At 38.9% G+C, this 72089-nt stretch overlaps 1 protein-coding gene and 1 pseudogene across 1 annotated transcript; both read right to left on the bottom strand.

Annotated features, from left to right (window-relative positions):
- Positions 1-31571: 31571 nt before the first annotated feature.
- Positions 31572-33382, bottom strand: LOC149251234 (isoleucine--tRNA ligase, chloroplastic/mitochondrial pseudogene; annotated as a pseudogene).
- A 132-nt stretch (positions 33383-33514) lies between these two features.
- Positions 33515-33973, bottom strand: LOC149251235 (hydroxyproline O-galactosyltransferase GALT4-like). The gene has a single exon (XM_089453826.1). The coding sequence runs from the start codon at positions 33971-33973 to the stop codon at positions 33515-33517; it is 459 nt and encodes a 152-aa protein (XP_089309952.1).
- Between the last annotated feature and the right edge of the window lie 38116 nt (positions 33974-72089).

Raw genomic sequence — 72089 nt, forward strand, 5'->3', positions numbered from 1 at the left:
CATGTAAGGAACTATTGATGACATAGTAATTCATATATTAGCGTAACATCAAGGCATGCAAGGATAAAGTCCCCTATGATGTGACCCCACTAGATATCTATGATTTTTTGCATGGAAAACTCTTTGTGTCAAAGCACCCTGGAAGGTACAAGCTGTGACCTCAAAGAATCATCCTAAACATTGTGAATCAACTCTACAGAGATACCAAGGTAATCTCAAATGTTGAAGTATCTTTAATTTCTGCTAAATAATGATGCAAGTTAAGCCATCATTTGAAAACGTTAAACTTGTGTATTATCTTCCCACAAGTCACACAAAGACCATGGCACATACCCAACTGTCCTTTGTCACACAATCTATGCAGTAGAAGCAACACAATTTGACTTTAGAGGTATACATTAACAAGGACCCTATCAATGTTCTCCTAGAATAACAGGTCCCACATTCAGTTGATATATCCCTAGAACTCCATTGCTAGATTGACCAATATATTGCAAATGCATCATAGAAAACATGAAGATCAAGTGCCAAATCTAGGCACATATACAGAAAGGATACATAATCTTGAGCAGTTCACCCTATAGAAACCCCATTGTGATCATGGCAGAGAAAGACAATCCATGTTTCCTTTACATGATCATTGCACCTTGAAGAAAATCAAAGTAAAGAACTGTTATTCCTGAGAAGCACAAATTACTTCACCAAAATTGATCTAAAGTTTGGGTATCATTAGGCTCTGGTTGACCTTCAAATGTTTGGAAAAATACATTCAAGGCAAAATATGGTCTATATGAATAGATGGAAACAACATTCATCATGGGTTACCTCAATGAAAATCTTCAAAAAAATATGGGATGAGAACCTACAACATATTGTGAAAATATCATAAACTCTGTGACAACTCAAACTCCACCAATTTGAAAAAAAGTTTCTTCTCAATAAAGGGAATTCACTACCTTGGATACATTGTTGAGGAAACAAGAGTTTGCATCAACCCAAAGAAGATATAGATCAATCAAAACCCACCCCAATCAACATTCTTAAGCCACAAAATTTTCTTGGCATGGGAAAACTTCTATGATAAATTCATCTTGGTTCCCTTTCATGTCACCTTTTCTAAACCAAATTTTGAGTAGCATCAAACATAGTTCTCAAGTGGAATAAAATATAATAGTAAGCATTAGAAGAACTCAAAGAGAAATTGTGCTCCATGCCCAATTTTATACCTACCTAATCTAAAACATCCATTTGAAACCCAAATAATTGCTTCTAAGTGTGCAATGGGAAAAAATTTAATCTAGTTTAGTCACCCCATTACACAACACTCAAAAACCTTCAATGATGTTGCCCACAATTGTTAATCTTATGATTGTGATTATATTGAATTCTACAGTCTATCACCAAATGGAAGGATTTCATATTGGGTGAGGAGACAAATTCTTCACTCTAACAGATCATTCAAAGGCATACTCCAAGTTCCATAATACATCCCCCATAACAGGCCTATCAATACCTTGCTCTGCCAAACACTTCTATGTTGTCTCTGCAAATGTTTGCAAGGAGCCACGATTTATTGTATCCACAAGATGAGATCAATGATATGGTCAAGCATTCCTCTTTTCTACTAATGCATTTCCCACTCTGCAATGTTGACTTTCTCTCTTGGAGGAGCAGGATTTATCGCAGGGCTTGCAAAGAAAACCTCCATGAGCACCACACCAAAAGAACAGACATCAAACTTCTCAGTGAGTTGCTACCTTCGAAAATACTCAATATCAAGGTATCCAAAACTGCCTTTCACAACAGTTCTCACATGTTTTTGGTCTAATTTATGTGTAGTTTTTGTTACACTAAAAAATGTCACCATGACTATTTACAGTTAGTATGGCTCTATCAACAGTCATGCTATCCTCTTAGGCAAGTCTTATGCCTCTGCTCTCCATGTCAAACTCCAAAAAGAGAGAAAGTCTTTGTAAATGTATTTATCTCTGGGTACGCAGGTTCTCTCAACCTAATTTGCGGGTACGCATCCAATGTTCACAAAAGCTACGTCCTTGGACACTCTGTATGTAAAGGGGTAGGTGCGTCCCCCTGTAAAGGTCAAAATGCGCAAGTTTCATCTTTAAAAAGTTACTTGTGGTCATTTCTAGAGTATTCTAGAAGGTTGTTCGACATGTATTGAGCGCCTCCAGATGGTTCATGTACCCCTACCAAAGAGGAACTTATCCCATCAATAAGGGAGCTATCCCATCCAAAGAGGGGATTATCCCATTGATGGTGGACCTGATTAACTTCCTCTTGAGCACTATAAATACAGGCATTGGGCCAGAAGGAGGAGAGGTTGGAAGCTATACATTTCTAAGGGTAAATGCTGTAGGAATTAGGACTCCCATTTAGAAGCTTGTGAGGAGAGATTGCCATCTTTGCTTGTTCTATTTGGAAGTGGGTGAGCTTTGTCAAAGTAAAGGAGAACTCTTGATGGACCCTGGGAGGGACTTGCACAACACCAAGGCTCAGGTTGTATTTGTTCCTTTTGTTACCTATTAATGCAAATGAGTCCATTCTTCTCAATAACTTGTTATTTATGAGTTGTTTCATGTACTCCTTGGTCTATATGTTAAATATGCTTTATTCTGTGAAATTATCAAGTGCTATTTAATCGTTTGATTGTTAGTGGATGCAGGTTTCAAAGTGAAGGAGGAGCTCATCCGGATCAGCGGAGCTGGACTGCTACAACAGCGCTGGACTACAGGTAGGATCTAAACACTTGATTTCCCATATAGTAAATGCATGTTTAGAGAAGGATTGCTCTTGTTTGTCTTGTTTGTCACTAGAGAGTCTTAGGCTCCTAGGGAGGTTGGTTGTGTCTGCACAATCGACTCTTTCCGCCTGACAAATTGGCGACTCCGCTGGGGACTCCATTAATGTGAAAGTCTTTTCCTTTGTATGCAACTTTGCTTTGAGAAAAGTCATTTATTTTCTGGTTTTTGGCTCTGTGACTTTGTTTTTGGGTGGGTTAGCTTAGGGTTAGTTTCAATTTAGTTTTTCTTGAATTTTCCAGTAGGACGCACCCTCTGAGTGTTGCACAGTGCGTCCCTGCATGCACTGTCGCTGTGTGCACAGAGCGGGCCCGCACCTGGTTGCCTGCGTCCCCTACTAAAATTTAAGAAAATTCCATTTTTTGCATTTTTTCTCTTAGATTTTGCTTTTTCTTAGTTTTTACTGCCCAGATCCATTAGTCTCTTGTCAAAGATCTTCACCTGAACTTGTTCCGATAGCATTGAGTGTTTTAGTGGATTTCATAGAAGTTTAAGCCCTAGGGTTTGATTTTTTGAGTAGGTCTTGTAGTGACTTTGACGGTAGATGTTGTCAAGCCTTAGATCTCTCTGGTTTTGTCAGTCTTCTTAGAAGTCAGACCTGTCATAAAGTCTACCTGTGAGAGCAACTTACCTTTGAGTTGTTTCTTTGGCAAATTTCGAAGTGCTTGTTGATTGAGTATTGAATTCCATTTTACAAAAAGAACAAAAAGATTTGAGTTTTGTTTTGACTAGTCTTTTGATTCTGCATTGGCTGGTCCTTGACTTGATTTTGGTCAAGTAAAACAACCTAGAATCATCTTTGTAGGCTTTTGCCTCGTTACTTTTACTTAGAATAAATTTCTTTTTAATTTGCTTGTGAGTCAAGTTTTCATAGATTTTATAGCTTTTAAGATTGATTTTCGTTAAGATAGATTTATATGCTTTATTGAAAAGAGAAAATACAAAAACATCTCCTTTGAAAAGTTTTGTTTCAAGTAGCTTTGAAGAGTTTTGAAAGAAAAAGAGTTTTTCGTGCACGTAAGGAGTGGTTATGTTTGTATGCTTGAAAAGATAAAGAGAATTGTTTCTTTGATTGTCTTTACTAAGAAAGTTGCTTTCTATAAAATTTGCATCTCTTAACTCTCTTAGTTAGGAATTTCATTGAAAAAGGAAAGTAGCGTAAATCATCCTAGGTGCATCTTTGTAGTGGTTTGAGTCGAGTCTACACACCATTGGTTTCACTTCCACTACCTTTTGTCTTTAAGAAAAACCATAAAATTAACGCTTAAAGTAAAAACAACGTAGTAACTTTTATTTACTAGGGCTCTGAAACACCAATTTAGATCAGGCTAGTGTCTTGGAGTAGGTGAGTAATTAACTCTCCAAGACAACAAAACCAAACAAGTAGCTTATCTTGTGATAGAATAAATCCAATTGTCTCATTTGTACTCTGGGAAAACTCCTCTTAAAGGAGAAGCACGAGCTCGTGTCCGAACCAGTGAGGGGATCAATCCCCCCTCGTTGGGAACGACGCCAGACACGCACGTATTACAAACGGTAAACCTCGGATTAACCATTGTCGAGGAGCCAGGGGTCACTTGCCGGTAAACCTTGGATTATTGTCAAGGAGCCGGCAAGGGGATTGAGCTTGATACTCTGCCCTTGCGTGTTGTCGGAGTGTAGACTGTTCCCCCAGGTGCATTTGTTGCGGTTGGTAACCTTAGTGACCATTATCTTTAGGATTCTACCGAGGTGACGGTGGAGGGAAGATCCCACTGTACCTGGAGCAGACGTCGGCTAGACTCACTTGGATTTTCCGGGGGGTTCACTTCACTCGAGACGGTTAAAGTGGAGGAACTTGTGCCGGTCTATTCATTAAGCAGGTTGCCGGGGTAACTGTTCCACCCGCCACTTCTGTACTGAATCCGACGATGTTGGGCTTCATCACCAACTAGCGCTTTCGGTCTGGAAGGCTACTGTTTGTGCTTGGTTTGATGCCCTAGATTCTTTAGGCGTGTGATTCAAATTTGTTTGGTTCTTTAGAGACTTTAGGTGGTTTGATTTGAAATTTTTACTTTGTTTTCGTGTGTAGTAGTTAAAAGTTTTTAACTGTGGCGGAATTACCGAGACAGTCCCGTAGACTTCGGGGCCAGTCTCCTGAAGTTGTTTCTGTGGCCGAATTGTTGAGAAGATCCCGTAGACTTAGGGGATCACCTCCTCGAGACGACCCCAGTAATCTAGAGGGTTTGAAGGTCCTTGTAACTCCTCCTAGTGGCAGTAGAGTAGGTTCACCTGAAGAAGGAGAATCTTCCTTGGTAGTCCATTCAGATTACCAAGGCCTAGAGACAGGTTATAATCCCGAAGCTGTTACAGTTTCTGAGCTTGTTGGTAGTTTTTCGTCTGCTAGTGATACAGGCGAAGAACCGGAAATATCTGAACCTGTTACTCTGACTTCTAGTGTTCCAGATTCACCAAGAGTAGAACGAGTTATCACCGAAAATCTTCCTACTGGTCTGATTGCTATTGAAGAACTTGCTCCAGAGGAAGAAATAGGCGTCTCTAACCTTGAAGATCAACTTACTATTGAACTCAGGGAGCGTGAATCTATCTTTTACAGTCCTCCTAGGAGTACTACTTGGTACCTTTCGTTAACCAATCTTTTAGACAACTCAGGGGTAGGTTTTTCTACACCTCGTACTCCCTTTCCACCTGGAGGTATTTATACTCCTGTAAATATGTCTGGTCCGTCGTCCGTGTTTACTCAAGCTCCTGAATCTTTCTTACATGGCGGTCCTTTTGTTCCCACTGGGTATCAATCACTTTCTGGTACCTTTGCGGGGGCATCTCCTCAACCCATTGATCATGGGTTATTAGCTGGAAACAGTGGTAATATACCATTGGGTGTAGGTGACATTTACATGATGTCAGGTTCAGTTCCCGTTTCCCAACCTCAAGGTGGCCAATTACCGCCTGGGGGGCAGCCTCAGTTAACGCCTGGGGGGCAACCTCAAGGTACACCATTCGTGTCTGGGGGGAAACCTCAAGGTCAGTATGTACCTATGGTGCAATACATGCCTCAAGGTCAACCCCAGCCTCAATATGTACCCCAGGGTCAACCTCAGTATCAATATTTACCTCAAGGATGGCAACCTCAAGGGTATCAACCTCAAGGTCAAGGTCAACCCCAGTATTCGTATTTACCTCAAGGTTATCAACCTCCAGGTCAATACTCAAGTCAAGGTTATCAACCACCTCAAGGTCAATCATATGTTCAAGGTATAGGAACTGCACCTTACAATTATCAATCCTATCCTCAATCCGGTTATGGATCTCAGTATCCTCAACCTGTTGCGGGTCAATACCCCGGAATGTTAGTGTGGGATCCATCACAAGGTCAACAGGTGTTGCAGCCAAGTTTACAGTTGGTACCTCAAGCTGGACAACCCGTAGTTTCTGGTCCACCCCAGCAACCGCAACCTATCCAGTCAAATGTTCAAACTTCTGTAACTTCGGTAGTTACTCAGCCGCCAATTTCACCTAGTACTCCATCTCAAACGGCTGCTGCAACTACCGCTACATCTGCCGCACTTACTTCTGGAGTATCGACAGCTCCGGTTTCTACTGTCTCTGTAACCACTCCTCAGACATCTTTACCGTTGTCCGGATCTACGATTCAAACCACGGTCCAGATGCCTACAGGTCAGCCTGGTATAAGTACGGTTGTCACTACTCAACCTCAATTTGTTCAACCACCGTACCAGGGACAGTACCAACCTGGGCAAGCTGTCCAACAACCAGTTTACCAGTATCAACCGTATCCTGGGTACACTTATCAACAACCTCAACAACCCCAGTACGGTCCGGTTAATCCTGGTTTTCCAGGAGGATATAATATCCCTAATGCGACTCCTGTTCCTAGTTATCCTGGATATCCTCCTCCTGGGACTGGTCTTGTGACCCAGAGTTTTAGAGATCCTAACCGGCAGTTACCGTTTATCGCAACTTTGGATTTACCAGACTTGACGCGCCTAACGAACGATCCAATTCAATATCTTCCGTTCTGGCCGCCAATGCCAAATAAGTTGCCCAGTGATATACCCAAGTTCGAAGGTAAGTCAGGAGAGGATCCGTCCAATCATGTGATGACTTACCACCTCTGGTGTGCTTCAAATTCTATCTCGGATGATTCGATCCGTTTACGTCTTTTCCAGCGTACGCTCATTGGTCTCGCGGCCAAGTGGTACATTGAGTTACCACGGGCCTCTTTTTACAATTTCAGCCAGTTAGCTACCTCGTTTTTAACTCACTTTCAGTTGCCGGTCAGATACGATAACGGCACGGAGTTATTAACTTCACTAAAACAATCAACGTCCACGTATATTTCTGATCACATTCATGAGTGGAGACGTCGAAGGAGGCTAGTGAAAGTTTTTATCCCGGACCAAATCTTAGCTGAATGGTTTGTTAAATCGTTATTACCGAAGATTACTGAAGATGTAGCTAAGGCCAGAGTAGTTACTGAGGAGCAAGTCATTGCTCAGGCGCAATACCTTGACTTAGTTTATACTCAGTCGGGTACGTTACACGAGAAGATTCCAGATCTTCCAAAGTCGAATCAAATCGTTGCTGCTCCTTCAGGATCTCATGCCGCTGATGGTATGATTGGTATCATGAATACAAAGAGCAAGAAGAAGTCTTCCAAGGCTTCAACTACTCCTATCATCACTTTACCCGATTCCCCGACAGGAGAGTCTTCTCCCGAACTTTCCGCCGATATTCATGCTGTAGAGTCATCTACGGCCAAATCAAAAAACGGTGGGAAGAAGAAAGGAAAGAAGAAGGCTAAAGCAGACAAGGCTCCGAAGGAGAAAACGGAAAAGTCAGAAACCAATGACGAAAAGCGCAAACCTCGATATCCTTGTCTTATTTGTGAAGAGGATCATTTTACGAGAGATTGCCCTCATCGGGCCGAGGTTGTGAAAATAGTCAAAGGTTCTCCTACTCCTGCTGTGTTAAAAGATCCATTTCCAAAGCAGGAAAGCAAGATGATAGGTTCTTCCTCGACTGCCAGTGAAGAACCCATTTTGATGATGTCTCATGTAAGGATTGCGACTCGACCGCAAGATTATGGTAGTAAGGCTCCTGTTGATGGTAAGGAAGCAGAATCTTCTCATTCTATTCCGTCAACCTCAGCTCCTGGTTCCGATCCACTACAGATCGAAAAACCTAACCCGGACCTAGTAATCAAACCGCCCGCCAAGGGTGTACTTCGAAGGTCTGCTTTCAATCCACATGCGAGAGCGGCCCAGAATTACAACATTGTTGAGGACTTAGCTGTTTCACCCTCAGCAATGTCGGCTTTAGAAGTGCTGCAATCATGCCCAGCACAACGAAAATTACTTTTGTCGGCTATCGGAGCTGTTGATGTTCAGGACCCGAACCTGATAATCTTCGATCTAGAAAATAGTACACCGCGTCTACCCCATCAAATGGCTTTCCAAATTCCAGTGATAGTAAAAAACAGGCCTATTCATCGGACTGTGATTGATGAGGGAGCTTCTACGTGTATTATGTCGATTCAATGTTGGAGATCGCTTGGTTCTCCTTCGTTGAACCAATCCCCGACCATCCTTAAGGCCTTTGATGGCCGTGGGTTCCGTCCGTTTGGTATTCTACAGGAATTACCTATAGGGGTAGAAGGCAAAACCGTTAGTCTGGATGTGGAAGTGGTTGATGCCCCTCTAGACTACAACCTTCTTTTGGGTCGAAGTTGGTCATATGCTATGCCAGCAGTCGTTTCATCGGTCTTCAGAGTAATTAAGTTTCCATATAACGGTAAGATCGTGACCATTGATCAGTTGTCATACTTTTCATCCGACCCAGCCTCTTCAGAGAGTATCCACCATGTCGGTAAGATGACAATCCCTTATAGGGACGTTGGCGTAGGTTTAGTTAAAGATTCCGGTTTACTGGGAACTTTTCCTTTCCCTCCAATCAACGCAGACCCTTCATTTGCATCAATTCATATGATTACATCAGAAAACATTATTTATGATGATCCTTGGATCGTCCCATCTGAATCTGAGATAGACTCATTCGGTGATGCTATGCCTTTGAGTCCATATGAAATTGCTTATGAAGCTGTCATGTCTTTTACCGACTCGCGTTCAACCGAAAGCGACCAAATGAATGTGGTCAGTGAAGAGTCACTTTTCACATCAACCTTGGAACGGATAGCGTTTCCCGAAGTCATGTCATCTGACGAACAACTTCGCGAAATCCTAAGTGTAGACGATCTACCATGGGAAGATCTCCATCACAGATCTTCGTTTTTACCTAAGGATGATGCTTTTGAAAATGATTTTTCATCTATCTTTACCGCTGAATATGTCAAAGACGCTCAGAATCCAACGAAACATTCTGATTCAGAGTTGAATTTAGGGAATATTTCTCGTACTATTCCCATTGATATTTCAGTGAAGCCCGGAATTGAGGAGAACATTCATATAGGTGCCTCATGTACAGAAGATGAAATCCAAACTTACAAGGCCCTATTCCAAGAATTCCGCGATGTGTTTGCCTGGTCTTACGAGGAAATGCCGGGAATCGATCCTGCCATTGTTGTTCATGAAATAAAAACCTACCCGGATGCTAAACCCGTCCGGCAACGGTTGCGTCAGATTCACCCTCGGAAAGCGGCTGCGATTAAAGCAGAAGTTGAAAAGCTGTTGAAAGCAGGTTTCATTTATCCGATCCCGTTAACGGATTGGGTATCGAATATTGTTCCGGTCAACAAGAAACAAGGAACAATAAGAATCTGTATCGACTATAGGGATATAAATCGAGCTTGTCCAAAAGACAACTATCCTACACCTTATATCGATCAAATTATTGATGATTGTGCCGGAAGTGAAATGTTTTCCTTTATGGATGGTTTTTCGGGCTATAATCAAATCAATATTCTACCTGCCGACCAACCAAAAACGTCATTCATTTGCCCATGGGGGACATTTGCTTATTGCAAATTACCTTTTGGGCTTAAGAATGCCGGGGCCACTTTTCAACGGGCGATGTCTTATGCATTTCATGACATCAAGCACATTGTGCAACCGTATCTCGATGATTTGCCTGCTCATTCTTTACATCGAGCTGATCACCTTGTCCACTTACGAGCAATCTTTATGAGGTGTAGGCATTATCGAATTCGGTTGAATCCCCACAAGTGTGTTTTCTGTATAGAGACGGGTCGATTGCTGGGATTTGTTGTTTCAAAAGCCGGCATTCACGTTGATCCCTCGAAGGTTGAAGCTATCATCAAATTGCCTCCTCCTTCGAGTTTGCGCCAACTCCAAAGTTTGCAAGGGAAAGTGAACTTTTTACGCCGATTCATTCCAAACTACGCCGAGGTCACTAAAGGTTTTACACGGTTGTTGAAACAGAACGCTCAATTCTTTTGGGATGAGATTGCCCAACAATCTTTTGATGCACTTAAACACGCGTTGACCCATGCACCGTTGTTGCATCCTCCCAACTACAACCAGGACTACTTCTTATACCTCGCAGCTTCGCATTCCACCATTGGAATGGTGTTAGTTCAAGAAGATGAATTCGGAGCGGAACATGTGATATATTATCTTAGTAGGACATTAAATCCCACTGAGCTAAAATATTCGCATGTGGAGAAATTGGCCCTGGCAGCCGTTCAAGCTGTCCAGCGTTTTCGTCACTACATTCTTCTCCGCAAAACTACAGTCATTTCGGATTGCAACCCTATGATTTATATTTTGACAAAACAACTGCTAGGGGGCAAGTACTCTAAATGAATCGTTATCCTGCAAGAGTTCGACTTGGAGTTCGAGAAGTCCAAGTCTAAGAAATCCTTAGTTTTTGCGGAATTGATGTGTGATTTCCCGCGTGCTGACACAGAGACTGTGGCAGAAGAGTCCATTGCGGACGAATCTTTGTTTCTTATCAGTACTTTAGATCCGTGGTACGGGGATATAATCATCTATCTCCAAACCCAAACCTTTCGGCCTGAAGCTTCAAAGTCGGAACGTCGAAAAATTCGGTTTCAATCCCAGCAATACAAGATTATTGGAGATACACTTTATCGCCGGGGGCAGACTTAGTTTTTCGACGTTGTTTAACTCACGAAGAGGCTGAGAGGGTTTTGAATGATTGTCACTCTGGAGCATGTGGCGGTCATATGTCTGGGTATGCCACAGCTCAGAAGGTGTTGCGCGCTGGCTACTTCTGGCCATCTATGTTTAAAGATTGTATCATTGCAGTCCGGAAGTGCCACAACTGTCAAGTGTTTGATCGCAAGATGCGCGCACCACCTGCTCCTCTCCACCCTATAATTGCCGTTGGTCCATTCGCCAAATGGGGTATCGACTTTATTACTTGTAACCCTCACTCGGCCGGGGGGCATGCGTATATCATCCTCGCGGTTGATTATTTTACTAAATGGGCCGAGGCGATGCCTACATTCGACGCAAGCGGCAAAACAGCTGCAGTTTTCGTATTCAATCATATTATAACTAGGTTTGGTGTCCCACAAGCAATCATTACTGACCATGGGAGCCATTTTCGAAACATCATGATGACTGAGCTTACAAGCCAGCTTGGTTTGCGCCACGATAGCTCTACTCCTTATTATCCGCAAGCCAACGGTTTGGTTGAGTCTATCAACAAAGTTCTGGTTATCATGATCCGACGAACCATTGGTATTCATCGGTCAAATTGGCATAACATGTTATTTTCAGCGCTATGGGCATACCGAACCTCAGTGAAAACTTCAACAGGGTTCACTCCTTTCTAGCTAGTTTATGGCTTGGAAGCTGTGTTTCCTATTGAATGCGAAATCCCATCACTTCAAATGGCTGTCGAATTACTTCCAGCTACTTCCGAAGAGGAGAAGCGTTTATTATACTTAGCTAAATTAGATGAGACTCGACGTGACGCTACATTGGCAATCGAGACTCATGCGAAGCGAATGAAAGCTCAGTATGATAGAAATGTGACCCCTCGAAGTTTTTCAGAGGGATACCTAGTGCTATTATATGATCAAGCTAACGATAAGCTAGGTGCTGGAAAATTCGTTCCTATGTGGCATGGACCCTACATTGTAAAGCGAAAGCTAGCAAAAGGGGCTTATGAGCTGGTAGATTTTGATGGGGACTCTTTGGGTAAACCCAGAAATGGACTTTACCTAAAGAGGTATTATGCTTAAATGGTGGGTATGGAGAATTTTTAGTTAGGTTAGGTTTTCTTTCTAGCTAGTATGTTTGTTAGTTTAGTCAGTGTGCTTAGCTTAAAGAGTGTGTTTTTCGTCGTTATTCTGGCTTATCTTGGTTTTACTCTTGATATTGCAGATGTCGACGCCTCTCCAAACATACATCGGATTTGCTGATGGTGCTTGTCGTAGTACACGGAATATCTCTTCCGCAGCTTGGGTTATCTATTCGCCCTCTGACGAGTTAGTTTCTATGCATGGGGTAAGCCTCGGTCAAACAACGAACAACATTGCAGAATACAGTGCAGTGGTTGAATTATTATCCGAATCTATTTCATTTGGAATTCGACGTTTGATAGTGAGGTTAGATTCTGAACTTGTTGTATTACAGCTTAACAGAGTATATGCCATTAGAAATCCTGTGTTATTAAGGTTTTTTTTGAGAGTGCTCCCTATATGACACCACTGCACGGGCTACCTTACACAAAAATCTCCTAAACGGTCCAGGGACTGCGACTACATAGCGCTGAAGTCTGATAGGAATATCATCTATGGTCGTCTCAGGTATATCCACCGTCAGACGCTCTAGATCCTGCTCCAACTCAGCTAGTGACTCTGCAGCCGTGTCCTGTGGGGCCGGTACCGGTGCAACTGGATGTCTCCTCTCAAAAGGCCGGAGGTTGGCTGGCCGCTGTGGACCAACATCTGCATTTTGAAAATTTTTACTGTCAGTTTTGAGACGATATATATAAAAAACAAAAAAAATATATATAATTTGAAAACTTGTGAGAAATAAAGTACCTCTGTCATCCCATTGTTCTCCCTGTGGAAGAACCATGTCCGGATCACCTCGAAAATCTACTCCGGCATACGGAAAGTCCTGGATCGAAAAAACCTGGTCCTCTAACCAGTGAAAATAACTATCAGGGAATCGAACAACCGCCGCGCCCTCGTCAGGATGCCGGGCCATCACCGTAACCCATCGTATCAGCTTTGGCTCCCGAGGACCCAAGATTTCAACAGTGAGTTGCTGAGGGATCAGCATCGGAACACTCTCTAAGGCAAAGCTCACAACTAGAGGCCCATATCCAAAGGTCTTTAGTTGTCCGTTCTTTGCCCTAGTCAGTTGGCCCTTCATATTGGCCGACACAGCATCACACCAGTTGAAAATGGTGCCTTGGAAACAGTCAATCGCCATCCGCATTTGGGACCCGGTGGCAATATGTAAAGCGGCTGCACCGCAAATTCTGGTAACCGTGAAAGCTATAACCTTGAGTTCACGCAGAGAGATGTGTTTGATTTCCACGCCTTTCGCATGGTGTGCATTGGGTGTGCACCAATCTGCCCGGAGACTAGCAAGGGATTGGCCACCCGGCCTAGTCCCGGCTAGATTGAGTTGCTCACCCCTATTTGGCAAGCCAGTGAGAAAGTATATATCAGAGGGCTCTATCTCGAGCTGGTGCCCTCCGATGTAAAAGCATTGCTCATGAATGTTCCATCTCTCAACCAGCCACTCCAAGAATCTCACCTGAGCCCTCATGCCAGGTATGGCCCAGTATTTATATAGTCCGCATGCTTTTAGGGCATCAATGGAAGGTTGATGATTAATTGCGGCTAAATCAACGTCCTCGTGCTCTCTTTCTCTCCAATCCAACATGGTGAGTGCCCTACACACCAAGAAACAAAGATTAGAATTGATTTGGGAAATTTTAAATGGTTGTTTGTGGAGTTTGGGGTTTCAAATTCCGCCTTTCGCGGGGGACGCACCCCGCGTTCAGGACACAGAGCGTCGGGACGCAGCTGGCCTGAAGGTGGGCTGCATACCCCGACCTTTTTCCTGTGTGGAAAAAAGTCGGGGGACGCAGGTCACCCTAAGGGCACCTGCGTACCCCGCAGAGCGATTTTTGAAACCCAAAACCCACCAAAAATCAAAACTAAAACCTAAAACAAACTTTTAATCGGATGAATGAATGCTAGGTTTGTTCATTTTTCACCATGGAAGGATATTTTTCAATACATTTTTCCTATCTTAAATAGGTATGAGTAATGTGTCGTTTTTGTGCAGGACAAAGGGATTTAGAGGGAAAATTGTCATTTTTCACGAACCAAAATATCAGAGTCATCTTTTAAGCCCTTTTCTGACTCCTAAAATATGAAAAGATTGCCGAGCGTTTCTTTTACACTCGTTAAAACGGAATTAAAAGACGGTCCCCTTATAGCTCTTTTCTGACCGTAAAATCAGGAAAAGATTGCCGGGTTTTTGTCGTTTCAAACTCGATATGGAAATAAAACGACGTGTCCTTGATCGCTTTTTACTTTTCAGGTCAGTGGCACTAATTATGAAAGTACTCCTTGGTCGCAAGATCAAGCGGTTCCCCCATGTATTATTTTATACTTTTTCGGGCTTGAGGGACACAAATCTACGAAAAAGTTCAACTTGGAGTCTTCTTAAGTTTTTCAGACTCTCTAAAATTGAAAAACATCGAGTTTCTCCTATACTGGACTCGTTAAAATTTCACAGTAAAGGACCTGTTCAATTACAAACAGGAACGAACCACTCCTTCCTAGGGTTCGAATCAAAACTAGGTTGGACTCGTCTGAAGGATGAGCTTATAATCAAGCATATGTTATCCTCCTCAAGCTTGTTAAAAATAAAGAGGTACTTGCCAGAAATGGTGGGGGAAAAGAGAGAAGAATGAGCCTATTTGTTATCTTTTGTCTCAGAAGAAACTTTATTACCACTCTTGGACACGACACTTTTCATTCACCTGGGTTGGGAAATCTTTTACCTCACAGTTGATCAAACCACTTTGAAAGTCTTCAGCCGGGTTCCGGGGATTAACTTTGAGTTATTCATCACCAAGCCATCTGTCATGTCGTTATGTGTTCAAGAGGTCTGCAAGCAAAACTTTCATCTGCAAAATACTTATCATCCATTTGACCATCCCTGAGTCAGTCCTTACAGCAACATTTCTTCAACTTGAACAATGATTTCGTGTTGTGGGCTTGCCTGCAACGGGTCGCTTTCTATCGACATCAGCACATTATCTAGAGAGATGACTTAGAAATCGTCAGTACCTTGAAGTCTGCATGCATCAATGGCAGGTTTCTCGCCTTTGACGTCAGTTTACATCATTGACTTTCGATCGAAGGATTCCGTGAAAAGTTCGACATCAACTCATTCATTCACATCTCATGGATTGTACTGGGTACTTTGAGAACCATTGACATTACTGGTGGTCTCTCTCACACTTGTTAACAGTTTACATCATCAACTGGTAATCAAGTGGTTTCTACCATGTTCGACATCAACTCATTTATTCACATGGCTAGAATCGTACCAATTCGGGAAGTAGAAATGAAGACCCTGGATCTAGTTTCCACCATCCAGGCTACGAGGAGTTTTGTATTCATTATCTAAGTAGACTAATCATAAACAGATGGCTGCGCCCATACTGTGTCTACAAAAGTCTATGATTATGATGTACTGCAAGATCATTCCTGTATCAGAGTAGTTAGTCTGTTAGTTAAAGTTTTAATCTGAGTATGGGAATGCCTACCTCAGTGATGATATAATCTTATACATGTATTTTGTGTTGAAAATTGCAGGTTCTGACCAGGCTCTCCACGAGACAATCCTTGAAATGATAAAGCGCTTCACCCTTCCTAGATAATACAAAACCCTAATCTATTTCAGGCTTCGCACTTTAGGGGGCAATCTGTTACACTAAAAAATGTCACCATGACTATTTACAGTTAGTATGGCTCTATCAACAGTCATGCTATCCTCTTAGGCAAGTCTTATGCCTCTGCTCTCCATGTCAAACTCCAAAAAGAGAGAAAGTCTTTGTCAATGTATTTATCTCTGGGTACGCAGGTTCTCTCAACCTTACCTGCGGGTACGCATCCAATGTTCACAAAAGCTGCGTCCTTGGACGCTCTGTATGTAAAGGGGCAGGTGCGTCCCCCTGTAAAGGTCAAAATGCGCAAGTTTCATCTTTAAAAAGTTACTTGTGGTCATTTCTAGAGTATTCTAGAAGGTTGTTCGACGTGTATTGAGCGCCTCCAGATGGTTCATGTACCCCTACCAAAGAGGAACTTATCCCATCAATAAGGGAGCTATCCCATCCAAAGAGGGGATTATCCCATTGATGGTGGACCTGATTAAATTCCTCTTGAGCACTATAAATACAGGCATTGGGCCAGAAGGAGGAGAGGTTGGAAGCTATACATTTCTAAGGGTAAATGCTGCAGGAATTAGGACTCCCATTTAGAAGCTTGTGAGGAGAGATTGTCATCTTTGCTTGTTCTATTTGGAAGTGGGTGAGCTTTGTCAAAGTAAAGGAGAACTCTTGATGGACCCTGGGAGGGACTTGCACAACACCAAGGCTCAGGTTGTATTTGTTCCTTTTGTTACCTATTAATGCAAATGAGTCCATTCTTCTCAATAACTTGTTATTTATGAGTTGTTTCATGTACTCCTTGGTCTATATGTTAAATATGCTTTATTCTGTGAAATTATCAAGTGCTATTTAATCGTTTGATTGTTAGTGGATGCAGGTTTCAAAGTGAAGGAGGAGCTCATCCGGATCAGCGGAGCTGGACTGCTACAACAGCGCTGGACTACAGGTAGGATCTAAACACTTGATTTCCCATATAGTAAATGCATGTTTAGAGAAGGATTGCTCTTGTTTGTCTTGTTTGTCACTAGAGAGTCTTAGGCTCCTAGGGAGGTTGGTTGTGTCCGCACAATCGACTCTTTCCGCCTGACAGTTTTGACAGACCAAAACTTGCCACCTTAGCAAGAAGATTCTCATCTAGCAAAATATTTTTTGTCTTCACATCATGGTAAATAATCCCCTGTGTTGTCCTAGTATGAAGTTAATGGAGGCCCCCTGCCACCCCTATACATATTTCAAGCCTATGTTTCTAGGGTAGAGATGGAAGATCTGTCCCAGGAAAATGACTATCTATTCATAAACCAAAATCATTTCATAGTGTTCCTTTGAGTATCCAATCAGAGAAACAAGATGGTGGTGTCAAAATTTAGACAACATGTCAATTTTTATTTGGGATTCTGTGAGACGTTTCTCATATCTGGGATTATCTCGTTGAACCATGGTAAGATATCACCTAGTAACCAACAAAAAAAAGGAAATAGAAACAAGTGAAATTTTGTGCTAAAGAATCAATCACACAATTACGATAAGTTGCACAAGGCCAACAACCAAAACCAATCAAAACCAAGGATCACACTATAATCAATGCCAACAATAGAAAAAGTAGTCTAGTAAATGATGTTCATTCTAAAGTTAGGAATGGACTCAGATGGTGAGTGTCATGCATCGAAAACCCTTCTAGCACATATTCAACCAAACTATCCAACACAAGACAAAGGAAAGCATGTTATGTAAGCATGAATCTTCCAATGTCTTAGTTCTCATTACACCAAGAGGTGCATTTTATAGCCCAATATACAGTAGATGTGTCTCATGGGCAATGCTAAAATCATCATACATTTCCTATATATCATTTCCAAAAATAAATAAATAAATAAAGCATTTCAAAGTCAACTTGTGCTCCACACCCAATTTTATACCTGCCTAATCTACAACAACCATTTGAAACCCAAATAATTGCTTCTAAGCATGCATTAGGAACAATTCTAATATAGTTTAGTCACCTCATTACATAGCACTCAAAAACCTTAAATGATGTTGCCCACAATGGTTAATCTTGTGACTATGATTCTATTGAATTCTATAGTCTATCATCAAATGGAAGGATTGCATACTGGGTAAGAAGACAATTCTTCACTCTAACAGATCATTCAAAGGCATACTCCAAGTTCCATAGCACATCCCCCATAACAGGCCTATCAATAACTTGCTCTTCCAAACACTTATCTGTTTTCTCTCCAAACTTTTGCAAGAAGCCATGGTTTATTGTATCCACAATATGAGGATCAATGATCCGGTCAAGCATTCCTCTTTTCTGCCAATGCATTTCCCACTTTACAATGTTGACTTGCTCTCTTGGAAGAGCGGGATTTATTATAGGCCTTTCATAGAAAACCTCCATGAGCACCACACCAAAATAATAGACAACAAACTTCTCAATGAGTTTCTTCCTTCAGAAATACTCGAGATCAAGGTATCCAAAACTACCTTTCACAGTAGTGCTCACATGTGTTTAGTCTAATGTATGTCTAGTTTTTGACAAACCAAAACTTGCCACCTTAGCAAGAAGATTCTCATCCAACAAAATATTTGTTGTCTTCACATCATGGTGAATAATCCCTTGTGTTGCCCCAATATGAAGGTAATGGAGGCCTATTGCCACCCCTATACATATTTCAAGCCTTAGTTTCTAGGAAAAAGATAGAAGATTTATCCCATGCAAATGACTCCTTAGAGGCCCATTAACCATGTATTCATAAACGAAAATAATTTCGTAGTGTTCCTCACAGTATCTACTCAGAGAAACAAGATGGTCGTGTTGAAATTTAGACAACATCTCAATTTCTATTTGGAATTTTGTGAGACCTTGCTCAGGTCGAGGATAATCTCGTTGAACTTCAACTTTGGTCCCATCTTCTATTTCACCTTTATAAAATTCACAAAAAAAACCCATGTCGAGTATAAAATTTTCATCAAAGTTTTTGGTGGATTATTGTATCTCTAGAAATGTAAATAACTGGCTTGTACTTGAAGGTGCAAGCAAAACATAGCTCCCAGTACCACTCTTGTGGGAACCTAGTGTTACCGGGAAAACTAGTGTCTATTCAGAACTGCTAGTCCTTACTTGTTTCCTTTCCCGTTTGACAGAATCTCTCCACTGCTTCCTTACTTGTTCCACTTCAAAGAGCACCTGTAGAGTCACAGCAGCATAATACCATCAAAGCATAGAGATATATCATGTAAACAATATAGGATCAGATATATATTGACCATACAAATTTATATATCAACATAATATTCAGAGATACACAAGAATATGGAGGAAAACTCAAATAGCTTTATTGATAAAAGTAGTAGAAGAGAGGATTACAACCACTTGGTCTGACCCAGCGCCATCCTCCCAGCTTGAAAGCCCTCTTCACCTCATACAAATCAAGATCACCCAACAATGTCTTCAAAGAGAAACCAGCAACACCTCTTTGCAAATTACCCAATTCCAACCTTTGGATCTCTGGGATGAGGGATCCATATATAGATATTTGCAGGGGGGTGAGTCAGCTTCTGGGATTTTGATTAGTGTCATCTCTCAGATAGTTCTTGGTTCCACTTGGATATTTTATGATCTCTTACTCATCCTTGGGCGAATTCAGGGAGACAAGTGTCAAATGAACAGTTTCTAGAAGATTCTCAGGGTCTCCACCTAGAAAACTGCTTGTGCCATTTGTCTGTTCTCTCTCATCACACCCTACAGAAGGGATTTCCAGTATGCATTGCAATTTTTGCATGTGGCAGGTGAGATGCATCACACCCTTTTCTCTGGGCAGTCTATATGGTCCTGTTTTGACCAGTTCTGAGTGGTTTTTCATGGAGAAATTCTGGGAGATTATGTAATCAATTGACCTTTCTCCTTTAAGGTATGAAACAAAACTTTTAGGGACTTAGAAGCCCTTGGTTTATGCACATATGTGATTGGGGTCGCAGTGCCCAAATATGTCTATAATAGTTTCCCCCTAAATCATGAGGTCGTAAATCTTTTGATGTCGAGTGAAATGCTTTATAATGAGGATCCGAGGTTTTTCAAACTGGAAGGTGACATGTAATAAGATACAATGCAATACATTATCTTCATAATATTTTCATGATCTGGCTGAGGCGGGCATTCTCATGCTCAGCTTGATAAATTCATTTTCATGTACATAGGACAAACAACTGTCTGTGTGTAGACTGATGATTCTGGTAGAGCCATCATCCCTTAGTTTGGATGATTATCTGTGCGGCAATGATGTACATTTGATGTCTTTATTTTCCTAAATATATCATAGCCCGGATGGATGAAACTAGATTCGGGGTATTCAAAACCCATTCAATCTTCGCCCGAAAGTACAAGTCGATCCATGTGAAAAATATGTTCTAATGTTGAACATGGAAGGACATCGCCTGATTACCAGCCAATGATGTAAGTTGTTAACAAGTGCGAGAGGAATCACCGATGGTGATGATGAACCTCAAGGTACTGCAGTACAATTCATGTGGTATGAATACATGAGTCGATGTCGAACACCACGCAAAATCTTTCGGTCGAAGGCCATTAATGTAAACCTGTCACTAGAAGTGAGAAACTTGCCATTGAGGCATGCAAGCTTCAAAGTACGGAAAGGGTTGCTCCTAGGTCGGCTTCTTGGATAATGAGCTGATGTCGACAATGTTGGAATTATGATTCAAGTGTTGTCCTTGATGGAAACTTACTCAGAAGTATGATACAAGTATTGTCCTTGAATGGCAACTCACTCAGATGTAAAATCATAGTGCAGCAGGTCAAGAAAAAGATATACGTAGTTTGACCATGATGAAAGTGCGTATACATGCGGGTTATCGAAGCAAAATGCGCGTATACGTACACACGCAGGTTCACTGAAGGAAAGGCGCGTACATGTCAGAAACCATGGTTTTGGTCCGTTGTATTTGGTCCGTGGTATTTGGTCCATGGTATTTGGTCTGAAGTATCCACCCCTGGTATTGGGTCCAAGGTATTGGTTCTACATGTTTTTGGACCATGGTATTGAGAGAAGCATAAACCTATATAAGGAGAAGATCATTAGGCCAAGAGGGGTGTATGTGATGAATATCTGATGAAGTGTGAGATCTAGATGTTGGTTATGGGTGGTGATGCCTTACTTGATCTGAACTAAGGAGGCACTCATGTGAAGGATGATGAATGATGGATCGGGATCTTAAGGCTTGGAATGATTATCATTATATGGTTTGATTATGGATAAACTAGAACTATTGACACATGTTTATTGTATGAATGTTATGATTTGGGTATGACTGATGTTTGGAACAGCGACAATGTTATGAGTAAATATTTGCAGATCTGTACGCGGGTTGGCTTTGGTGAAAGAGCGTATATACGCAGGTTTGGTTCGTCAAAGTAGCGTATACAGTATGAGATATGATATTTGAGGTTGCAGTTGGATCTGGTTATTATTGCAGAGTTCTGTTGATGATTGTGTTGTTGACAGGGTGATTCAGAGATTGTTGATTGCAGTAATGATTGTTTTGTATTTATGGATCTAGTATGAAAATGTATGAAACGTGGTCCCTGGATGATCGTAGGCCGACACCTACGTACTGGTAAACATATTGGCAAGTACAAGAACCATGGGGTTGTAGCTCCCTTCCAGGATAAGCTGGAAAACGAGTGAAGGTTGGACCCTTCAGTAGGCCAACGCCTACGTACTAGTAAATGGATCGGCTAGTCAAAGAGCTAAGAGGGTGGTAGCCCTCTGCAGGTTGCAGCCTACGTACTGGTAAAGGGCTGCACCAGTACATTGTAAAAGAATTTTCTTATTAAAGGAAGAAAGAGACGAATTGCAGCAGGTGGTTTTCACCCACATTGGGTTTCCACCTTATATCATGGTGTTCATGTGTGCTTCTTATGTGTGATGATCTGTTTTGTTTTACTGCACCTGTTTACTGTTAATATGGTTAATAATGTTCTGATGCATTTACTGAAGATAATCTAACTGAATCATAAGATTACTGTATGTACGCTAGTTTCATTTAACACAGTTGCATATATACGCGGATATATTGAACTGAAGCCGCATATATGAATCTGAGTATGAAAATGAAAAAGTATCTGATTTGCTAATACTAATTCACCCCCCCCCCCTCTCAGTATTATTTCCAACAGACAAGAAGTGACCCATCATAGGAGGGCATTGATGGATCCCACATCTACGACACGGAATGGAGCGAATGATTTTGTAGAGGTGAAAACGATTTGATGATACAAGGTTCAAGGTGGCGGTCATGAAAGAATGAAGCGTGAAGGTATTGCAGTGGATGAGACACAAGCTGGGTAGGTGAATTCTCTGAGCGACTTCTCTTGAACATATCGGCGACAGTGAAATGGATTGGTAGCGTTAACCCCAAAAGTGGATGGTATGGTGGACCATTGGTGATATGACCGGTGAACGGAATAACCCAACCCGACTCAATCATGGTGATGGAGTGAAAGTGTCATGTTCAAGAGAGACCTGTTACCAATAAGGCTTCTTTAAGTTTTCTTCCCAATTTTCCCCAGTCATTTCTGACCAGTACCTCTTTATTTTTGTCAAGCTTGAGGATGATAACATATGCTTGTTCTATAATTTTCCCTTCGGGCAAACCCGTCATTATGTTTTAACGAGCTTAGTGACAGTGAAACTCGCTCTTGTCTGAATGGACAAGTTTGTCACTATCATTTTAACGAGTTTAATGGTAAGGATAACTCGGTCCTTTTCAATTTTAGAGAGTTTGAAAAGAGACGGAAAGGAAAACTCCAATATTCCTTTTTCGTAGTATAATCCCTTAAGTCCAAAAAATTATAAAACAATGCGAAAGGGATGACTTTTCGATAGTTTTAACAAGCCGAACAAGAAAAACGCTCGATCTTTTTATGTAATAATCCCTTAGCTCCAAAAAGATTAAAATCTAGAGGAGGGATGGCACTTCCAACCACTTTAACAAGTTGGAGAGGCCAATTGCTTGGAAATCTTTTCATGTTTTACAAGTCAGATGAAAAGAGCTTAAAGGAGACTCGTTTTTTAGGAACAAGTGATATTTCGGGTAGCAGCTGGTTCCAGGTGAGGGTTGGAACTTTCCAATCATGGCAATGTTAAGAAGATGGCTAACAAAATCACTCATCGCAGCTGTTCCTCAAAAGGGGTAAACAATCAAATGGAGGCGAATGATCGGCTAAAACAGAGTGGAGGTGATAGTAAGAACACGACCAAGGCTCAAAAGTTGATGATAATGCATTCACAATGGTTATTTACCAGAAGTGGGTTCATTTTTTAATGAGCTTAAAGTTTGGTGGAACATATGCTCATTTCTAGGTTTAATTTTTAACGAGCTTGAGCTTTGCGTAAAACTGCTCGTGCCAGTCGTATAATAAGGATGTCTCGTCGATAGGTTCATTTTTTAGGGAGCTTGCACCATTCGAAATTATGCTCCGACTCCTTTTATTATGTAAGCTAGGAATGACCAATCCTACAAGTTTAAAGGGTTAAGAACCTACAAAATAAGAAAATAAAAGGTCACTTTTAACTTTCATGCAAAAAGGTTTTCATGCCCCCAGGTATAGCGAAGTAGAGTTTCCAGGTTACCCTTCAATTTGCAAACAAAACACTTGCTCTGTCGAGAAAGGCATACCTAGGTTACCCTTCAATTTGCAGACAAAACACTCGCTCTGTCAGGAAAGGCATAACTTTTGACAGAGGTATCTTATTCTAGTCTAATCCCATTTTCCTAAACGGACGGGTGTGTCAGACTAGTCATATATCCTCCGCGGAAACCTACCCTATACCTAAAGTTTTCATGCCAAAGCAGACTAGGGTGCATGCCCCCTGGGTTTCAGTCACAACCACCGAATCACTCACGTTCATTAGGTGGATGGACTGGAGATTGATGAGACATTCCTTGCGAAAAAATACCTGTTAGGGATGGAATTTGACTATTAGCTATGTGTGAACCAGAGAATGAAAGCTGGTCTATGGGTTGGACCACTCTTCCTTCATGTGGAAAACACATCACCCGAAAGAGTGAGGAAACAATAGCTCCCATGCTATAAATGTAGTCACATCCAAGGAGTAGATTGTAATCTACAAGTCCTTGGACTACCATTATGTTCAGATAAACGGTTTTCCTTCTCAAATTTATAGGCAAATTTGGAAGGATCCCTAACAGTCAACTGGTTCCTTTGTCGAAGCTTGTCAGATATCGCATCTCAGGCAAAAGTGATGGCAAACCAAGCGCTTTCCAAGCAGTTGAGGAAAGGATACTCATAGAAGCCCCTTCATCTATGATGGTACCAACCATGAACATTTTGTAAGTTTGCACTATGATTTGGAATGGTACATTAGATGGTAAACGGGGTCTGCCTAGTAGATTCCAATCAAAGGAGACAACTAGGTTGCTTGGAGGTGGGACCAAATAAACGGCCGGATACATCTCTGATGAATTTCCTTCCTGTGGTAAAGGAATGGGTAGATTTCCCCCATGTTCATCGGAGTCTATGTTTATGAAAATAATTTGAACGGTGTCGTTCTCATTCTCTTTGGTGACTGTATCATCTGAAGGTAAATCCTCTGAAGACAAGATGGGGTCGACTGCCGTCTCGACCTGTTGACTTTGGTCCGATGTGGACTCAGAGGGTTTATCTTCAATGATAGGCGCTTCGACCGACAACAAAGGTGCGTCAGTCGGATTTTCAACTAGCAATTGACTCGGCAAGAGTTTCTTATATCCATGAGGGAGTCGCTGCAGTGATGCAGGACGGTTATCCAAGATTCTTTTCATTTCATCCAGGAAGGGACAGCGATGGATGGCATGATCACCTTCACATAGTCTGTAAGGAAATTTAGATTTTCCTTTCTGTCCGGTGACTTCGTTTTCACTAGTTGACGGTGTACTCTCAACATGATCGTCAGAGGTTAATGACACCGGATTGTGCAAGTGGGGAGACCAGTCCCTTAACATCCGTGGGATGCAAGGACAATCTCGATGATAGTGGTCCCCTTTGCAGATGACACATGGAGATTTAGGTTTGGATGGTGCAGTGTGTGGATTTTCACTAGACAATGTATGGTTGCCCCTTTTTTTCGTTGGCTCCTTCTTCTTCTTCTTCTTCTCCTCCCCTTTCTTCTTCTTCTCAGTTACTTGGTTTTTAGTTTTACTATCTTCACTAAGCGAAGAGGAAGAAGGAGAGGGAGAAGCAAATGAAGTAGAAGGTTGGGGGGTAACTCTCGTATCATCTAGTCGCTAATTTTATTACTCAGGAATCATGGTGCTTTGAATGACAAAGGTCAAGAAAAGCCATACTGGCAGGCCAATTGTCAGTCCTGGAAGGGACAATGTGTCCATATGAGGTGCACCAACATCTCCCCAAGAGGAGAAAGGACTAGGATTCCCCCCAAGGGGAAATCCTTGGTTGGTGGACTCCATTTTCTCAACCTAAGATCAATGAGGGAACAGTGACGTTATTCCGATTAAAATAAATTTTAGATGCTTTGACACAACTTACTTTTTCAATTTTTAAGAGTCGAGAAAAAGTTAAAGATGACTCTAGTCGCCTTCAATTTTTAATGAGCCTAAAGTGACAAGTGCTCATATGGACCTTTTCTTTTAAGGAGTATGAAAAGGAACAAAAGAGACTACTCTGGAAATCTAGACAGAGGGATTACCAAACCAATCACAAAACTACAAAGTACTTTTTACGATATGGCAGTCAATCTTCCCGAATGCTGTGTTCAATGCATTGTGATCGATAGGGCGGCAAACACAACTTCCTAAGGATAAATGATATAGCCTATTGTGGTCTCCCAATATATACTCGACGGTATGTGGGAGCACAAATCCGTATTGGCACTTGTCATCTCAAAGAGGAGGAATCACCCAACCTACGATGAAAGCGACAGTTACCAGGCTTTACGATGTCAGAATACGTCTCTAGCCTAGACTTAGATGTTGTGTGTTAGGTTCCAAAGTGTTTTTATGTTCATTGAATTTATTTTGCAGTTGATATTTCTTAAGAAGTTTTTGTTTAAGGTTCACCGCGTGATGTAGATATACAACTCCTATATATGCAATCTAAGATGATAAACAATCGTTTATTCTTCTTTTTGCAATGAAAATCCTAACTACTAAGGAAAGAGAAACAATATCCTTTCAACGTAGAGTAGAGAGCACACACTAGATGCACTGTCCTAAATCAAAATCAACAAGCAATCTAAATGCAAATGTACATGCATGTATTTGTTTTTTGCTTTCTTAATGTGTGAATGACAAAAGAATTCTAAGTACAAATCTGAATTATTCCTTCTTTCAAAGCGACAATACTAACGATTTTCTTTCCAAAAAATGAAAAGGAGACGACACTTTACGATTTTGAATTGAAAACTGCTTTCGACACTTGAAATACTATTAATTCAGATCAAATACAAGAGTAATAGTGTAATCGACTATCAAAAAGAGATGGAATCTTTCCTTTGACTGAAAACGACACTTGCGACACTTTCAAATCAAAAGACGACAGTTCGATTAAGCTACTATATTGTAAATGAGAACTGTGAATGGCGAAAAATACATAAAAACAATCACAAATCTGTGTACAATGGAGGCTCGATGATGCAAAGGAAGGGGGTTTCAACAGTGGTCTACTGATCACGAACAGCAAAACTCCTGAATAAAGCTAAAGATAGTGAAGAAAAAACCAAAATCTGGAGGCAGAAACAGTCTTATCTGATCATCACACCTATAACATAGGGAAATAGGGATGCATATCACCTACTGCACACGGGAGGTGTGATGCATCTAGATTGCCAAGAAGAGAAGGTGCGATGGTCCAGGGATGAGACTTAACTTGGTTTTTGTTCACAGTTTGCAGCTTAGATCAGGGATTTAGGCCAAGCTAATGATAGTCAGTAAATACAAAGTATAGGGGCTGATCTAATGAGGTTACTTGAGCTACCTCTAGGGCAATTAGGATGTTTGAAAGTCAATTGTTCAGTTCATAAACAAACCTAGATATTGACAGAAGCAACGTTGATCTACTTTGCACTTGAATAGAAAATGTAGTTCGAAGGCTAGATGGATCAACTTCAGGCTCCGTCTGTGGTTTATGAATCAAAAAAATAGAGACAAGAAATCAAACTAATCGCTCCCCAGTGGAGTTGCCATTTTGTTACCAGGAAAACTAGTGTCTATTCAGAACTGCTAGTCCCACTAAGACGGGTAGCTATCTTAGAAACAAACAAACTAAAGTCACTTGTTTTTCCTTTACGAGAGAGAGATGAGAAAGAAGCAGAGAGTACCAACCTCAGTCTTTCGCTTGGCTCCTTGCTTGTTTCCTTTCCCCTTTGACAGAATCTCACCACTGCTTCCTTACTTGTTCCACTTCAAAGAGCACCTGTAGAGTCACAGCAGCATAATACCATCAAAGCATAGAGATCTATCACTGTAAACAATATAGGATCAGATATATATTGACCATACAAATGCATATATCAACACAATATTCAGAGATACACAAGAATATGGAGGAAAACTCAAATAGCTTTATTGATAAAAGTAGTAGAAGAGAGGATTACAACCACTTGGCTTGACCCAGCACCATCCTCCCAGCTCGAAAGCCCTCTTCACCTCATAAAAAGAAAGATAACCCAACAATGTCTTCAAAGAGAAACCAGCAACACCTCTTTGCAAATTACCAAATTCCAACCTTTGGATCTCTGGGATGAGGGATCCATATATAGATATTTGCAGGGGGTGAGTCATCTTCTGGGATTTTGATTTGTGTCATCTCTCTGGTAGTTCTTGGTTCCACTTGGAGATTTTATGATCTCTTACTCATCCTTGGGCGAATTCAGGGAGGCAAGTGTCAAATGAACAGTTTCTAGAAGATTCTTAGGGTCTCCACCTAGCAAATTGATTGTGCCATTTTCTGTTCTCACTCATCGCAACCTACGAAAGGGCTTTCCAGTATGCATCGCACTTTTTGCATGTGGCAGGTGAGATGCATCACACCCTTTGCTCTGGGCAGTCTGTATGGTCCTGTTTTGACCAGTTTTGAGTGGATTTTCATGGAGAACTTCTAGGAGATGATGTAATCAGCTGACCTTGCTCCTTTAGGGTATGAAACAACACTTTTAGGGACTTATAAGCCCTTGTTTTATGTACATATGTGATTGGGGTTGCAGTGCCCAAATATGTCTATAACACCTAGGGAAACTTTGCTAGCCATAGTTTTTGAATTCCCACCATGCAAAGAAAGAGGCAACCAGGTTGGATGAGAGTTTTTTCACTTTGATTTTGGGTGGATATACATGCATTACCCTATTGCTAGTAGTCTCAATGCAGAAAAATCTCAAACAATTGATCCAATAATAGGTCCCATCTTCCCATATTTTCCTTTGGAGTTCAAAGGACTATTTCCATGAAAAAGATAGGGCTCATCTAGAATTCTAGTAGGACTACTTATCTTCATTATTTCCAAACCATTTAGTATAGCATTAACATTGGTATTATCATATAGAGGACTTGTCGGCCCAGCTTGGATTTGGACCAGCTTCACCCCAACTTGGATCTGGACCAGCTTCGCCCCAACTAAAGTGTTGGAAACAAAGTCTCGATAAAAAGACATCCAATCCCCTTGCCTTACTAGACATATCAACATCCTCTAATGCAAATTGGCCATTGATATAGGCACTATAAATTAACAGATATATAGCTCAGCTACCAATATCATAGAAATGCATCCGAACAAAATATGTGAGAATAGAATCCACACTAAAAGTCCAAGAAATGTTGAAATTTTGGGTTTACAAGAGCATTGTATTTGATAAAGTTGGGATTAATAGAAGCACTCTTAGTAGTAGTTTTCATCTTCAAATACTTTTGAACAATCTCCCAAACTCTTCACAAAGTATCATTCCTAGAATCAATCTTAGTTCCTCCCTGAGAGTGCATAGCCATCCACAAGAGGCTGAATAGACAGAGCCCTCTTTGGTATCAACCCATTAGGGGCTGAGACAACCTCAATGGAATTGAAAAATGCGAGAGACCTTTGCCTTTTCCAACATTCTTCCATATTGAAATAACATGGAAACCCTAGAACTAGGTGTGGAGATCCATGAAGAAATAATTAGAAATGGGTTTCTGTATGATGTGGTTGTAGCAAATTCCCTCATACACATGTATGAAAAATGTGGAAGTATATGGAAGGCACGTGAATTTTTTTTAAAATACATCAACAAAATGTTGTCTCACAGACAACCATGCTTTCAGGATATGCACATAATCGACTCATTGATGAAGCCCTAAAGTTCTTTAAGGAAATGCCTCAACAGAATGTGGTCTCACGGAATTCCATGATTGCAGGATTTACACAGAATGGGCATTGTAAGGAAGCTTGAAGCTATTTTTTGAAATGAAATTGATGGGCATAAGAGCCAATTCAAAAACATTTGTTATTCTTCTTCCAGCTTGTGTTGGCTTGGAGCAGGGTATGGAAATCCATCAAGAAATAATTCAAAGTGGATTTAAATTTCAATGTTGTGGTGATGACTGCACTTTTTTATATGTGTGATAGGAAATTCATGGTAATTATTAGGAAAAATGCATCATAGAGACCTCAGGTCGTGGAATGTGTTAGCACTCAGAACGAACCTCAAGGCTGAGAAGAGGCAATTCTGAGGTAACCACAGACCAAGCTTTCGATCTAGCATCTATCCCTGCCAAAACAGAGAGGGCTCTCTCTTTGCCAACAAAACGTGGTTGCGATAACTGAATCTTAGGCTAGCTATGAAGTACGGGGATTTGATTGAAGGTTGGGGGTCGAAAACAGAAAGAGAAGGGATCATTGGGCTATGGAATCGAGGCTAGCTTCTGCCAGAAAACTTGGGGCAAAGTAAGTGCAATGTTCAGCCAGATAAAAGATTGCAAATGCGAGAAGAATAGGGGAGAAAGCCCACTACCCTACGGGCATCAATCATGGGATGGATCTACAGTAGAAGCATTATAAGATAGAGAAACATAGGGTTACTCAATAGAGAATCTAACAGAGGATGGATTCTGCAAAGCCAACAACTACATTTAACAACAAAATCATTGTGAAAGGAGCATCATGTGTAGATGAGTTCCTAACACATCTCTTAGATAATGTTGTAACAAGAAATAGTAAAAAAAACAAATTATGTAAGTGAGTCTACAGGAAAAACATACTGAACATTAAACACCATGATGGATCCCAGATCTAAAGGGCAGAAACTGCTTCATTGAAATAATATTCAAGAAAAACTTTACACAGTTCCCAGTAGCCTTTTTCTGCTCCAAAAATCGAGCCCTTACATCTTCAAAAATCACCCTATATATACCCTATTACATATTAATTATGAATTCCTAAACCTAGGAATCAAAAATAATTAAAATAGAAAAAACAAACAACTAAATAAGTTTTTATGCAGTCAAATAAAATAAATCAAACTTATAAATAATTTAATTAGATCTCATCAAAATAGATTTGATGCAATATCTTGAACTCGAACTGCTGAAGGTGTCATCGCTGGAAATCTAGAAGGTTTTAACAGTTGTTGATTTCAAGCCTACAAATTCTACCACCTATCCATTGGAATATTTGAACACTACCATCTATCGCCTTCAAAAACTTAGCGTTGCTGATTTCATGGTTGAGACACTTGCCATCTGTAATATGTGTTTATTTGTTGGGCTGCACGGGTGTGGTAGTTGTAACCATCAATCAAATGGTTGGTGTTTGATGAGTGGTGAACAATGGGAAAATAGATGAAGAATCGCTCATCATTTGCAACAAGTAGATTCAATGTCATGCAATGTTTCTGTCCATCAAAGAACTCGATTAGAGGGAGTTAACATCATTGAGTAGTGAATGGTTTGAATGGGTAGTGAGAGTCATTCAAGCCATAGTCACCACTAAGGTCATATGTTGCCAAGCCTCCTTATCATTCACATGTAGCTGTTAAATGATCAATCTGATCATAAAGGAAGCATTTGTCTTGTTTCTTAGGTGTAAACACTAAGCGTAGGGCCATACTCCAGAAGTGCAGCACCACTTCTGAATGCGTAGTGCCACCTCCTTAGATTGGCTTGGTTTGATGTTTATGTGTTGTGGTTGCACAGGAGCTGAGATGGGCCTTCAACAATACTAATACCCTTATTAGTTTCAATAGTTGCTTCAGAACTAGACCGCAACTTATTCAGTTTGCCTCCTTTTGATTTTTCCCACCCTCAATAACAGACCATGGATCTATCACATTGCCAAGGGATTTACTCATTTTATGACCCCTCTCATCCAAAACAAATTCATGTGTTAAAACACTCTTGTATGGTGCCCATCCTGTAGTTGCGATGCTAGTTAACAAGGAGCTCTGAAACCAGCCTCTATGTTCCTCACTTCCTTCCAAATATAAATCAGAAGGACAAAACAACCCCTCTCTTCCTTTCACAACAACAGCCCATGAAGTCCCAGAATCAAACCAAACATCCATTGTGTCAATGCCTTTTTTATATTTTCCTGCTTCACCATGATATTTTCAGGGAGAAGTTCCTTACTGTTCATGTACCACCATGCATCACTACTCTTTTGTTCTCTATCGTGAGATACACCAATCATATCGGCTATCTATCATGGATGTTATTTGGTTCTCGCCCTAAGGTGGAATCCATTTTACTTGTTTGATTGCATGCAGAGTAGCTTGCCGAAATGCCTCCACAGAGGCAAACCACTGTTCTGTTGCTCTAAATATTGTAGGCTTTTTAGTACTCCTGTCACAAGGATATTTATGTTCTGCAATACTCAAGAGCCGAACCAAGAAATGTTCCCTTAACTTGAAGATTGACTCTCCACTTAGACTGTAAAGTGGAAATGAGACCTTCTGCCACTACAAGAAACTGGTTCCTTTGTCCATTTTTCAGGGCAAAAATAAGATTGCTTTGATATCTACCAGTGGTAGAAATAATCTCTTCTGCTTCATGTACATATGGATGTACCTCAACCACTGCATAACAAATTTGTTCATTCACTGCTACATCAACATTTCCAAGAATTTTCCATGGAGTTGTAGTCTAGATAGCCAAGCCCACATTTGAAAAAAGATATTTCAAAATATTAGGGAAAGTATTAGGCAGATTAACCAACTTGAAAACAACATAAACACTTTTTGATGTATGTCCCTTAGGGTACTCCAATTAGCTTCAGCAAGTGCAGTCCGTGAGGAAAGACTCCAATGAACTGGTTTCCGACCTCTATATATGTGGCCTAGAAGAACCATTTGGCCATACACTTCAATCTGTGTAGCTTCATATTCTGGTGCAAGTGTCAGATAAGGATTCTCCCAATCTCCCCAGACACCATATCTCTTAAATGATCTCCTCTGAAGATTGACAGTTTCCTTAGCAAATTCAACAGCTTTATTTCTTAGTTTCAATGGAGATAGGTCCTTCCTTGCCTCTGAATTCATAGACTGCAAAACTTTCAACTCAATAGGTAGACCATGACAGTCCCAACTAGGCACATGTTTTACCTTGTAATCTTGAATAAGCTTATATCGGTTGATAAAATCTTTTAGTATCTTATTTAAGACATGGCCAATATGCAATTACCCATTAGCATAAGGTGGTCCATCATGGAGAGTGAAATATTCCCCGTTATTCCTAATTAGAAGCCTCTTCAGCACTTTTTCCTCATCCCATAATTTATGTATTTCTGGCTCACGTACTATAGAATTTGCTCTGAGGCTGAAACTTGTCTGAGGTAGATCCACAATATGCTTATATTGACTATCATCTTGAGTGTTACCTTTTGATGTTTTCTTTGATGCAAGAATCGGCCCCACTGCCTTTCATTTTGAGTCCAACCCGCACTCTCCATTTGATTAGGTTGAGAATGGCCTCCCTATAACAAAGAATGAAAATGGTGAAACCTGAAGAAATTGTTTTCCACAACATCTCCTCTCATGACCGAGCTATCTCAGCTGGATAAATCTCCCAGTAGCTACATTTTTATATTTCGATGGAACCTTCTTCAAATTGACATTTGGCATTTTGATGTCCAACCCCTATTGCCTTCCAATGCTAGGTGTCTCTCCTTGATGGATGTAACCTTGGGGATGGCCCTACGCACAGCGCCAAAGGGCTATGCACAGCGCTCATGGTTTTTTTTTTAAAGCTACCAAACACTCACTTGTTCCTGTATAATGGAGACAACCAGAATATTTCTTGGCAGATTTAATGAATTCCATTGAGACTAAAACATTCGACATATCAGCATGCTATATTTTGAGGGAGAAAAAGTGAAATGAAAGGTAGAAAAACCATATGACCACAATTTTGATTCCTCCCAACACTCACTTCATACAAATTTACACCTTTAACACAAATGAATAAAACAAGGCATCTGGATTTGAAATGTTTCTACAATGTGCTTGCAGGCAACCATTGAGCAATGAATCAAAAGTTATACGCTCACCAACCACCGCCAAACTTGAAGATACCACCTCTGTTAATGAAATACCAGAGAAGGCAAGAGAGTATTGAACACCTAAAGAAGCATTGAATTGTTCAACCCACATCCCCATGCTAACATCTTCCATCTTGAAAAGCCTCAAAGTGTGATTAGCATGTTGAGATACAACAAAATTTGCTACGTCATTTGAAATGATATATCTTGGTCCATTTGCATAAGTGGGGTACTCTTCTTCTAGCCATTCCTCATATGTTACAGCCTATTTTCCAACATGGAGTGGCCTATGGAAAAGATTAAGGTTACCCATATACAAGCCATGTACATGGGGAGTTCTTTTGATTTCCTTCAATACAGTATCCACTCTCATGAAGGTATCACCATCACATTTCATAACGTATTTTGCAGAAATATTTGGAACCCCATATTCACAAATTGCAACAGTCTTCATCACTACAAGTTCATAATGGTCCATAAATGGAACAATAATAATATCTCCATAAAAATCTGCTTCATTCTTTAGCTGCACATTGACCTCCTTCCTTGCATTCAAGGCAACAAAGAAATGGGCCACAACTTTTGACGATCTAATCAATTGAGATTGCATCCATGTCTTCCTCACAGCCATGCGCTCTGCAAAGTGATTACTTGCATAAAGGACCCCAATGAGGAGATCTATGGGACCCTCTGGCAAAGGGGGAGCTTTCCATTTGTTTGACATGTCAATTATTCTTTGAGTTGAGAAGCTTGGAAGAGATGTAGGTAAGGATGACAACAAAGACTGAATGAACATCTATGTCACCATTTATCGATAAGCCAGTTGCATCAGTGCCAATCTTGTTGGAACAAACTATTGTCGAGTCATAAATGTTTGAATAGTTGAACCTCCCCAAGATTCATACCTATAAATCTCCAAGTAATTCCTCTCTAGAACCATGAGACCAGAAGCTGTAAACTTTTCACCAGCAATATCACTGTCAGCAATGTACAGTGCCCTATGCCACGAATTGGAAATAGGTTCTCAATTACCAAGAACTGCATCTCCTTTTCCTCAAGATCATGAACTGCTACACTGGGAGATCTTCGAGTCAATCATTCATTCGGTCATATCTTCTGATCCAGAAGCCAGTTTTGGGAGTGTGATATACCGTTGGAAAACTCTTTCCGAGCTTCTTTTGATGGACATGCTTATGAAATGTTTTGCAATGAAGCTCATGTGAAAAAACATATTTGAAAACCATACATAGTAAAAGCCCATTTTGATCATTGGTGACAGGCTGCAAAGGCTGGAACTAATAGAATGCAATGATTATAGGTTATACACATAATAGACTTGTTCAGGAAGCCCTGGAACTCTTTAAGGAAATGCCTAATGTGAATGTAGTCTCATGGAATGCATTGATAACATAATTTGCATAGAATGGGCATGGTGCAGAAGCCTTGGATCTTTTTCAACAAATGCAGTCAATAGGTATGAAGCCAGACTCAAAAAAATTGTTAGTATTCTTCTAGTATGTGTCAATTTAGAAGCTTTGGAAAAGGGTAGGTAGATCCATGATAAAATAAGTAGAAATGGATTCATGTTTGATGTCATGGGGGTGCATTCCTTGATAGAAACGTATGAAAAATGTGGGTGCATTCATAAGAAAGTTGAATTATTTGAGAAAATGCCTCAACAAGATATAGTCTCATGGAATGCAATCATTGTAGGATACACAATGCATGACTAGAGCAAGGCGGCCCTAAAACTCTTTGAAAAAATGAACCATTATGGGATGAACCTAAATCATGTGACCTTAGCATTTTATCTGCATACAACCATGAAAATTTAGTTCATGAAGGCTATAAATATTTTTACTGCATGAGAGAACATTATCAGATGACACTTGCGATGGAGACATTCTTGGTTGAATTATCTGTTTGTATGAAGCACACGACTTTATAAATAAAATGTTAATAAAATGTGATGCAATTATATGGAGTTGTTTGCTCAGTTTGTGTAAACTACATAATAATATGAACCTAGCAGAATGCATGGGAAAATGTCTTTCTGAGCTAGACCCTAACAATCTGGCTTCCATGCTTCTCTCAAATATTTATGTTACAAATGGCAGTTGGATTACATGGAAAGGGTACAAAAAATTATGAAAGTTAGAGGCATAAAAAGACTCCTTGGTGCAGTTGGATTAAGATCAATAAAAAAATACATGTTTTCCTTACAGAAAATAGATAACATGCACAAAATGAGGAAATCTATTCAATTTTATCATGAGAGATGAAGATGGATAGGTGTCTTCCTAACAAGAGGTTTGTACTAAATGCTATGAAGGAGGATAAGGAGGAATATTTTTGCTACAATAGTGAGAATCTTGCCACTTCATTTGGTTTGTTAAACACATCTCCTAGAACAACCATTCGAATTGTCAAGAACCTCTAAGTATGTGGTGATTTTCACTCTGCACCCAAGTTCATTTCCAAGATTGTTTCCCACAAAATCCTTGTGAGGTTACCATCATTTCAAGGATGGAGATTGTCCATGTGACAATTATTCGTGATGCTAAGTGGAGCAAGATATAAGCATAAGCTTGAATTATATCCTTGTATGAAGAAATTAACTATACAAGGTAATGTTTGGATATCTGGTGTGTGATGTTTTTCTTTGATTGGCAGAATCAGTATGTGGATTAACTATTGAAAGTCGTTGCCTACATCTATTAATGGCACATATCTTCCTAACCATTTAGCAGGATGATGATTGTTTAGATGCCATATTTATCGATCTCTAAAATCTTTTCTAGACAAGAGGCTTGAGTGTAATGTGAACCTCTCAAGCCATATCGATAAATAGGAACATGAACATGGAACAAACCCTGAACAAGGGATATGCAAAGAGAAAATTGGGGTTCCTAGTACACCTGAAATTTCTGTTGAAGCTTGAGCTTTTCCATATTAAAATCAAATCAGATTTTCTGCAAAGTTTCTTCTATTTCCATATGGCTTACATTTGACTCTTTGAAGTGGTTGTATGAGCTAAATGAACCATGTTACTATATTAATGACTCAATCAGTCGATCTCTCCATCCAAGAATTGTCAATTTTTGTTTTTACATATATGAGAATTTCTGCATACGAATGAGAATGTCACTACAATTGGGAATGTCATTATTTTTTCACTTTGAATGAGAATGTCACGGGTCATAGGAGTCAACGGGTCTAGTGAGGAGGAGAACTAGGAGCCACTAACTGTGGGAGGGTGGACGAGATTCCAGACTAAAGAGGAGGTGCGTACCTCTATACTACAGTCACGTCTGGGAGAGACAAAGGGAGTCTACTGTGCAGAGGAGTGTAAGGGGACCAAAGTAACAAGGAGTCAAGGTCAAGTGTTAATAATGCGAGGAACTAGTGTGTAGGCCGAGTCAAACCAGTAGGAGCGCTATTGTAAACTGTGATATGGAGAGGTGTCCATTCCTCCTTCAAAGCTTGTCACGAGTTTGATATATGGATTCAGTTATGGTATGGAAGGTGAGGTCAATTAGGAGGAGTCGACTATGGAGAGGTGCAGATACCAACAGCCCAACCAGAGTGCTAAGGTTGTGGGAGTTTAGGCCAATCGTGCTCTAGTATGGACTATGCAAGTATAATTTATGGAAGGGTAGAGTATGGGAAATGACACCCAGTGGTAAGGGGTTGAGTGTGGTATATGTTGGTATAGTTTGAGTGGGAGGATGTATTTGGTTTGTATGAGAAACCATTGGGGAAGCACAGGTGTATAGGACAAAAGAAACACATACAAACACATTCAAATGCATACAAGATGCAAAGAATGGAGCCATGGAAGAGGTGTCAGTTCTGCAAAATAGGAAGAAAAAGAGGGAGTTACAAGGGTAGAAAATCTAAAATGGAGATGGTTTTGATACCATGTCAGGCCAGGAGGTAACTCCTCAAATTAATTGTGGATTGCATCAATACTGATCATGAATATATACATGGAGGGAGAGACTCTTGGGCTTCATCTCCCAGTGTCTCTTCATTTCCTATTCTCCTTATTTTATATTTACACTATTTTACACAAATTCACTAATCCCAAAGATTAGGTGTCAACACAATCAATCACAAAAGCATTCCTTAAATAGAAAACTCACTAATTTTAACCATTCGAATTTCCTTTAATAGAAGGAATGAAGGCACAAGTTTAATCATTTTTTTGGTGAGCATGAGTTGGTAGGACCAAGAAATAGGAAGCACAAGTTTGTGCGTGGAGCTTATGAGAGGAAGAGTGTGTAAGAGAAGCTTGTGCATAGGTTGGTAGAGGGCAGTATAGATCAATAATCTTGCAAGGATTTCAAGCTTATATCAAGCAAGAAAGACAAGTGTGTATTTCATATTGAAATACCTGTATTTTGTAAGAGATCAATTACTCATTTTTTGTTATCAATAAATTTTTCATCAAGAAAAGGGTTTTTCCTAGTGGGGTTCCCTACTAAAAAACAATTGTGTCTTGAATTATGTGACCACGTTTTATTTTTGTTCCTAATTCTGTTGCGAATTGAGTAGAGAAATTTTTTGTTTGTAAGAAAATAAAGTGTTTTTCAGTTTGTTCTTATCAATAGATCTGAATTTCATGGAAATTCTACATCAAAGCTCTTGGAGCAAATTTAAGATCATCATAAGTGCATCACACAAGGAAAAGGATGTTTGTGGCAATCGAGTCCCTTAGGTATTGGTTTGAAGTGAAAGGAGGCTGAGATAATATTTCTTCTTGTGTTTCAAGACAGTTGAGATTAGGTAGGTAGTGGTTGTGTGACAAGGTTGAAGTCTGGAAGGTTTTTTTTGCATGATTAGTGGGCATATTCTCTTCAGAACAAGATGCAATAGCTTTGTGTCTCTTGGAAATACACCGATCTCAAGTAATAGAGATTTGGTAGGGTCATAAGGCCTCAAAAGAAGTTTCTACAGGGGTCGAGTAGAACCCAGGAGCAACGCAAGTGGAAAGGGTGATAGAAGAAGTCTCAACACAGGTGTTGAAGGCAATAACAGACCGAGAGGAGGGTTGTAGCAGCTTCTACAACAACCCTAACTAGGGCCAAAGGTTGTTGACACTTGTACAAGCATAGGTCTGGTATAATTGAGAAAGAAGTTGATCCTTCACATATGATATTCCTCCTTTTCAAGTATCATGTTGATGTTAGGTTGGTAGAGGTCGTGTTTGGACAGAGGTGGAAAACTCGTGTATAGGTTGGAAGACCATTAGAGGGCTACCAGAAGAATCCCTAAGTTCAATCCTTCTAAAGGACTACAAGACTAATTAGAGAGGCTTAATTATTTGAGCACTAAGTACAACTTCTTGTGAAGGAATACAAGACTGTTAGCGGGCCACTTTTTTAGAGAGCTCTTAGGGGAAGAAATATGTCTTACCAAGGGTTGAGATAATATCACTATATAGAGGGAACATCAAACTTCATAGCTTGGAAAGGGAGTACTATGATAGTAATGGAAGATAACAATGTGGGAGAGTACATCAATATGCTATAGTACCACCTCAAGACCCCCAACAATTGGTCCAACATAATAAGAATGATATCAAGGAAAATAGGATCATTCTAGAAGGGGTCAAAGATCAAATAGTGCCTCATATCCATGAGAAGAAGACATCATATGAGATGTACAATACAATCCTGAAGTTGTATCATAGTACTAGTGATACCAAGAATCTTACTCTTAAGGAGAATTTGAGGAGTATCCAGATGAGAAAGGATGAGCCCATCGTCCCATATTTGACAAGGTTCACTCAGGTACGAGATTAACTAGGTGGGGTGGATGAGGTTGTATCTAATCATGGTCTTGTGGGTTTTTCCTTAGTTGGACTTCACAAGTCGTCGAAAGGGTTCCATGATGTTTTTAGTGGGATAGAGAACTTCCTAAAGTGGGAAATGTTTTCGAATGACTGCATACAAGAAGAGACCCGAAGAGGAAACATAGAAGGGATATCAGTTATGACAGAGGATGAGGAGAATTTTGCTTTGGCGAGAAGGGGTAGGAAGTCTAAGAGCAAGAAGGGCCAAGGAGAGGTTGGGTCCAGTGAGAAGGGAAAGAAGAAGGATCTACATAATATCAAGTGCTTCCATTGCCATTAGGTTGGACATTATGATTCTAAGTGTGTTGGTAAGAAGAAGGGGGTCACGAAGGATCATTTTGTTGCATCAGCGAAGGTACATGACTTTTCTTCCCAGTTCAAGAAGGATATATCATTGATGGCTTGCATGGAAAGCTAAGAAGGTAGCAATATGTGGTGTATTGATTCAGGAGCTTCCTTCCACATGATTGGGAATAGGAAGAGTTTCAGCCACCTGAAGGAGCAGGACATACAGGTTCAGATTGAGCTAGGAGATGATGGTTAGTATGCAACTAGAGGAGTTGGTACTGTCATATTTTAGAGGGAGTCAGGTAATTCCCTTCACCTCAAAGATGTTCTTTATGTTCCAGGATTGAGGCATAATTTTGTTTCAGTAGCCACCCTTGAGGACAAGGGATATGATGTCATCTTCAGCAGAGGTAAGGCATACCTCCAACACTTAGCTTTTGGATGTAAGAAGCAGATAGGTTTGAGGGTGAAGAATCTCTACAAGTTGCAGGTAGAGATAGGTGCAACCTTGAGAAACAAGGCAGGTAGTTCATAGAGTAGAGAAGTGATGGTTAAGCAAGAGCATGATAGATCCATCAAGATGGAGCCTCAACCAATATCTCAGTTTCAGTCTAAGCTAGTTGGAAATTGGGCTAACTAGTAGGATGATGATGATGAGGACCATATCCCAGGGTGAGTGGAGGAAGCCACTCAGTCAAAGACTTCCAGTATTGGGAGAGTTCGAGCCAAGTGGGCAGAGGATTTGGTTAATGGAGATCTAGAGAGAGTTGAACCTCCCAAAATCAAGAAGTAGCCACAGGGATACACAGGATACATGGAATTTATGATTAAAGTGGTGGAATCACAGAGCATGGTGGGAAAGAGAAGGTCTTGAATGAAGGTTCATAGAATAAAGCAAGGAATTCTTCTATTTCATAGGGAATAGATTCAGCAGCAGAGAACTTGGTAGAGTTGAAGATAGATCCAGGTGGACGAGGTTCTTCTAGGAACACCTTCCTCACTAAGAGGGAGTGTTGAAAATATTATCAAGAAAAGGGTTCCTTGATTTGTGCCTTAATCATAGGAGCCAAAACAAGTTCCTTATTGTGCATTAATCGAGTTCCTAAAATGTTTTTAGTGTTCAACATGGAGGGTCTATTGGTGGTAGGCCACCATCTATTCATGTGGATGAATTTATGGCTATACAACAAGAATGCCAATAGCTAGTGGCTTCAGATGGTGGAGACCTGCAGAAACCTATGCAAACACTACCACCTGAGACTGGGAGTAGCGTCGATAAAAAATACTAAATCTAGAGAACTGAAGTCTCACCTTGAAGGTGACTTATAGGAAACCAATATTAAGTTGGAAGCTGTTTCTAAATCAGAAGACTTCTTGAATCAAAATCAATTTTCCTTTTGATTCAAACTAAGATGAATCAAACCATCCCCCATTCCTCACTCTTTCAAGTAACATATTTGGATCCTTTTTTGTCTTTGAGGTTTTTGCGAGTTTCATGTTTGTGTAGATTTTCTTCCAAATTCATTGCATTCAACTTCTTTTTAGACCAACGTTTTGAACCAGCAACGATGGTTCATAGTACCCTAGTTCCCTAGGACTGGTATATTTTTATAGTCCAAACCATCCCCTCCCTGTTTTGGGAAAATTTAGTGTTTCTTCAAACACCTAACCCTCTAGACCTAGTAGCTATTCTAGAAACAACAGACAAAGTAATTCGTTGATTTTCCTATAATTAACGGATAAGAGAAGGAAGAAAAGGAACCAACCTGTAACTTTTGCTCGATCCCTCTCTCATTTTACCGATTTCACCGCTCCTTTCCGTACTTAACTCACTTGGAAAGTACCTACACACAAGCTGAGACAGAAACCCATCAAAACATACAATAACGATCTGTTAACTAAACATATCATAGAATCCAGAATATGATATACATCATATAGACACATGAATGGAAAAAGTTTAGAATTCTTTATTAATAGAAGGAAATATTACAACCCTTGAAGATTCATGCTCGATTCAATGTCATCCTTCCAGCTTCAAACCCTTCTCTTCTCATGAAGCAACAATTCGACATCATTACAATACTCTTACTAATCTCATTCAAACAGCATTTACTTAGCTCAAGAAATTCCAATCTAGACCAGCGTTTGAATACTTGGTCAATTTATAGCTAAATGGAGGAGGTTAAGCCATTAATGGCCCTCATGAATGCTCTGCCAAAATTGGGAGGTGGTTCCATGGAGGAAGGGATAATGGATTGAGGTTCATTCATCCTCTTCATCCAAATGCGAGCTCAATCAACTTGGAAACTTCTAGAAGTATCCATTGGATGAGGAATCCAATGGATTCATTTAAAAACTTCGATGAATCTCGGTCAGCGCAGGTGAAACAAAGGCCAACTACATTTCAGTGCACCCAGACAGTGCAATTCTTGCATTGCAATGTAGCCTGATAAAGGGCCACCTGCGTTGATCTCCTTAGGGGCATTTTTTGGATGAATGGTGTCATGGAAACTCTTGGGAGGCAAGCATGATGTAGGTTGACTTCACTAGGGAATGAAAAAAAATGAATTATGGATTGATGAACCCTAATAATATGGACTTGGAAGTCGGGGTTGATGTGCCCAAATTGACCTGTAATATTCCCCCTCTTTCAAGTAGCATAGTTAGATCCTTCTAAGAAAAGAAATTTCAAGAGTGCCCCAGTTCACCAGGACTACTATCAAGGACATAATAAAGAGATACCATGTGATGATTATAAATTTTTAAGGTGAGAGTGAGGACCTTAAAAGCCACAATTGGAAGATGGTTGCCTAAGATAAGCATGGAGTTATGCTTAAGACCCGAGATTTGTCAGGGAAAAGTAAAAAAAAAAACAAATATATGACACCTCAGACACTAGAAAATTGTAACAATATTGAACTGAGGTCTCCAGACCTAATGAGTACCACTCTTAATGGCTTGCATTCAAGGTAAGGGAAAACGAAACATGCAGGAATGAACACATAATAATACCACTAATTTGAAACCTTCACTTAGTAATTTTTCAAAAACATGGACACCTATCTTATAAAGTTATTTTTGAAACAAAATTTTAAAATGAAACAACAAATAAACAAACAAACAACTTACCAAGGATCCAGAAGACTTAAAGCATCCATATCCACTATAGCCACTATATCAAAAGTGTTGTCCAAATTTCTGAAACTGAAGTTGATCTTCCCTCGAGATCATTTGAGGATTTGAAAATGGAACATCAAGTTGTTGCCCCATAGAGGAATGAAAGGACATTAATTCTGTTGGTAAATTATACCCACCAACATTGTTGGGTGCAGGTGTAATCGGAGGAGGATGAACATGAGAATTCCAGTGGTTAGAATCCATATTGCATACAAAATCATCAATGCTCCAATGAAAGCTTGAATGAAATTTAAAAACTTCAACAGAAACACCATGAATGCTCAACATCCCTGGCACCCCATTTTCAGGAATCCTCTATCTTACAAACCCACTTTAGAAACAAGCTCAATTTCGCAGAAATGAGATCAGAGTTTGTGACACAAATACAAGATCCGTAAATTGCAAATCCAATTCAGAGAGGAGCCTAATTGGGTATAAATCGAACCAAAATTAGCATCCCAAGAGAGGATTTCCTGGTCATTCGCTTCAACCTGAAATGAAGAAGTTTGGTGGAAAGAATGCTATAATTGCATAGAAAAGTAAAGAATCACACAAATGTCCTGGACAAGATTATGTGCCTCATCCTGAACCAAAATGAAGAGAAGGACTAGGGTTTATCCATTAATCCCTTTGTTTTTTATAATAAAAATTTTATTTTTTTGTGTTTGAGGTTCATGGGAATGAACGTTGCAATGCAAGATTGTAATCATCTAGTATTTCTAATTTTCCAATGTAATGAAGTGGACTAGAGATTAGTTTCAAACCTAGGATGTGTTGAGAATAAACGTCAATCTATAGAGAAGAGCACATTTCTGAATAGCTTATTTTTATTTTACACGCATCTTGGAACACTAATTTTGGATCACAGAGAATACTTTGTCAAATGACCCGAAAAATTGCAAACTTCTTCATTAATAAGGCAATATCAGAGAGTGGAACATATTTATCCAACATTTTAGTCAAACACAAGAAGAAAAGAAACATTAAATGATAATATAGTATAGCTTGTTAGAGGAAATAAATGCTTGCAAAACTATGCACTGGATTAAAATTTGCCAAGATCAATATTTACCTAATAATTGAGGACAACTTGTTGAAGGACAACGATGCTTTCAAAACCACATCTTGGATGTGAATGCCTTAATGGCTACATCTTGCATTAAAATTCACTAAGCTCAATATCTACCTAACGCCTTTTTAGAGTCCACAGAATTGAAAGGGTGCTTTTACATCATATTTCAAACATCTTGTATAGAAATACATAGAAAATTTTAGTGGGTTAAATAAAAACAAAATAATAAATTTCCCACTCACCAAGGTTGGGAAAAAATATTAAACGATCGTTTAAGGCAACATAAAAAGAGAGCATTTGCAGGATCAAAAAATTTCTCTGCATATTAATGAAAACCACTCCTACAAAACTCCTAGACTAGTTGCAAACTCTATAGGAATTCCTCCCTATAAAACTTCGACTTCTACATAAGCAAGTGGCTCAAATGAATCCATAAGAAGTTGAGATTTATGAACTACAATTCATGTTGTTCATCATGATCTTCTTATGGTTCTGGAAGCATAGCCATTAATAGATACCTCTTAGACTTGAAATCAAGAAGGGAGTTGTATTCAAGTAACAAAATATGAGCATCATGCAATGGTGTCGGCTGGATAAATCCTTCTTGCAGATAAGACCAATCTCCCTAGTATCTACAGATATCTAGCGACAAGAAAGACAAGCAAGACAAGCAAATCTATCTTTCTCTAAATATTGAAATTTATAAATAAAAACCAAGAGGTGTTTTAGACCCTACCTTAAGTCCAACGCTAGTTTGTGGCAGCCACGCTTCGACCGTCCAAATGAGTTTCCTTTTAAGAACCTGCAAACACAAACAAGCACACATCAAATAACACCTGCATAGCTAATATAATAAATCATATTCATCATGGTGATCAAGGAATCCATGAAATAAACTATAAAAGACAGCTTATTGAGAAAAAAAAACTTGATTGTATTAACTTTGAACAAAGAAGAACTTTACAACCTTGGTGCCTTGATGTTGTAAAAGCTCCTCCCAGGGTCCAAGCAAGAATCTCCTCTACTTTGATAAGCCTCGCACTCTTCCCAATGAGATCAAAAGGTATGTAATCTCTCCTCTCAAGCTTAATTAGGAAGACTAAATTCCAACAGCATTTACCCTCAAAAATATTCAGCTTTCAACCTCCTTAGTAACCAGCCCAATGCCTCATTTTATAGTGCAGAGGAAGGAAGTTACAGGTCCACCTATGAAGGGATAGAGTCCTCCTTCAAAGGGATAAGCTCCTCACATCAAGGGGTTAGCTCCTTTAGGTATGGGATGCATGAACCTCAAAGGAGCGAACTTGCCACCTCAAGATTCTCTCTAGAAGCTTCCAGAAATAACCCAAAGTGAGATTTTAAGAATGTACTTGCGCCTTTTTGACTTTTATAGGGGTCCGCACCCATTACACAGAAACAGAGCGGTTAGGTATGCAAGGGACATGACTAGGGGGTGCAGGACTGCAGGTAATGCTAAGAGAAAGTGCGGAACCAGAGTTCTAGAGATTTTTAAGGACTTTCTCTTATTTTTCAAGGCTTGACATGAAGAGATGAGGTTTAAGACTTGCAAAGGAGGAAAGTATGAGTGGTGATAGACTCACGCTGATTGCAGAATGTCATGGTGACAATATTCTATGCAACAGATTGCCCCCTAAAGTGTGAAGTCTGTAATAGATGAGGAAAGTATTTGTCATCTAAGAAGAGTGAAGTAATTTATCATTTCAAGGATCATCCTGTGGACAGCCTAGTTGGAACCTGTAAAAACATTCAATACAAAATATATATGTGTGATCATATCATCGTTGAGGTAGGCATTCCCATACTCAGATCAAAAACTGACTAGAGAACTAACTAAACTGCTATGATATAGGAATGATCTTGTAATGCATCACAAGTATAGACATATGTAGTATGGACGCAACCATCTGTTTATGAATAGTCCACTGTATAATGAATAACAAAATTCCTCGCAGCCCGGATGGTGGAAACTAGATCCAAGGTCTTGATTTCTGCTTCCCGAACTAGAACGATTCTATCCATGTGAATGAATGTGTCGAAGTCGAACACGGTAGAAACCACTTGATTACCAGTCAATGATGTGAACTGTTAAAAAGTGTGAGAGAAACCACCAGTAATGTCAATGGCTCTCAAATTACTCAGTACAATCCATGAAATGTGAATAGATGAGCTGATGTCGAACATGTCATAGATCCCTTTGATCGAAGGTCAATGATGCAACCTGTCGTCAAAGGCAAGAAACCTGCCATTGAGGCATGCAAATTCCAAGGTACTGATGATTTCTAGATCATCTTTCTAGATAATGAGCTGAATTCAATAGAAAGCGATCCGTCGTAGGCAAGCCCACAACACGAAATCATAGATCAAGTTTGAAGAAATATATTTGCAAGGACTAACTCAGGGATGGTCAAGATGGATGACAGATATTCTGCAGATGAATGGTTTATTTGAACTAACCTCTTGAACACATAACGACACTGCAGATGGTTTGGTGACAATTAACCCAAAGCTAATACCCAGAAACCGGCTGAAGACTTTCAATATGGTTTGATTAACTATTAGGCAAAGGATTTCCCAACCCAGGTGAAAAAAAAGTGTCGTGTTCAAGAGTGGTTAAATTCTTTTCTAAGACACAAAGTATGAAAAATAGGTTCATTTTTCTCTCTTTTCCCCCACCATTTCTGGCAAGTACCTCTTTATTTTTGACAAGCTTGAGGAGGATAACATTTGCTTGGTTATAAGCTCATCCTTCGGATGAGTCCAACTTAGTTTAAAATTCGAACCCTAAGAAGGAGTGGTTCGTTCCTATTTCTAATTGAACAGGTCCTTTACTGTTAAATTTTAACGAGTCCACTATAGGAGAAACTCAGCGTTTTTCAATTTTGGGGAGTCAAAAGAAAAACTTAAGAAAACTCCATGGTTTTCCTTTTTCGTAAATTTGTGTCTCCCAAGCCTGAAAAATTATAAAATAATACTTGAGAGAACCACTTGACCATTACGATCAAGGAGTACTTTTCATAATTATTGTCTCTGATCTGAAAAAAGTAAAAAAGCGATCAACGACACGTCGTTTTATAACCAATATCAAACTTGAAACGACAAAAGCCCATAAATATTTTCATGTTTATACGGTCAGAAAAGAGCTATAAGTGGATCGTCCTTTTAATTCCATTTTAACGAGCTTAAAAAGAAAAACACAGCAATCTTTTCATATTTTACGAGTCGAAAAAGAGCTTAAAGAGGACTCCAAGGTTTTTTTTTTTGTTGTTGAAAATGATCAATTTTGCCTGAAAAATCCAATATTCTACACAAAACTCAAACATTACTCATACCTGTTTAAAATAAATAAAAATGCATCAAAAATTTACCTCTTTAAAGTGAAAAATAAACAAATTAAAAATTCATTTATTCAAAAAGGCTTATAAAAAGGGCTTTTGTAAATTCATTTTTACCGTTTGACTTCAGAGTGAGAAAAGAGAGCTTTTGGGTAAGAAACTTCCTGTGAAGATTGCGGAAAACCCATCTGTTGGAATCGAAAACCGTCACCTCCAGGTAATCCACATCACTTTAATCTTGCATTTCAACCGTTTGAATTTTGTTTTAGGCTTCCATTTTGAATTTTTAGAGAAAAATTAGTTTAAAAGACCGCTCACGGGGGTCCGCAGGTGCCACATGCGAAACCTGCGGACCCTGACTTTTTCCTACAAAGGAAAGAGCGAGGGGACCGCACCTACTACTTGGGCAGAGTGCAGACCTACGCACTGTCCCTAACTAGTGGGTGCAGACCCCGCAAAATAGGTTTTAAATCTGCAAATTTTTCATTTCCGCCCAAAAATTCTTGAATTAAAATATTCTAATCTGCCTTTTTTACAATGTAGGATATTCACAATGCTCATTTGGTGGGAACGGGAGCACGAAGATGTGGACCTTGCCGCAATTAATCATCAACCCTCAATAGATGCATTGAGGGCATGCAGGCTATTTAAATTCTGGGCCATACCTGGCATGAGGGCCCAAGTAGACTTTTTGCAGTGGCTGGTGGACAGATGGAATATACAGGACCAGTGTTTCATTATTGGTGGCCACCGGCTCGAAATGGAGCTAGAGGAAATTTACTTCTTGACTGGTTTGCCCAAGAGAGGTGAACGATTATCTCTATTCGGGACTAGGCCAGGTGGCCAATCTGTCGATAGTCTCCGACTAGAGTTTTGTAATGACCAAACAAAGGACAAAGGGATTGATATCAAAACTATCTCCCGTCCTGAACTCAAAGTGATTGCATTTACTGTCACCAGACTCTGCGGAAGTGCAGCACTGCATGTAGCTACCGGATCCCAAATGCGAATGGCAGTAGACTGTTATCGAGGCACCATCTTCAACTGGTGCGAAGTTGTGTTGGTGAATGTAAAAGGCCAATTGACTAGAGGAAAGAACAGACAACTAAAAAACTTTGGATATGGTTTCTTAGTTGTGAGCTTTGGTCTAGAGAGGGTCCTGATGTTGGTCCCACAGCATCTTTCTGTTGGAGTTGGACTTCCCCTAGAGCCCAAGCTGATGCGTTGTGTTGTAGTTATGGCCCGTCATCCTGAGGAGGGTTAAGAGGTTGTTCGATTTCCTCCTGAGTATTTTCGTTGGTTGGAGAACCAACTTTTTGTGATTCAAGATTTTCCTTATGCTCGGATGGATTACCGTGGTGATCCAGACATGACTCTTCCACCAGGAGAGAAGTGGGATGATTCAGGCAAAATCATTCTCAACATTTTCTAAGTTTTAATTTTGTTTTTGTTTTTAAATCATCCAAAACTGATAGTAAAAGTTTCAAATGCAGATGTGGGTCCATGGCGACCAGGCACTCTCCAGCCCTATGAGAGGAGACACCCAGCTGCAGTAGTACCGGCCCCACAAGACGAATCTACAAAGACCCTGACCGAATTGGAAAATCATCTAGAGTGTTTAACAGCAGATATTCCAGAGACTAGCATAGATGACATTCCACTTAGGTTACAACGCTATGTGATTGGGGTCCTAGGACCTTTCAGGAGGTTCCTTTGTAGGGTGACTCGAGCAGTGGTTTCTTATTGTGATCAGCACCAGTGATAGGATGATCGCTTTTGTAGACTTGATACGACATTTTTGCTTTTTGTACTATTATTTTGCCGATCATAAGGTGTTTTTCAACCTATGATCGAAGAGGATGTATATTTGACACACTTCTATGCTATGCTATATCACTATTACTGGCTATCTTGTAAAACATGTTATGGAATGTTTCTAAATTTACTGTTTGATTATTGCAAATGTCTACTTAACATTTAAGAAGCAATTGCATCTGCTAATGTATTTAAATATCTTGGAATATGTTGATATTCAATGTAGTCAAATTCACGTTCCAAGAGACGAACTCTCAAAAATAATTTTAATAACACTGGATTTCTAATGGCATAAACTCTATTAAGCTGCAATACAACGAGTTCAGAATCTAACCTAACAATAAAACTCTGAATCCCGAATGAGATGGATTCAAATAATAACTCAATCACTGCACTATAATCTACAATGTTGTTTGTTGTTTGACCAAGGCTTACCCCATGCATAGATACCAACTCGTCAGAGGGTGAATAGATAACCCAAGCTACGGAAGAAATGTTCCGTGTATTACGACAAGCACCATCAGCGAAACCAATGTATGTTTGAAGAGACGTCGACATCTGCAATATCAAGAGTAAAATCAAGATAAGCAGGAATAATGATAAAAACACTCTCTAAACTAAGCACACTTTTCTAATCTAAAACACACCAGCTAGAAAGAAACTAATCTAACTAAAATCTCCACACCTAGATTTAAGCATAATATCTCTTCAGATAAAGACCATTTCTGGGCTTACCCAAAGAGACACCGTCAAAATCTACCAATTCATAAGCCCCTTTCGCCAGCTTTCACTTAATAATAAAAGGACCATGCCACATAGGTACAAATTTTCCAACGCCTAGCTTATTGTTTGCTTGATCGTATAGTAAGACTAGGTCTCCTTCCGAAAAATTACGAGGAGTAAAATTTTGATCGTACTGAGCTTTAATTCGTTTGGCATGAGTTTCAATTGCTAATGCAGCATCACGTCAATTCTCATCTAGCTGAGCTAAGTACAACAAATGTTTCTCCTCTTCGGAAGTGGCTGGGAGTAACTCTATGGCTATTTGCAACGATGGGATTTTGCATTCAATGGATAACACAGCTTCCAAACCGTAAACCAGTTGAAAAGGAGTGAAACCAGTTGATGTTTTAACTGAGGTTCGATATGCCCAAAGCGCTGAAAATAACATGTTATGCCAATTTTACCTATGAATACCAATGATTCGTCGGATCATAATGACTAGAAATTTGTTGATCACTTCAACCAGACCATTGGCCTATGGGTAATATGGAGTAGAACTATCATGACGCAAGCCAAGTTGATATGTTAGTTCAGTCATCAGGATGTTTCGAAAATGACTCCCATGATCGGTAATAATTGCTTGGGGAACATCGAATCTAGTAATTATATGATTGAAAATGAAAATTGCAGCAGTTTTGCCGTCTGCCGAAAATGTAGGCATCGCCTCGGCCCACTTGGTAAAATAATCTACCGCAAGGATGATATACGCATGCCCCCCGTCCGAGTGAGGGTTGCATGTAATAAAGTCGATACCCCACTTTGCAAAAGGGCTGACAGAAATTATAGGGTGGAGAGGAGCAAGTGGAGAACTCATCTTTCAATCAAAAATTTGACAATTGTGGCATTTTTGGACCGCACAAATACAATATTTAAATAAAGACGGCCAGAAATAACCAGCGTGCAATATCTTTTGGGTTGTGGCATACCCAGACATATGACCGCCACACGTTCTAGAGTGACAGTCATTTAAAACCTTTTCAGCTTCTTCATGAGTTAAACAACATCGGAAAATAGAATCTACCCCACGACGATAGTGTATCTCCAATAATTTTGTATTGTTGGGATTGGAATCTTATTTTCCGTCACTGAGATCGCGAAATTTCAGGCCGAAAAGATTGGGTTTGGAGATAAACAATGATATCTCCATACCATGGATCAAGAGTGCTGATAAGAAATAAGGATTTGTCCACAATGGGTTCTTCCGCCACAGTTTCAGTATCAGCACGTGAGAAGTCACACATCAGTTCTGCAAATACCAAAGATTTCTTTGACTTGGATTTTCAAATTCCAAGTCAAATTCCTGCAGAATAACAATCCATTTGGAATACTTTCCCCCTAGCAATTATTTGGTCAATGCGTGTTTAAGTGCATCAAAATATTTGTCAGCTATCTCATCCCAAAATAATGGAGTATTCTGTTTCAACAACCTAGTAAAACCCTTTTTTATCTTGGCGTAGTTAGGAATGAATCGACGTAAAAAAATTTCTTTCCCTTGCAAACTTTGGAGTTGGCGAAGAGTCGAAAGAGGAGGCAATTTGACAATAGCTTCAACCTTCAAGGGTTCGACACGAATTTCGGCTTTTGAAACAACGAATCCCATTAAACAACCCATTTCTATACAGAAAACACATTTGTGTGGATTCAATCTAATTTAATAATGCCTACATCTCATAAAGATTGCTCGTAAATGAGTGAGATGATCGGCTCTACGTAATGAATGGGTAGGTAAATCATCGAGATAAGGTTGCACAATGTGCTTGATGTCATGAAACGCATAAGACATAGCTCTTTGAAAAGTTTCACTGGCGTTCTTCAATCCAAAAGGTAATTTGCAATAAGCAAATGTCCCCCATGGAAAAATGAAAGCCATTTTTGGTTGATCAGCAAGGAGTATTTTAATTTGATTGTAAACCGAAAAAACCATCCATAAAGGAGAAAATTTCACTGTCAGCACAATCATCAATGATTTGATCGATATAGGGGGTTGGATAATTGTCTTTGGGACAAGCTTGATTAATATCCCTATAATCGATACATATTCGTATCGTTCCTTGCTTTTTGTTAACGGGAACAATATTCGATACCCAATCCATTAAGGGAATTGGATAAATGAAACCTGCTTTAAGTAATTTCTGAACTTCTACTAATAGCAGCAGCTTTTCGCGGATGTATCTAACGCAAACGTTGCCGGAGAGGTTTATCATCCGGGTAAGTTTTGACTTCATGAACAACAACTGATGGATTGATTCTTGGAATTTCTTCATATGACCAAGCAAACACGTTACGGAATTCTTGAAATAGGGCCTTATAAGTTTGGAGTTCATTTTCCGTACAGGAGGCACCTATATGAATGTTTTCAACAATTCCAGGTTTAACTGAAATGTCAATAGGAACTGTTCGAGAAATATTTCCCAAATTTAACTCAGAATCAGGATTTTGAAATGGATTCTGTGGTTCTTTGACATATTCAGTAGTAAAAATAGATGAAAAATCATTCTCAAAATGATCAAGCTCAGGTAAGAACGAAGATCGATGATGAAGATCTTCCCATGGTAAATCATCAATAGACAAAATTTCACGAATCTGCTCATCAGTATGAACAAGCTCGGAAAAAGTTGTTGAATCTGAGTTTGATATTGAAAGTGATTATCCATGGACCAAATTCATTAGATCGACTTTGGTTGAAAAAGGGTCGGAAAACGACTGTACAGCCTGATATGAAATTTCATAGGGACTCAAAGGCATCGCATCACCAAATGAATCCACCTCAGATTCAGAAGGTACGATCCAAGGATCATCCAAAACAATAGTGTTTGAATATGAATGGTTGCAGTAGAAGGCGATACGTTAGGAGGAGGAAAGGGAAAAGTTCCTAGTAAACCAGAATATTTAATCAATCCTAGCCCAGCATCCTTATAAGGGATAATTGTTTTACCGACATGCTGGATACTTTCAAAAGAGGCTGGGTCGGATGAAAAATAAGTCAGCTGGTCTATAGTTATGATCTTTCCATTATGAGGAAACTTTATAAGCCGAAAGACCGATGAAACAACAACATTCATAGCGTAAGACCAACTGCAACCCAAGAGAAGGTTGTAATCTAGAGGGGCATCAACCACTTCCACATCTAGATTAACAGTTTTGCCTTCAACCCCTATAGGTAAATCCTGTAGAATGCCAAAAGGATGGAACCCACAGCCATCAAAAGCCTTTAGAATCTTTGGGGATTGATTGAGTGTAGGAGAACGAAGCGACCTCCAACACTGAATCGACATAATACACGTGGAAGCTCCCTCATCACTTACAGTCCTAAAGCAAGGTCTGTTTTTTACTAACACTGGAATCTAGAAAGCCATTTGATGAGGTAGGCGAGGTGTACTATTTTCTACATCGAAGATTATAAGGTTTGAGTCCTGAATATCAACAGCTCCTATAGCCGACAAAAGTAATTTACGTTGTGCTGGACATGATTGCAGCACCTCCAAAGCAGACATTACTGAAGGGGAAATAGCTAAGTCTTCAACAATGTTATAATTCTAAGCAGCTCTTGCATGCAGATTGAAAGCTGACTTTCGAAGTATACCTTTAGCAGGCGGTTTGATTATTAAGTCTGGGTTAAGTTTCTCGATCTGTAGCGGATTAGAACCAGGAGTTGAAGTTGATGGGTTTGAATTAGAAGATTCTTCTTCCTTACCACCAACAGGACTTTTACTACCATAATCTTGCGATCGTGTCGCAATCCTAACATGGGACATCATCATTATGGGTTCTTCTGAGGCATTTGAGGAAGAACCGATCATCTTACTATCTTGACTAGGAAAAGGATCCTTCAAGACAGCAGTCGTTTGAGAACCTTTGACGATTTTCACAACCTCAGCGCGATGAGAGCAGCCTCTTGTAAAATGCTCTTCCTCACAAATGAGACAAGGATAGCGAGGTTTATGTTTCTCGTCAGTATATTCAATTTTATCTGACTTCTCTTTTGAATTTTGCTTATTTTTCTTCTTCCCTTTCTTTTTACCGTCGGATTTTGATTTGGCCGTAGATGATTCTATGACATGAATATCGGCAGGAATTTCAACGGAAGAGTCTCCTGTCAGGGAATCTGGTAAAGTTATGATAGGAGAAGAATTCTTTGAAGATTTCTTCTTACTTTTGGTATTAACTGAACCAATCATACTGTCAGTGGCATGAGACCCTGAAGGAGCTGCAGTTATTTGATTTTGTTTCGGAAGGTCGGGGATGTTTTTGTGTAAAGTACCTGACTGCGTATAAACGAGGTCAAGGTACTGAGCTTGAGCAATTACTTTCTCTTCAGTAACAACTCCTGCCTTAGCTACATCCTCAGTGATTTTAGGTAATAATGATTTAACAAACCATTATGCTAAGATTTAATCTGGAATAAAAACTTTCACTAAACGTCGTCGACGCCGCCATTCATGAATATGATCTTAAATATATGTGGACGTTGACTATTTTAATGAAGTTATAATTCCATGCCATTGTCATATCTGACAGGCAACTGAAAATGAGTTAAGAACGAAGTGGCTAACTGACTAAAATTATAAAAAGAGGCTCGCGGTAACTCAATGTACCACTTGGCCGCAAGACCAATCAAAGTGCGTTGAAAAAGACGTAAGTGAATTGAATTATCTATAATGGAATTAGATGCACACCAGAGGTGATAAGTCATCACATGGTTTGGCGAGTCCTCGCCTGATTTACCTTCAAACTTTGGGATATCAGTAGGCAATTTATTCGGCATTGGCAGCCAAAACAGAAGATAATTAATTGGATCATTCGTAAGGCGCGACAAATCAGGCAAGTCCAAAGTTGCTATAAACGGTAACTGACGATTAGGGTCACGAAAACCCTCGGTCATAAGACTAGCCCCAGGAGGAGGATATCCAGGATAACTTGGAATTGGAATTGCATTTGGGATATTATATCCTCCCGGAAAACTAGGATTAACTAGACCATATTGGGGTTGCTGAGGTTGCTGATAAGTATATCCAGGGTACGGTTGATATTGGTAAACTAGGCTTTGAACAGCAGAACCGAATTGGTACTGTCCCTGGTACAGTTGATAAGTGAACTGCGGTTGACTTGTGACAACCGTACTTGGACCAGGTTGTCCTGCAGGCATCTGAACTGAAGTCTGAATTGTGGGTCCGGATTGAGGTAAAGATGCTTGAGGAGTAGATGCAGGAACAGTAGAAACCGGAGCTGTCGATACTCCAAAAGTAGTTGGGGTAGATTGAACAGAAGCTGTAGTAGTTGCAGCAGTCATTTGAGGCGGAGTTCGAGGTGAACTATGCCCAGACTGATGAGCTACACCAGGTGCAAAAGTTTGAATAGTAGGCTGGACAAGTTGCTGGGTTGAACTAGAAACCAAAGTTTGTCCAGATTAAGATGACAACTGCACATTCAGTTGCAAAATCTGTTGAGATTGAGATGGATCCCACACCATGTTCATTCTGGGTTATGGACCCATAGAAGGTTGAACATATTGAGGACCGTAACTGGGTTGAGCGTAGTGTTGATAATTCAAAGGTACACTTCCAACTCCTTGTACAAATGATTGACCAGAAGGTGGTTGGAAACCTTGGGTTGGGTACTGACCTTGAGGCTGATAACCTTGAGGCACATACTAAAACTGGGGTTGACCTTGAGGCATATATTGATACTGGGGTTGACCTTGAGGTATATATTGAGTCTGGGGTTGACCTTGAGGAATGTACTGTCCCGAAGGAATGTACTGTCCTTGAGGTTGCCCCCCAGGTGGTAACTGACTACCTTGAGGTTTCCCCCCAGACAATAATTGAGTACCTTGAGGCTGCCCCCCAGGAGGTAACTGACTACCTTGAGGTTATAGAGTTGGAATAGTACCAGACATCATAAGAATTTCTTCTACACTCAACGGTTTAGTTCCATTATTACTAGGTGATAACCCATGTTCAATGGGTTGAGGAGATGCTCCTGAAAAAGTACCAGTGAGTGACTGATACCCAGAAGGAATAGAAGGACTGCCATATAAAAATGTTTCCGATGATTGAGAAAACATGGCTAACTGTCTCGACATATTCAAAGGAGGATAATAACCTCTAGGTGTTAGGTGAAAAGGAATTCGAGGTGGTGAAAAACTAAGACCCGAATTTTCTAAAAAGTTGGTCAATGAGAGGTACCAAGCGTCCCTCCTGGGTGGACTATAGAAAATTGATTCATCCTCCCTAAGTTCTAAAGTTGGTTGATTTTTAGGGATAGTTATACCTTCTTCCAGACTAACAAGTTCTTCAATAGAAATGAGTCCAGAGGGAAGATTTTGGGTAATGATCCTTCCTACCCTTGGTGAACCAGGACCACTAGAAGTTCGAGAACCAAATCCTGATGATGGAGTAGCAGTAGGTTTAGTTTCAGGCTCAGAAATTTCAAGTTCTTCAACTAATTCACTAGTAGAATAAAAACTACCAGTAACTTCAGAAAATGAAATTGGTTCAGAAATATACTCTGTTGCTTGAACTTGATAATCGGGATGAATAATTAAAGGAGTCTCTCCGGCTTTCGGTGACCCAACTCTACTGTCACTAGGAGTTACAAGAGCTCGTAGCCCTTCAAGCTGGCCTGGTGAATACTCAGGAGGTTGCCCCCGAAGTCTACGGGATTGTCTCGGTAATTCAACCACGATTAAAGATTTTAATTACTTCACACGCAAACAAATAAAATCTCAATAAAACCACCTAAAGTCTTTAAAGGACCAAACAATTTGAATCACACGCCTAAAAAATCTAGGAGTTCAACCACAAATAAATAGTAACTTTTCGTACCAAAAACACTAGTTGGTGATGAAATCCAACGTCACAGAATTCAATACAGAAAGGGCGGTTGGAACAGTTACCCCGACAACCTGCTTAATGAAACATACTGGCACAAGTTTCTTCACTAAACCATCTCGAGTGAAGAGAACGCCCCAGAGAGTCAAAGTGAGTCTAGTCAACATCTGCTCCAGGTACAGTGGGATCTTCCCTCCACCATCACCTTAGGAAAGAATCCTATAGATTATGGTCATTATGGTTACCAACAGAAACAAATATACCTAGGGGAACAGTCTACGATCCGATACACATGCAAGGGCAGAGTAACAAAGATCAATCCCCTTGAAGGCTCCTTGACATAATCCAAGGTTTACCAACAAGTGACCCCAGGCTCCCGAGGTTTACCGTTTTTAATACGTGTATATCTACTATCGTTCCCAATGAGGAAGGATTGATTACCCCATTGGTTCAGATATGATCTCGTGCTTGACTCCTTTAAGAGGAGCTTCCCAAAGCATAGATGTAACAATTGGAATTTATCTCCTACCGCAAGATATAGCTACTTGTTTGTTTTAACTATCTTGGAGAGTTAATTACTCCCTACTCCAAGATACTAGCCTAAGTTGTGTTGGTGATAAGATCCCTAGAAATAAAAAGATTTCTAGATCAATTTTACTTTAAGCGTTATTTTTATGGTTGTTTCTTAAATCAAAAGGTATGGAGATGAAACTTTATGGTGTGAAGACTCGACTCCAAAACACTAAAAATGCACCTAAGATGATAAACAATTCTTTTTCTTCAATGAATTTCTAGTTAAAGAAAGAGTTGAGAATGCAATTTTTTGAAAATCAAATCTTTTCTTCAACATATAAATGAAAAGAAAAACTTTTTTGTATTTTTCAATAAACTCAAAACAAGACTACTAATTATGCTCACGAAAAATCCTTTTCTTTTTTAACACTCAAAAACCACAGAAAACAATTTCTTTCAAAAGAGATTCTAAAATTTCTAGAAAACACTCAAAACTATAAAAAACTATGCTTGAGATCTAAAAATTTCTAAAAACCTAATTGAAGTAAAAGCTTAAAAAATTTCTTTTTGAGGACGTTTTACTTAGTTATTCAGCAAACTAAGGACTAATTCGTTCAGAATAACAAATTAATCAAAAAACACCCAGCTATGTTTTCTTTTTTAAAAATGAAATTCAAAACTTTCCAACAAGTTCATTCAAAGCTTTGCAAAGAGAAAACGAGATCTATTTCTCACCAAGGGTAGATTTCACAAATCAGTCAGACTCATCAAGAAGACCAAAAAGACCAGGGTAATCTAAGGTTTATTAGGCTTCTAATCTATGAGTTACTACAAAGACCAAGTGAAAATCAAACCAGGCACGCAAAACTTCTAGAAAATCACCTAAAACCAAAATGCCAATGGAACTCACTTACAAGAAGTTTCTGACAAGACACATGCAGATCTGGGTAGAGGCTAAAAAACGTAAACAAATCCTAAGCTTAGCTGGATGAAAAGATTTTAGGTTTTTCAAAAATTTGACAGGGTCCGCAGGCCTCCGATATAACCAGATGTGGTACCGCTCTGTGTAGTAAAACAACAGTGCGGGGATGTCCGCACTGTGTTACAAACAGAACGTGCGGTCCTCTTTCAAAAACGTGAAAAAAAAAAACAATTCAAAATCTAAAAAACTACCCAACCCCACACACATCAAGCAAAAACCAGAAACAGAGAAAAAATTTCTCAAGTCAAAGTAAAAGTAAAGGCAAAAACCAAATTCACATCCCCAGTATGGTCGCCATTTTGTCGGCTGGATAAATCGTTCTTGTGGACAAGACCGATCTCCCTAGTATCTACAGATATCTAGCGACAAGAAAGACAAGCAAATCTATCTTTCTCTAAATATTGCGATTTATAAATAAAAACCAACAGGTGTTTTAGACCCTACCTTAAGTCCAACGCTAGTTTGTGGCAACCACGCTTCGACCGTCCGAATGAGTTTCGTTTTAAGAACCTGCAAACACAAACAAGCACACATCAAATAACACCTGCATAGCTAATATAATAAATCATATTCATCATGGTGATCAAGGAATCCATGAAATAAACTATAAAAGACAGCTTATTGAGAAAAATAAACTTGATTGTATTAACTTTGAACAAAGAAGAACTTTACAACCTTGGTGCCTTGATTTTGTACCTCAAAAATATTCAGCTTTCAACCTCCTTAGTAACCAGCCCAATGCCTCATTTTATAGTGCAGAGGAAGGAAGTTACAGGTCCACCTATGAAGGGATAGAGTCCTCCTTCAAAGGGATAAACTCCTCACATCAAGGGGTTAGCTACTTTAGGTATGGGATGCATGAACCTCAAAGGAGCGAACTTGCCACCTCAAGATTCTCTCTAGAAGCTTCCAGAAATAACCCAAAGTGAGTTTTTAAGAATGTACTTGTGCCTTTTTTACTTTTACAGTGGTCTGCACCCATTACACAGAAACAGAACGGTTAGGTACGTAGGGGACATGACTAGGGGGTGCGGGACCGCAAGTAATGCTAAGAGAAAGTGTGGAACCAGAGTTTTAGAGATTTTTAAGGAATTTCTCTTATTTTTCAAGGCTTGACATGAAGAGCTGAGGTTTAAGACTTGCAAAGGAGGAAAGTATGAGTGGTGATAGACTCACACTGATTGCAGAATGTCATGGTGACAATAATTTTTGCAACAAATGGTAAGTGTGAATAAGCTTGTTTAAATCTAATCAGCATGCACTTATCATCGACAGAAAATATTCGATATCATCTTTGGAAATATTGGGAATGGCATGAAGGCCCTTCCAAATGAAAAGGAATGGATCCCAACCAAAATGGAAATCCTCACATGTGTTTCCTCATCTTTCACTGCACCAAAGGCTAGACTCGCCTAAGGGATCACTGCAGCAACCTCCACTGGCAGCATCTCAATGCAACGCACCCTCAACTTATCTCGCAGGCAGGGGCAGATCTACTTTCACTCTTCTAGGAAGAGGCTAAAAATGGATTCAACAAGCTTGAGGATTTTATTAGGGAGAGGAGGCTTCAACCCATATGGGATCACAATGTGATGGAAAATTTAGTTTTTTGGATTTGGTTTCCATAGAAAAATAGTTTGGAGTCTTAGATTGGGCTCCAAATGGAATGTACAAAAGTGATCTTTGGTATTTATCTAGGCTTCATGTCTCAAAGCAATAATGGGATAGTTTTTACAGTATATATCAAACTCTAATTTGTACCAAAATGGTAGTCTCATGCTTTTAAAAATGAACTTAAAGTTGGGAATGACTCACCATGTTTTGAATATATCGAGAAGAGGAAAGCTTCTTTAGGAAGATAGATATTTCCAAAGACAACAAGAATAGATGTCTCCAATTTTTTTAATGATAATGATTCATAGCTCTAGAAAACCATACAAAGCTACCTTATTTCCCTACATAGCTATGGAAGTTTAGTTATCTGGCACTAAACACAGTATTTGTAAGTTGGCCGATAAAACTGAGACTCTCTCAGAGACGATCAAGCGACTTGAACTTTGGAGCAAACTGCATACAACAAACACGCCTGTATCATTCTTGGACCAAACTCCATCATCAATTTTCGAGGCCAAAAACCATGCTTCTCTGCACAGGGTTCATTCATTGTAATTTCCTGTTTCGATTGTAGTTTAGAAAAAAGGTGAACAATGTTTACCTGCAAGTGTGATGCGGAGAAGAGAGATACGTAGGCTAGTAGACAAAGATATCTCACTAGCTAGGTCTAGCTACTAAAGTACAGTATGAACAAATCAAATTCTCAGTATCCTCCACCAGAATCACTTTCTATCCATGAAGATTCGATTTATTCAATATTTCATCTGCCACAATCAATGGACTAAAGATTAGATGGTAGCATTAAATATTGGTTCTGTTGCCATTAACGGATAGAAGATTCGCTATTGGCTTCCAATATTGGGTCTGCTAGTAGTAAAACCATAATTGACAACTCTCTCAGATGTCATTTTCCCGCATTATGAAAAGTTTGTTGGGATGTCATTTTGCCGCACTGCGAAAATTTTGTGGTTGGGAGGGGTATTGTAAAGAAAAATTAAAGCCTAAATTTTTAAAAAATGTTAAATTTTCCAATGTTCAAAAAATAGATACAATATTTTATTTGCACTTTTACATATTTTAGTTGTATTTGAGAAACTAATAGGATTTTACATGTTTTTGGTTGAGATATTAGGTGGTATTTATTATAATAATAAAAATAAAAATAATTTAATTTTAAGGTTATGTTTTTATGTAATGATTTTGTTATTAAAGTTTATGGAGGAAAAATGTGAGATGTTGGAAGGAAACAAGTGCTTTTAACCTAGTTGTATTGAAAAATATTTAGGTGTTGTTGCATATTAAGGGGGTAAAAATAAAGTAGAGTATATAGTAAATGGATTTAATAGTTAACAAAAAGTATTAGTTTATTAAAATTCATATGTCAAATTTGGAAGGAGTAGAATACACATCTTTCTTTAGGTTAAATATATTCAACTTGTTGCGCCAATGGGGTTGTAAGACCCTATGTTTTCATCTTGAGAAAATGGAGTTCTCTCCTAGTCATTCACATAGTTTAGGTTGTTATAAGAAAAGTAGGTTTTATTCCTTAAGACGTGAACATTTCATTTTAAGTAGTGCGATAATGTGGTTTCAATGAAGCATTAATATATGGAATGAGCATGCACATTCGGGATGCTAGTGTTAGGTTATGCTTCAGGTATGGGTGCATGTCTAAGAAGACTCTAACAAAGGTTGAAGAGTTTGAATAGTTAGATATGTTGGAGGGTTGTAGTCCCAATTAGAGGTTTAGAAAAGTAATTTAAGCACCATGAGAAGTTGTGAAGCAAACTTAAGACATTTTACAAGTTGCACAAAGGAAATTTGATAGTGGTACTAAGTGAACATTCTTTGATCAAAGTTCATACCCTCTCCTTAGCACTACCACTTTGCAAGACAAAGAAGAAATGTGAAATATGTGTAACCAACTAAATAAGTTGGCGAGGTTGTTGCAACATATATAGGTGTTCATGTCGTTTTTCAAAAGGAGGTGTTGGCCCACTCCCCTAGTCGATAATTTTTCAACCTTTGAATTTAATTCCCTATGAATGTGATCAAATGATATGACCCTAAATATTCTAATAAGCTCCATAATTTTAATCATCCTTTGATCCAATAAAGAAGTGTACAAGGAAGTATAACCTTTCATCTAATCTAAAATAACCTTTGAATCCCCTATGACTTGTAAGTTTAGATTGTTGAAGTGACGCAATTAAAATGACTAACATAAATGACTAATTAATATTATTGTCGTTTTTGTTAGGTAGTCATATTTTTGTTCCTAGACTAAATTAGTCATTCACGTTAGTGATTTTTAGTAGTATTACTTATTATCTAGTCGTATACTTTAAATCGGGACTAAATTTGTCATTTATGTTAGTCATTTTTAGTTGGGTCTCTTAATATTGCTAATTTTTTGTAGTATTTAACTTGGAAAAGTTTTGGTGACTAACTTTTTTAGTCACCTAGTCACTAATTTCATGATTTTCTACTTGTGTGTGTGTGAAAAACCTAAGCCAATGATGTAAGAAGTAATAGGATTTGTGTTTGTCATAATGATTCTTAAATCCAAACCTAAAACTTGAAGGGGACACTAGTGATTTAGTTTGTACTGAAACTAAAATAACACTACCACACATGGAATATTCCAAGAAACTACTAAGATCAATCTTAACATCAATAACATGGAAATTTGTTTAGCTTCTAAGGTAATCTACATAAAAAAACTTGTGGAGTTATTATGGGGTCCCTTCTTTCATCTATTGTAGCAAATATTTATATGGAACATTTTCAAGAGAAATCATTCGACTCTTCTCCTTTGAAACCCAATTTCTAGGTTATATTTTTCGATGACACTAATGTTAAGAGGCCCCAAAATGAAGAAAACTTTCACAATTTTATGTGTCAACTTTATGGTATTTATAAGCACATATAATTTACCATAGAGTTAGAATATAGTAACTCCATTATTTTCCTTAGTCTTCTTGTCTCTAGGAAGCATGATGATTCTTTGATACACTAGGTTTATTTTAAGAAAATCCACATTGCATAGTAGCTTCATGTGAACTCCCATTATAACCCCACCCAAAAATTATTGGTTATTAACACTCTTATCACTCTCACCCTCAATGTTCAATGATGATCATCTGAAGCATGAAAAACATCACCTAATTGATAATGTCACAAATAGGGGTTCTAGGATATGGCGAGTTTAGAATGGCTTTCAAAAACCAAGGAGGATTCCTAGAGACTATATGAATGATGTAGTTTTTGAAGTTAAACAAAAAGTGGTGTTACCGTACATTTAAGGCACCTCTAAAAAAATTAATAGGATCCACAAGAACAAGCACATTAGATTTATGTTCCAATCCCCTCACAATATTAAATTACACCTTAAATATGTTAAGCACCTAGTGGACCCTTAGCTTCATTACAATGTCTATCATATCCCTTGTTCTTGTGATCTCAATTATATCAATTGAACTAGACAATATTTTCAGGTTAGGACTAAGGAACATAAGGTGCCTATCACCTACAAGTCAATTCCTCCACTCATGCTAATAAATAATAAGGTATTGAGCATCATATTCATATTGGAAATACAAAAATATTAGCTAAAGTACGTCATTTGCATTTAAAAATAAAGAAATAAGTTAGGATGCAATGGAGATTATGAAAGACTATAATTGTATTAGAATATTGATTATGGTCTTAAGTTGAGTAAAGCTTGGATACCCATTCTTAAAATGTAGCATTATCCTCCTCTTTCGTTTTAATGTTTTTATCCCTTTTCATTTCTCTAATGTGTTCATTTTTTTTCTCCTTATTACTTTAGCTAATAACTAATAAGGGGCTAAGCATCATATTCATATTAGAAATACAAAAATATTAGCTAAAGTATGTCATTTTTATTTAAAAATGAAGAAATAAATTAGGATGCAATGGATATTATGAAATAATATAATTGTCTTAGAATATAATTGATGGTCTTAAGTTGAGTAAAGATTGGATACCCATTCTTAAAACGTAGCATTATCCTCCTCTTTTGTTTTAACGTTTTTATCCCTTTTTATTTCTACAATGTGTTCATTTTTTTTCTCCTTTTATTTGTGTTTTTTTTCTTTTATATTTTTATTTATTATATGTATTATTAAAATCACCAACCATTTATTTATTCTCTTTTTGTGGAGTGAGTTCTACTAACTTTGAAAACAGGAGACTACATCATGGATCACAAAAAGTCAAACCATCTCTCACAGGGGAGACTAAACCATAACCAAAAATATACTCACCAAAGAGACGAGAGAGATAACTAGAAGGTACTAGAGCTTATACCAACAAGCCTAAATCTAGATAGTGGCCTGGCTAGCCTTGAATAAAAAAAAACTACAAGAGTAGAACCATAAACCACAACCACACACATATTCAATTAAGGGGGTCTGAATCAAATCCTGATACTTGTATAGGGTCTGATAGATCTACTGGAGGTCTTGTTGTTGGTGGTGGGATTCTAAGATGTCATATAATCCTTGCCATTATATGTTTAATACTCTCCAAACTTCCATCATAATCCTTCAGGTTTCCATGCATGTGATCCAATTATTGAAGCTAGTTCATCTAGGACTCATGCCAATCAAGAAAAGTACAAGCTAGTAGGAATTTCATTTGCCAATAATAATCTAGTTTCAGCATATATATTGATTAAGTATGCCTTGAGTATGACCTATGTTGGGGATCCAACTTTTCCATTCCACCATAAATCCAGTCTAAGAGGGGATTTTTGTGGGGGGAGGCGTCCCCCTCAAACTTGGCCACTCCTACCTACCCATGAGTTGGAATATGCTCCATGTATGTAGCTGAAAAACCATATATACATTGATGCAAATGGGTATTGACTCTACAAGCACATTCATCATAATAGGAAACATGTCTTCTAAATATCTCTCTCTATCTAGGCATTGTGGGGACACCACATGGATCCTTGACTATAAAAATCACATGGCACTAAACAAATTGTGCTTATTCCATCCAGAGCCACCTCACCGTACCAAAAGCTTTAATATGATAGGTTTGATGTTTCATCAACATGTCACATTTTTCTAACAAATATTTGACCCATTGATGGCACTATAGTATCCCAACCCCTGTCAGCTTCTTAACCCTAATCACCCATTGTGATATCCCTTGGCTTGATAAATTATGTAGTTAAATGTGCATGCTTGTATTTCTGGTTAAATTATTTAGTGTGAAAAACATTTGAAATTTAAATTATCAATAAATTATTACTAAAAATAACTGACTGTAAAGCTGTAATTAAGATGTTTTATTTTGTAAATTAAAATAAATAAATAAATCTATAAAATTAGTTTTTGAGTACATATGGCTAAAAGAGATGAGGCTACAAATTATTATGAAATAATTATTACCCGTCAATAACCTAGGCATCTAATATAGATGATTAGATTTAATTGAGGAATTATGATTATTAGGCACTTAATTTTTTCCTAGAAGACAAGTAAATGTCTTTAGAAGTGGGAAATAGAAGCTCATTAATGGGCTAATAACTACTTGCCACATGTTGGTAAGGTGGAGGAAGTTATTAACCAACAAAAGAGAGGTAAATGGGTTTTTGGATATAAAAAAAATTCTGCTTGCTTTTGTCTCATTCGGATAATAGAGGAGACTAAATAAAAGCAAGAAGTAGAGACATAAAGAAAATTGCAAACCTTGAATGCTCGAGGGGACATTGCTTATTTTGGAGTGTCAAGGTTGAGAGGATCCAATTACTTGAATATTAATTTTCCAGGTAATTAATCAGGTCAGTATCTCTATCTACAGTAACTATTTGTTTGTTTAAGGAAAATAAAATGTTTAAGTTTTATTTTCAAACTTATTTTTTTACACAATGAAAATGAAAAATGATATGGGAATGAATTTTATTCATAAATTTACCCCGATGGGGGTGAGAAAGTAGGGAATCATAAATTTAGGAGGCATTGAGGTATGTTGTCTAAGAGGAAACTTGAAAAGGAATAATGAGTGCTAAGGACAAGTTCTATGTGGGCAGTAAGGTGTTCAAACCTTTCGAGAAGATAAGAAGGGTTATATGGTTTTCAAAGAAAGGTTTTTGGAAAATGTTCTAGCAAGTAATGGGAGTTGAAGGTGGCGAGCTAAATGTCAACTATGCACGAGAGTGTCACCTGTGCATTCTCGTTCTCTGGTACATTTTTCACTTAGTGAACTATGCATAGGGGAGCAAAGGAGAACGAGACTTGGGTAGACTATGGGATGTCTAGGTTTGAGACCCTAGTGAGAGAGGGTGTCCAAATGTAGATTAGAGTTGAGGTTCGTAGCAAGGCACATCGGTGACATCGTTATAGATTGGCTCGAGTGTTGTTGCATTTGAGGTAAGTGGTAGTGATGCAAATTTCATTTCTTGGTATTCTTTTGATAGATGGGTGTGTTTTGTCATGCATGCTTTCTAGTTGTTTTTCTTGTCTGTGTAGGTTAGTTCTTCGAGAAGTGTAATGAATTATGGGAGGGAATCCTCATTCTATACCAAGTGCCTAGTGTTCACGGTAATTTATTGGAGTAGGTGGGTGGAGTTTCTCAAGATCTCGTCAAGTGGGTAGGGGAGTCTAGGTCTCAATCCTTTTGTGGTGTTGGCTCTAGAAATTTTGGAGTGTTAATGGCATCATGTGGAGCCTCACATAGAACAAGTTTGGCACATCCCTCAATTGGCATGAATCTCTGTGCTATTCAATTAGGGTTCATGTGGGAAGGATGTGGTATGAATTGTATTTTATAATCACTATAGGATTCATGCTTCGACAACGTGGGCATGCCATACATGTAGGGGCCCCATGTGGTGAAGGGGAAAGTTGATATAGAAGGGAGGGTGTGGATGATGAAGGGGTTCAGAGGTGATTTCGTATGGAGAGTTGGTCAGGGAAAATATCCCTGCTCCTGACCCAGTGCAAGAGCTACCTTCACTAGAGTCCATTGCCTATTAAATTCATGGCATTGTAGGGAGATTAGATAAGATACAATAGCAACGGCATGAAGAAAGGAATAAAGTTATAGCTTTCATGAATGATCTCCAACACAACTAGTGGGTTATGTTTAACATATTTGACTTTTTCCATAGAGACCAGTGGCACATTATAGAGAAGCTAGATAAATTGGAAGGGAAGATGGAACATCTGGAGTTTCATGCATGAAGAGGGGCCACAACATTGTTTTAGTTTCTGTAATTTTGGTTCTTTTTTTTTGTTTGTCATTCCTAGAAAACAAATCTGATCGAAGTGAGGCCAAGAGAGTAGGGCCTCCATTGCAAATATCATATACTATTTTTACGAATTAATGAAGGTGGTTCGATTGACAAAAAAAATAAAAAATATTCATAAATTTAGAATGTAGAATGAAAAGAGTTTTTTGTATTCTAAATTCCAAAGTTGGTACAGAGTAGAGAATAGAGAAATGAGTATATCATTTATAAACTTTGTAGTTTACAAAAATAGAACACTCATGTAAAATATTTGTATATAGATACATAATTTTTTTTTTTATTTGATCATAAGCGTAAACAAGGGAGATTAAAAAATTTTTGAGTTAGAGATAATTTTCTATAAATTTTAAGAATGACATTATTAAATAAATAAGATATTTAAGTAGAATCATTAAGGTTATAAGAGTATATTATACTAAATGGTAAATTATAAAGTAATAGTAATTATGGTATATATTTGTGTGTGTAGTGTATACTAAGTAAAAATAAAGAGTTATATAATTTGATAGCATCATGGATAGACTAAATACCCAGAGAACAAAGAAATCAGTATGTATATGTAACTCATTTTATACTGGTGAGAAATTAGTAGTAATCGAGGAAAAAAATGAATTTCGCATTAAGAGACTAATAAACACTATAATTCTTTAAAAATATCAGGGTGATGGACTAAGAGGGAAGAACTTAAGTATGTAACAAAGTAAGCCATAAATATGATTTGTAAATTATTTAAACAAAACCAAGTCAAAGATTCATGTACAATTCAATATGTTGTATCGAAGGATTGTTAGAAAACCCTCAAGAGAAAATAAGACAAAGGTCTCTTTACAACAGGTGGCTTTAAGCCTTCAAATAAACTTCCAATTAGGAAGAGTATATAGCTATAACTTCACAAAATATATCAATGTTAACGAATCTGGCACAGGAAGCAGAAACACAGGAACTAGGAGCTATATGTGCAACCTGGTGACAGAAAATAAACTCCATATGATTCGATGATTACCAATACTTTAGAATCATTAAAGGAAAGATTACCTTTCTGGAAATGAATGTTAGTACCTAGAGTGAAACAATACAAAAATTTAAATCAGTAATAGTAATTTGAATAGGGAAATTGCTATCACTAAACAAATATGAATGTTAAAAAGATATACATGGAAATAAAATTACTTATGGGCAATTAATAAAAATCTGAGTATTCCCTCCACCTACATAGAAATGAAGGGAAACACATGAAACGAGTGAGGAAAGGAAAAGAACATAATTCGTTTGAAATATTATAGTTACATTTCCAATAACTTCGAATGTATTCAATTTATTGAGAAATGGAAATGTATTCCAAATAATAAACATAAAGTTGTTATCTAAACTGGAAATGTTTTGAAAAAAATTGTGTATAGAAAACCAAACCAGTTGAGTCACAGAAAACGCCACAACATTGAAAACATGTCGAATGTATAGATTCTCACAAGACACTATTCTTATCTTGTCAAACTAAGTAGATATAAGTTATGGCAAATAACGTATAAAGTAAAATGCGAGAGAAATCATTAGTAGTGAGAAAAATTAACAGTAGTTTCTATATACAGGTAACATTACTCAGAAGTATAAAAAAAATACTGAAAGAAAACATCACTATTACTTAGAAAATAGGGTTTGAAAGAAAAACCCAAATCTATAACAAGTGACAATCATTCCATTCTTTAATGAATACACCAAACAATAACCTAGTTAGGGTATGAAAGGAATCTACCAAAAATAAAGACCGACATGACCTAAAACCCTTTTGAAATTATTTCTTGTCAACCTAATTCAAAATCATTATAAATAAGATATACTAGACAAAGGAGTGGCTTCAAACAACCATCCATTCCCATTCTAGAATTTGTATTGAAAAGAATAACAAAGGATATTAAAGGATGTGATGGAAAATATCAAGTAATATCCTTACCTAGAGACAAGATTAAAAGCTCAAGTTAAAGCCATATACTAAATTGGTGTAATGAGGGATGATGTATAATATAAATCAATATCATTGAAGTTTATGTTTATGTAGTAGAATATAAATATCAATGTAAAATAGATTGAAAGATGGAGACATGTACATTACAAGTGGTATAAGAGTTGTAGGTTACAATATTGAGCCTATTATGGGTCCTCGAACTAAAATATTTATATATGCCATGAAAAAATTGCTAAAAGGATTGTAGGAGTTTGAAGTTTTGCTAAATAATTTAATGGATGGGCTTCCATATGATCACCAAGGGGTGGTGAGGAACCTGATACTGAAATAAGAATGATGGGTGGTGGAACTAGCAATGCTGAAAAATAAGAATTTTAATTATTGCAAGTGATATGAAGCTTGAATATTGACCTAGATGATATTAAGGAAAATCAAGAAAGGTTGTCTAAAGCTAAATAAGAGGAGGAGGAAATTAATGGCTATTTGATAAGGAAACTAGAAGAAGTCGAAGTCAATAAAAAGGTGAAAAAGGAGCATAAGTAAAAAGCTATGAGTGAATCAACAGATACTACTGAGTCTATAACTTCTATTAGAGATGAGTCTCATGAATTTGAAGAGAAAGAAGAATAGAAATATGAAAGTAGCATCTCCACATCCAAAAATAAGAGGAACACATCTCAGTTGCAGGGATAATTTTTAAGAAAATTAAGCCTCCTAATTTTGATGGTGAATCTGAATGAGTGGAGGCATGGCTCCTCAATATGTCCAAATATTTCAAGGTGCACAATTATCCAAGTAATTTAAAGGCAATATTAGCAACTTACCAGTTGAATGGTAAGGCATTGTTTTGGTGGGAAGAGAACAAAGTTTCCAAAATAATTAGAAGTAAAAATGTAACTTTGGAACTATTCAAAAAATAATTCAAAATAAATTTATATCAAAGAGGTATTTAGATGAAAAATCTATGGAATTTCTTGAGTTGAGGTTGGGACAATTTCCTATGGATGAGTTTCTTACCATTCTCATAAAGAGAAGGAACTCAAGTTGATAATTGTTTCCTTACTGGGTCCTGACCCAGGTTCAGAGTTAGTTGTGCCAACAAAATCCCTACACTATTGGCCCTTTCGGCATCAATCTGCAGAGTGCGGACTAAAGTCTCACCCAAAGCAGTATGGGGGGATGCTGGAACCAAGTTTTCATACCCAAAGATCAGCATGATGTCATTTTATGCCCTAAATCTGCCTTCACGCAGATCGATAAGCCTTTATGGCTTATCGATGTAACTCCTTTAGTCAGCCTCTAGACCTCCGCGAAGGTCTACGATTATATTTTGCGGACTATGAATAGACGAGTCAACTACTTGCGCCCATCAAAGATTACTCTTAACCCAATAATTACTTATATCGGCTTAAGTGTTCGATAACTTTAACATACGACAAGATAATTTGCGTGTAAACAATTAATATTAATTGTGTTCAAGTAACAACCTAAATTGTGTAAATTTGCGCATCAATACATCATTGTTTCATAAACCCATCACTCATAATAGCATAAGCACATTCATATAAAACATAAGTAAAGAGATAAACATAGGAATTTCTGCAATAATCTTCTTTATTAATATTCGGTTCAGCGTACAGACTCAAGACTTCCTTGCGCACTCAGTTACAGGGGTCTGCGCACTCAGTTGCAGACTCTACTCTAGGCCTCTGTGCACACAGCTTCAGAGCCTTCCTTCTACTCTAAGACTTCTACTCTCATCCTTCTACTGACCCATTAGATTCATCTTCATCCCTTCCTTCCTACCTTAGACTCTCTAAGGCACACCTATTTATACAACCCTATGGTCCGCAGACCATGGGTAGATCCTCAAAAAGCCACCTTGACTTACATAACAAAGGGTAAAACCCTTTATGATTCTTTAACTATCTACGCGCTCCATGACCACAATTTGCAGAGACTTTACATCTTTATACAACAAAACTTGGGCTTTTGCCCCAAAATTGACCCTAGGGGACCCCAACACAAAGATAGTGACTTGCCCTCAAGTCACTCTGTTGGCACAAATATCTTACTGCGAAGATCCCCCAGCTCCACTTGTGCAACTACTACTTCAGCTACGCTCTGCGCGGATTCTTTCTTGATCTGTGCTACCAACTCCTCTATGGTTGGTCCTACACTATCTTGCTTGATTTTTTGTTGTGTACTCTGCAAGTTCACCAATTTCTCCTGAATGTTGGTAGAGACAATGTAAGCCCCATCCAACCAAGGCCCCAATATGGCCTTGAGGACCGCGTCTTTCTTCTACAGTACTTCCACCTGTGTAAGCAGTTGCTTCGCCTCCTACATCTTGCCAAGGTGTTGTGTTGTAGTCATGGTGTGCGTCACTGCCCTCACTTCATCATATTGTTGTTGGAGCTCGCAGACTTCTGCATTCAATCTCTACAGGGTTGGGATCTTCCTACAGAGTAGTTACTACCTCCATCGCTTGCTCAAATAGCGCGGTGCAGTCCCTGACCGCGACATCCACTGATGCGACTCCATCTTTCACAGTGGCTTCACATTGTTACCTTACCTCTGGCGGGGTTGAAGTTTGTGAACTCAACTCCAATTCTATGATCTTTATGTTTAGTTCAAACTTAACTCTAGCCACTTCCATCTTGGCATCGCGCATGCCCGCAGCCAGCTTTTTGATCTTTGCCTCCAATGGTGCGTCCTCTGGGATATGTAGTTCTAGCACCATTCTACATGCCTCTACCAATATGGCCACTAGCTAAGCGCTCTGTGCCTAGATTGTGTCCTTGTCCTTCAGTGCCTCTATCTTCTCAATGAACATATGTTCGTTGTTCACCCAATACTCACTGATGAGGCTGAGCATTTGCTTCTCCCATGCTCTGAACTCTGTTATCACACCTGCCTGCAGCGTGTGAAGATACTCATTCGGGAGCACAGCTAGGTTGAGGCCGATGTTATTCAAAGAACTCACGATGACCTTGTCATCGGCTGCCTCTGTGCTCAAGACTCCATCTCGCAGTGCGACTTCCTGGAGATCCAGTGATCAAACCATCTCTACTGCCTGAGTGGTCCCCGGTGACAAACTTTTTGATGCAGCATTGATCTACCCTACACCTACCTGGATCCTATTTGTCTGAATCTACAACTTGCGCAGATCCTTCTGAATGGTACTCAGCGCATATTTTTGTTGTTTCTTGAACTGCTAAAGCAGTTCTGCGGTGGTATCGCATACCTTTTCGCCAATCTCATCAAGGTCACCATCAATTAGAGTGATTGGATCTAGTGACGGC

Source organism: Pinus tabuliformis, chromosome 7 (genome assembly GCF_031772625.1).
Source record: "Pinus tabuliformis cultivar Carrire ecotype Pingquan chromosome 7, CPIR1, whole genome shotgun sequence".
NCBI classification, from domain to species: domain Eukaryota; kingdom Viridiplantae; phylum Streptophyta; class Pinopsida; order Pinales; family Pinaceae; genus Pinus; species Pinus tabuliformis.

Excerpts from the sequence above, each read along its gene's own strand:
- LOC149251235 (XM_089453826.1), bottom strand. The coding sequence starts at position 33,973 with ATGTCAAACAAATGGAAAGCTCCCCCTTTGCCAGAGGGTCCCATAGAT.